General features: G+C 39.4%; 1 protein-coding gene and 2 long non-coding RNA genes across 3 annotated transcripts; 1 reads left to right on the forward strand and 2 right to left on the reverse strand.

The window, feature by feature from the left end:
- Nucleotides 1-5,476: 5,476 nt before the first annotated feature.
- Nucleotides 5,477-6,334, reverse strand: LOC308099772. The gene is made up of 3 exons (XR_013934384.1): nucleotides 6,227-6,334; nucleotides 5,761-5,850; nucleotides 5,477-5,545 (listed from the first exon to the last, which is right to left on the reverse strand). It is a non-coding gene; the product is annotated as an uncharacterized lncRNA (long non-coding RNA).
- A 6,052-nt stretch (nucleotides 6,335-12,386) lies between these two features.
- LOC308089368 (integrator complex subunit 1-like) lies at nucleotides 12,387-16,469 on the reverse strand (the record flags this gene model as incomplete). The annotated part of the gene is made up of 1 exon (XM_080434050.1): nucleotides 12,387-16,469. The coding sequence occupies one exon, from the start codon at nucleotides 16,467-16,469 to the stop codon at nucleotides 12,387-12,389; it is 4,083 nt and encodes a 1,360-aa protein (XP_080290176.1).
- A 10,093-nt stretch (nucleotides 16,470-26,562) lies between these two features.
- LOC308089573 lies at nucleotides 26,563-28,431 on the forward strand. Its single transcript, XR_013933523.1, has 3 exons — nucleotides 26,563-26,613; nucleotides 27,988-28,029; nucleotides 28,347-28,431. It is a non-coding gene; the product is annotated as an uncharacterized lncRNA (long non-coding RNA).
- Nucleotides 28,432-72,089: the final 43,658 nt, after the last annotated feature.

Raw genomic sequence — 72,089 nt, forward strand, 5'->3', positions numbered from 1 at the left:
ATGTCGTCATCTCTGGGCGGGGGCGACTGTATCGCTGGGCAATTGGGTGCGCCGGTGGCGACGGGAGCGGCGGCGACCAGACCTCTTACGATGCTTCGACTGGGCACTGGCCGAATTGGCAACACGACCCAGGACGATGTTCTGGTCACCTACCCCACTTGGACCTCCCAGAGCCAGGCTGGTGCCTAGGTATGGGTCATCAACTGAATCAGAATAAACAGGGACTTTGACCCTGCTCCGGATATAGCTCATCAAGTCCATGGGCTGGATCTTCTGTGGGGCAGAATTGGGGCTGGCAGGTTGCAGGTTCAGGGCCCCGATCCTGACAGGAGGAGCAGGCTGGGAAGCAGGGGAGACAGAGCTGGACTGGAGATAGGCCTTTAGCCTCTCCTGGACAATGTTCAGATGAGGGACAAAATGGCTGACCCAAGGTCTCTGCTTGAACCATTGCTTCTGATCCGAAATGCTCTGTTCTATTTCAGCACGGTGGTTGAGAGGAGAAGAAATGAGGCAGGCCACCACACGGTCAAACTCCTCCACTCTTTTCTGAAAAAGTTGACTTTCTGCTGGGTCCATTGTTGGTCAGATTATACTGTCACGATGTGAGACAAGTGTTTGGACCCAAGTGCAGAACCAGGCAGGCAGATCAAGTTCAATGATGATTTATTATCAAACTTTCGATATAAGTTGTCAATACAGCAGGACATACAAGAAACGACACAACATGACAACAACTATAATCTGACAAGGGAACACTGAACACAGGGAGGTTTAAATAGACACTGGACTAACAAGACACAGGTGAACTCAAAGACAATCAACACAGGGATTGGCTGGGAGACTAACAGGACACAGGTGGAGAAACGAGTAGTCACAGGGAAGAGAGACAAGACAGGTAGCAAACACTAGGGGGGCAGACAGGAAACATAGGAACAATACTACACAATAAAAGTACAAGGATAACAGGAAACTATACACAAGATACAAGGATCCTGACAATAACTTCTAATGAAGTAGTGAGATTGGATTGGAATAGAATTATCAGAGAGACAGTCTGTCTTTCTGTCTGTCTGTCTGTCTGTCTGTCTGTCTGTCGACACACACAGGTATGTATTTAGTGTGTGAGAGGAGAGGTTAGCTTGGTATAAACTTTTGAAAATGTGAATCTCTCTCTCTCTCTCTCTCTCTCTCTCTCTCTCTCTCTCTCTCTCTCTCTCTCTCTCTCTCTCTCTCTCTCTCTCTCTCTCTCTCTCTCTCTCTCTCTCTCTCTCTCTCTCTCTCTCTCTCTCTCTCTCTCTCTCTCTCTCTCTCTCTCTCTCTCTGAAACCCATGTTGACTCTTTTAGGATAGAGCAGAGCCAGGGTGAAAGAGAGTTGATTTGTTTGTGACAGCTTTCTTGAATAAATAACTTTGTTTGTAAGTTTGTAGATTCATATTTCTGTTTGTGTCCATACACCACCCAGCAAGTGTGCACCCTTGATGGGCATGTGCCATGTACAATGTACAGCACAGAACATTGACAGTGACGGTGTGTGGTCATACTGTCACACTCTTATTATCATTACGTATAATAAAGGTCCCATGTTATGAACATATATAGTGTGTGATAATGGATGATGACATTGTAGCAGCATCAGCATGGGAATAGTGTGTTGTTGGTGGAATGAATGCCTTTGTTTGTTTGTTTGTTTGTTTTTCTCGAGCCTCTGCCACCCAAAATGACTATGCCCTGAACTTGGGCCTACATTTGGTGATACGTATGACTGAATTTTGTATGAACTTTCAAAATGTAAAGCTTTCGATTTAATGTAGCGCCACCATCAGAACTATTAGCTCACAAGGCTTTTCAAATATGTTTACATTTTCTTTTTCTAGTTTTGTTGTTATGTAATTAATTTGATATTCAGTCAAAGCATTTTTCTTTGAGATTTCAATGAGTTTGCAAATGGTTTCTGTTTTATATACATAATTTGAAATTAACATGTCTAAACTAATGCCAGGTAAGGAAGTTTGGCAAATAACTGAACTGGACATACATGTACTGTGTTGTATTTATTTCCATTCATGAGAACACAATTTATTTCCTGATTGGAAGAAGAAGAAGAAGTAGAAGAAGAAGAAGAAATACGTGGGACAGCAGCAGCATTGCTGTCCAGCCCCTAATAATCAGTAAAAAATACAATAGAAAGACAACATTGTTTTTGAACGTGTTTATTGACACTTTAAAGTAATGGTATCAGTAACAGAGCTGGGCGATATTTAAAACTATTGCCTTGATTACGATTAAGGAACAATAATATGTTTTTATTAAGTGAAAATAGCAGATCTTTATTTTATTATTTTTTAATTTAGAGTAGCCAATTATTTACCCCTTTTTCTCCCCAAGTTTTAGTTGTTATGCCAATTGATTCCTCCCCACACACATTTCTGTCACTGCTGTCGTATCCTACTGACTCACCTGCCAGTGAGGAGCCCCCACCAGGAGGACGTAGAGCCTTCGTCCTACTCCTCCCGCCCAACACTCCCCGCTGACAGATGCCGCCCCATCCCGTAGGAGTATGTGCATTGACCGATATCAGCCCCCCGCCTGGCTTCCCTCCCCCCGAACACGGGCCGATAGTGTTCGTGTAGACGCTCGAAAAAGCCGGATGCACCACGGTGGATTCGAACCCACAACCTCCGTGGTGGTGGGCAGTGACTTTACCACCCGAGCGCAGAAGAAAAATAGCAGATCTACAAGCTCACTACACTGTATGATGCGACGTGTAGTGAACTTGTAGATCTGCTATTTTCTTAATTTTTTTCACAACACCAGTGTACAACGAAATTGAAAATTATCAGACAAAAAACAATCAGCAAGATTAGATTCAATGAGTTTCAGATAATTGCCCATGCAACCCTATCCTATGTAACACCAGTATGTTACATAGCATAGAGCAGAAAAGCGTTGAACATGTTGTCGTTGTAATTCTGATAGAGCATATTCCCACTAGGTAAACTCATGTAAACCTTCTCCCCCACCTCCAGCAACACGATGATTGAATTAGATACGTATTCATAAGCCCCGTTTTTCCCATAAACGGACCCACAGTTGTACATAAGTATCTGGTCATTTCTGTACAACTTGATAGCCACAACATAATATTGGATGTTGTGAGATGCAGTAAATGTGATGTAATAGAGTCCTCTCACTGGTACTTGGAAGATGCCTATGAAAGAACACACACACACACACACACACACACACACACACACACACACACACACACACACACACACACACACACACACACACACACACACACACACACACACACACACACACACACACACACACACACACACACACACACACACACACAATAATGCATTTAATACAAATGTGTTGAATGAACCTACCACATTGTGGAAAGGAGATTTCATTACTTGATCACTGTAACACTTGTAAAATAAGGATGGGAGGAAATATCATGCCACAAACTTTGAAGATTTGTGTCCTTCTTAAATCATTTGTGTCCTTAAAGTTGAATTCAATGTTTTATCCTCTTGATACCTCTACTACTCTTATTTTCTTTTCGTTATATATATATATATAAGGTTTAAAAAAATATATTAAAAAAATATATACACATGAGGGACCCCCTGGGGGTCCGCGGACCCCCTGGGAGTGTTGGGACCCCGCGGACCCCCGTGAAACATCGCAGACCCCTTCGGCTGGGTTATTTTTTTTCATGAAGGTGGTTGCTTGTTTCTGGCGCACATCTGGCAACACTGACCGGTCTGCTTGTCTTTTGGCAACGTGGCAACCCAGATGCCGAGTCGTGTGTTGTTGTGGGGAGATTACAATAGCGGCTGCGTGGTGTTGGTTGTCTTTGGGATGTACATGGCACGTGAATGACGGACATATTACCGTGAGTGTGGTGTGATAGAGACATGACTAAAGTGAAAGCAACGGCGTGGGTCAAACAAAAAGGTAAGCAAGAGCGGGGGTTGAAGTGAAGGACGCGCGTCTGTTGTTGTTGTGGCGATGCAGAGATTTCAATGGCCGCCGCTTCGTGTTGTTTCGGCTGTGGCCGTCGGCGTTCGGTTGTGCTGACGGTGTGAAAGTGTTTCCCCGTCCGGTGTGGTCGTAATGTGGTGAGTAGAATTAATTATGTTCCGTGGAGGCAAATGTGTAGTGACCAATGAGAAGTACCCTACGCCACCCGTAAATTCAGCGTGCACGTTGTGGCTGGTGTTGTGGCTGGTGTTGTGGTGACAGGTCATATGTAGTTGTTGTGTTTAGTCCAAATCAATGCTGTGGGTATGGCGTCAGTGGCGAGAGGTCCAAATGAATGGAGTGGGTGTGGCGTCAGCGGCGGAAGAAGTAATTCTCCGATTATATAAGTATATATATATATATATATATATATATGCAGTACCACCACAGCCTAAGAAACCATCAGGCCAGAATGAAATGTTTGGAACGGATGAGTCTGGTGCAACGCTCAGGTCCTGGACCTGGTGAGACGAAGGAGGCCATCCACAGAGCCCTAGTCCCTCCACGTGCCTGAGCCTCTCCTCTCCCCCAGCCCCGGCAGAGTAGTTCCAGAGAAGCGGACTGAGTGGCCCTGTCTTGCGCTAAGAGGACTGACCGTGGGTAGCTACTGGGACGTAAGTCGGGGGCCTGATCAACCCCGGCTGGGTCACCTGGGCGAGGGTGTATGTTGCGAGACCCGAAACACCCGTCGACCCCAGGCTACAACACTGCTGATACGTCCCAGTTGCATCCATGTGATGTTTTTCTTTATTATTGTTATAATAAATAATTAGTTTTATTTCTTAGTGTGCATTAAATGTACAGTATAATTAACTCAGACTCAACCACAGCGAGTTATGGGCAATGTTGGACTAGTATTGTTATATTGGATCTAGATTGTGAACCCAATATTGTGCATTGTATCGTGACACTTAATTAAAACCAATGGCATTAAACTTCTCTCATCACATCCTGTCTCTTGATGATTTCATTGGGAAACATACAGTTGAAGATTGATTTAGCTTAATGTAATGTTTCTCTTTTTATGTATGTAACCTAGGGAAATACTGTAGTTGGTGATATAATAATTGATTTTTTAAATAGATTTTTTAAATTTACATTACTTATTCTCCACATACCTGTAAATGGATCATATGCGGAGCCGATGTTAACCTTGACATCAGAGTAGACCAGGATGTTCTCACCAGTATTTGGTCCAACTTGCCCTTTACGCAAAGCACCAGAGAAGGCCACCATTGGAATGCCTGTCAACATGGGAGTATTATAAAACACTATCATGCCAATATATCAAATAGATAGATACTGTAGATAGATAGATAGATAGATAGATAGATAGATAGATAGATAGATAGATAGATAGATACAATACAATGAGAATAGAATATTGCAAATATAAAAAATGAGAAAATGAAGGTACAATACCTCTAGTCTGTCTCTTCTGTCTCTTCAGTTGATTATCACTGGCATTCCGCCACAGTTCTGTGGTGGAAAGCTGATCAAGGTCGACTGAAATCAACACAAAATTGCCATTAAGTCGATCATAAATCTTAGTTTCATTTGAATGGGTAAACTTTCTCATGTGTATTATATGGATCAAAAATGTAGTAAATTACATTATCAAAACTATCTGTTTTCTGAGCTCTAAAATCATTAACAAAGACATTATTTTTCAACACTGCCTTCATCTTGTCTCCCCTGCATTCACTGAACATTCAAATTACCTTTTCTTTCTTCTTCTTCTGCCAAGTCCTCTCCCTCGTTCTCATCGTCATTTAGTTTGGTCTGAAGGTCCTCCAACTTGACAGACATTTCTGAAAAATATCACAGAGAAATGTCTACATTTGTACAGTATGTTAAAGTAAAATATCTTAACCCATTAAGACCCGAGGCCGATTATATCTTCTAAATCCTAACAGTTTTCTGAAAAACTTATGTTGCTATATCAGTGGTGCTCAAACTTTTTCATGTCAAGGACTCCCATATGTATTTGCCCGCCGACCCCCATCTCAAAATATTTTGTGCCATGGACCACCAGAAGCAAATTTGAGTTAGAAATGTTTGCTTTAAAAAACATAAGATTTAAGATTTGCATAAATGTTCAAGATTTTCCAAAAATAGCAGAACTACAAGCTCATAGCACGGCACAAAGTGACGCGCCATCGTAACCTGCTTTGTCTTTTGCCATACCTTCCATCTCATTTTTGGTGAAGCTCAACTCCGCCTGCAGATCAGTCACTAAGTTCTTCTGCTCTTTGGCTTCTCCCTCGCTGGCTGCCAGCCTGGCCTCCATGCTCGTCACCAAGTGTCTCAGCTCCTTCAGCTCAGCCTCAATGCCAGGTGGCGTGGGGGTAGGGGAGAACGGGGTAAGATGAACCACTTTTTACTTATGTTGACCTCTAGGCAAGGAAAAATTAGATGGAAGTAAAATCTAAGCATCTACTAAAACTTCAAGATGTCTTCCATCAATTGAAATAATGAGTGTGCATCTATGACAAATGGTTGTAAAAATATGGATTCTCAAAAAAAAGTGGTCATGTGGTTCAATTTGCCCCAGGTAAGGGGTAAGTTGATCCTAGTCAAGGGGTAAATTTACCCATATGATATTTTGCATTTTCAAGTTTAAACTTGAACAAATAATGTATTCACGTATCAACAATAATTTAATAACACATTTCCCTTTTGCAAATGGTCTTATTTATGTTCTTAATGGTATGTAAACAATATAAAACTAATTAAATAATGTTTGTTATTCAGAACCTTTTAATATTTGCAATTGTTAATACAATATTGAAAACTTCTCTTAAATGAGTGTATTCATCCAAATGAAAGGTCATACAGCATAATTTGAGAAGAAAAGACATAATAAAAAATATGAATGGTGATTCATATTAGGATAATTGGCTCAATTTACCCCAAGGCATTTGGTTCATCTTGCCCCATGGCCACCATTTTGACAAATCTGGCTAGCTTAATGCTTCAGGCTAAGCTTTAGTTAAATGATTCACATGGTTTCATACATAAGAATATCACCAACATGCATGATATATAAGTTTAGGCCTGGGTACATTTGCTTTAAAATAAACATCATTATACCAGAAAAGTAAAAATTTAACTTTGACCAGCACAAAACACTTTTTTATGTAAAAATATGCTTACCACAGTGCCCATGTGTGTCTCCCCTTCACTGCCAGGTAGAAATGATGGGTGTGTCCTGATTTTAAGGTCACATGACCACTCATGTGTATAGTTTTAAAGATACAGGGGGTGGTTCAACTTACCCGGCGGCTCATCTTACCCCGTTCTCCCCTACCTGGTTCAACATTGCTCTCTCTCTCCTCAACCGGGTTAGCCACAGCCCCAGACAGACAGAACAGTAAAACAAGCACAGCACCGGAACCCTTCATTCTGAAACTTGCTGTCAGAAAATCTTGTAATGCCGAGAACAAATTCAACTCTCAATTTATTTAGTTTCCCTGGTATGCTGTCTTGTTTTCATTGGATGGGGGTGTGGTGGAATATTAAGTCAGGGCTAACATTGGTTAGATAGTTCAGGGGGAGGGACAGGGGTTGTAGAGAATGGAGAAAAAAAGTAGTCAGTTAGTGTTGCGCTCCTCAAAGGTATTTGTTGTTTTAGATGTTTTAAAGGGATTGAATTTAATTTAATTTGATGTAAGATGTAATACTTTTATTTTTGGCATTTAAAAGTTACATTTGGCTATTGACGTGTAGCTCATTATTGTTTATTATGAGAGAAATATTTATGTTTGAAATTAGAACTACCTTACCATTGTTATGAAAAACATTGAAATGTGTGTTTATTGTATGTTACAGGGATCATTAACATGTCCCTACACGGACAAACGTGTCAGTGGCAAGACTTGTCAATGTCCGTGGTGCATTTTTTATTTTGGTTAAAATGTGTACATATCTATCATAAATATTCAGATTTTTTTCAATATTTATTTGAATGATTTTGGTGACTCGTAAAGTGTCGGGATGACATGCTATTAACATGTTGCAGGAGATTTGTTGTATAGGTACCCGTAGCCTGCATTATTGCATCAGGTGAGGACGCAACTTCACGCAAGACAAGACAGACAGCTAGAAGTAATGTTTGCTAATAGCTGCCTTATAATTCCCTGAAAAATTAGCTTTCAATCCTTTTATTTTGAAAGACTTAATGGAGTGTATGAGGTGTGGCCAGACAATGAAATAAAGTCAATGTTATGTGAATGAGTACATGTGTGAAAAATGCAGGAAATGAGCAAAACAGATTGCATGTCATCTGCTGAGGAGGAGCTGTTTGCTATAGTAGGGCAGAAGTGGGCAAGTAAAGGTTATTTTCATCAATCGAGAGAAAGTGTTTCAAAGTGTCCAATAATAACAATAACAACTAATAACAGACCACAGCCATAATCCATGGAAACCCTTGATCTGCAGCCTAGGGGTCTGCAATCACCATCAGACATCCAAACTAAAAGCTTGCTCACCTCTGATCACAATTAAGAGCCCTTGATGCAAGGGCTCTTATTTTGTGTTCACAATAGGGCTCTCTAGTTGCGAAACTGCATCCTTTTAAATCCTGTCATGCCCTTCATTGTGTTCCACTGGCATACCTTACATCACACCTAAGCATGGTCTAAGACTTTCTCATCAACATTGAATACTTGTTCACCTTAACGGAAACCACAACTCTTGAAACCACAGTATCTTGACAAACAGAAAACAAGTTTAACTCGTCCATTGTGGAGCAATTTGAAAATCCTGACAAAAACATGCATTCATATCGTCCACCGTCCAACCATGCTCAGGTTTGCTGGTTTGAATCAAAACCCCAACAAATGAGTGGGGCAGTGAGAATCAACACATGGATTGACCCTGACAGCATATCAATGGTACAGGTGTGTTACCTGTTTATTAAGCTACTAGTATTTTTCAACCACAACTAATGAAACGAGACATCAGTAGAATGAGTTTGGGAACAGACGTCATGAGACAAAAGTATAAACATAGTATACAACCAATTATTTTTGGGGAAATGAATAGCAGCAACTATGCAGTGATAGTAAAGAAAGGGAACTTGGAATGACACTCCAAAAACGATTATTTCAGTTTTGCCTTTGTTTAATTGAAGAAAATTATGCCACATCCAATTGTTGATTTATTCCATGCATTTACTCAATGGTTGTATTGGACCATAGTCCTCTAGTGATAATGTATATTCGTCTGCATAACTATGGTAGCTTATTTTGTTGTTTTCCATAATCATGAGCAACCTGATGGTGAAGAAAGGGAACTTGGGAAGACACTTGCAGACAAACCATTTGACTAAACATTTCCAGCAGACAGGGAACTGAGAAAAATAAAGTTAGGAACTGAAATTTCAAGCATTTTTTCTATATAAATCATCAGTATCCCATAAATATTTGTTGTATTATTGTTTGATGTGCATAACATGTTTTTCATAATTTATCTTTTTTTCATTCATATTAAACTATTGACTTATTCTCTTTGCATTATTTGAATTAGCGATCATAAGATGAAAAGGCAGTGGCTAAATATATCTCATACCTACAATGAGACTACTGGCACTGGCTAGTCATTTGTGTTTCTGGTAAAAATCATTGACCAGTTATTTTGTCTGTCCGTGACAAAAATGAAATATTGATCAAAATGTCCATCACAAGCTGGCATGGTGATGACCCCTGGTTACATGGTTTAGAATCTAAACCATCCTATAATCTAATGATCTAACCTTTAGATCATTATAGGATGTTACAGTATTTATAGTTATAGTTTAGATTCAAGATTGTTATTGTTGCATACATATACAGTAGACAAGTACATACAATTATTTGGTTTTAGTGCCTCCACATTGTAGTAGCAGTAACAACAACAACAGCAACGAAATAATAAATCAAGAATAAAATAGTCAACATAGGGGGAAAAAATAGCAATGTATATTCACTTTGAGGTTCTTGGGGCTTTGTGCATGGTTCCTACTTATAAATATTATCCATATGATTATGTACACTGCACAGTGCATGTCGGGGTAGCTCAGACAGTAGAACTCTCGCCTCTTGACCACACGGTCATGGGTTCGATCCGGGCCACTGCTAACTCAGCAAAGCTTTACTCACAAAACTGCTATATTTTTAAACTAACTTCTCAACCAGTGGTTCCCAAACTTCCAGACATTCTACATCCCCCCTGCACAACAGGGGAAGAGTATGAAAAGCTAAGATAGAATAATAATATCCTTTTACATGTTCACTGAAGGCATCAGCTGATTCAAGGTTACACTGCGGGCGCACATGCCTGCATGGGAGAGAGACAGAGAGAGAGAGAGTGAAATGACAATGAAAGCACATGAGATATGAAGTGAGAGAATATTTCCATCACAACACTAGTCATTGTCTAGGGAAAATATAACAAAAAGAACAACTAGCTGATTCAAGGTTACAATTGTGGCTTTTGCATGGCAGCTCCCCTCATGCCCCTATGCACCTGCATGCATGCACTCAAATAATTGTCATTTAAAAATGAAACCAATGGTGATTGTACAGTTAGAATTAATCACTCTGTAGATTGTGGTTGATAAAATGAGCCCGGTTGAAATAAATGTGTGTGATGAAATAATCTCAATTAGTATCTCAATTTCTCTGTATACTTTAGTTACAAGTTACTTTGTAGATCTAGATTATTATTACAAAACATACATTTAAGGGGGGGGGGGGGGGAGGATAGTCTCATGTCTCTGGTGCATGTCTGATGCTGTTGTCTTCTCTGGTGTGTCTGCATCTGGACACTTTGGTGGCAACAGTTCTTGCATTTTTATGCTTTAAGGATATAGCTATAGCAGGTCCTCAAGACAGTGGTTCTTTAATCAACATGTGAAACAATTTCAACGTGATTCTCCATTGAGGGACGAGGGGTTGGTAGGTTTGTGTCGGGATTTGGGGGAGAGTAAATAACACACCTTTAATATATACTGTAATCAAGGAGACAGTCACTAAATTGGGCTAAAATAGATACCATAAATGTCGCAGAAAAGTCGCTTGCTTGTTTGATTTTCTTAACAGCAATCATATTTAAGAGAAAAACAAAATGGGGTCTAATAGCAGGGTGGTTTTTATGTGGATCTCAGACACCAAGTCGCCAGTCTCAGAATCATCTTTATTGTCACATCACAGGTTTACAGGTTTAAACAGTGGGTGAAATTCGTTTTTGTGCAAGTTTCATTGTTTTTGATTGTTTCCATAAAGAGAAAGCAAAGGGGGAAAAAAGAAAGAACACCAAAGTATCTACATATTTACACATAGCATATCCATCCAAACATTATATACATGAGTATAAATACTGTTCATGATATTGAGAATAATGACATTGTCGGTCGTCTACATATTTGGCTGAGGTTTCAGCCCAATTTGACAGCCGTTGACTTCCAGTACAACATCAGTTTCTGAGAAAAAGGTTAATTCCAGATGTTCAGTCTGATATGCAGCCGTCACACAATTAACAATTACAATCTACAATTTAGGTAGCCTATTTAGCAGACGCTCTAATCCAGAGAGATTTACAATAAGCAAGGTAGGCTAAACAACCACATACTAGAATGCAGAGAGCAGTGCATTGTCTTAGTATTCATATTTCAAAAAGAATAGAACCATGTGAACCAAACTAATCAATTATAAAATAATTAACCATAAAAAACGACCAATCACGTACCTCAGCAGATAAAAACTGTGAAGCATGTGGTGAGCCTTATGTATATACATATACAACAGATACGGAGGCGGTGTCACTTGTATATTTTGGGGACAATTGTTTCAACACTTGGTAGTTAGTCAAGTCTTTCTTTTGGTTCTAGCTTTTCTTTAATACAAACAGAAATTACGCCATGATTAACACCTTTTCACCCGGACACTTAATATGTTATATGTTACTTATTCCTTTATACCCCTGGATACCCTGTGAGTCATAACATGAACAAAAGTCTTCATTTTGGGTTATTGATTTAATGGAGCGTCCTGGAAATAAAAAAAAAGACAGGGTCTTCCCTGTGCATTGTAGCTACTGTATATAGGATATAGCAGGTTACTTGGTGTGCAGTTTGTTAAAGCGGTGAGGATGTGCTAAAGTGCTAATGTGAGCTTAGCAGCATCATGGGTTGAACTGTGATTGGCAGAGCAAGTATCAGCTGAGTAGCAATGGCTGATTTGTGATATACGCATATATATTGAACAATGCCGAGACATCACAAATGATTGAGCCAGACTCACCAGTCACCACCACCTCCATTAAGATACACAAAGAGTGTATTACACCTCTAAATAATGGCTTGTTTTTAGTAGCCCTCATATGGGTTATAAGAAACTGAAAAGCCTGTGGATGAGTCATCATCCCTGTCATCATCAGTGGCAACCTCTGAGGAGCTCTTCACAGGCACGTTGAGTCTAACCAGAAGAGACTTCAGTTGGACCAGTTTTGGGTTCTTAGAACACAGACCCTGCAAGATGTCAGAGTGATTCTGAAGGTACGGAATGGCTGCAGCTTCATCCTTGGTGATGTACTTCTGCGTGAACTGCAAGAACTTATTGATGAAGTCCAAGTGAGAGCAGCTTTTGAAGTTCTGAATGATCTTCATGAATGAGAGAAGGCTGTCTTGCAGTGCCCTCCGGTGGTCACTGTGGAAAACAAATGGCTGCAGTACCTCCAGGATGGCCAGTACGTTTGTGAAGAACGTCAGGTGGTTCTGCTGTTGGAATTCCTGGAAGTTGAGGTGACTGTGGAGGAGCCCTGCGATCATAGGTAGGTGTCTGAGCAAAATGACAGGATGGGACTGTGCCACCTTCCGACAGGCAAGGTTGGCATCAGACATACATTTCTCAGCAGTCTCAGTATCAGCGAGCAATGTGACCAGGTGATGGACTAAGCCATCGAGCTTGCAGGTACTACTATCTGCTGCCACCGCCCCACTGTTCAAGATGTCATAAGGTAGGGTCACGTGTTGAATGACTTCAGGGAAGTGCAGGTAGATCTGAAGCAGCAGGATCTGGCTCGGCTTGCTCATTGCGCTGTCCCCCGATTTCTTTGTGCAGTTAATGAGGTATTCTGATACTTTCTTGATATTTTCCAAGTTTTCACTGCAGCAGGACTTAAGGAGTGGCAGTCTGGACTGGATGAGAGAACTAGAGGCCTGGTCGTTTAAGGTGTCATGGGAGGAGTTGTGTCCGCGGTGCTCTGGCTCCAATAGGATCAAGTCCACAAGACTGATGAGCTCCTCTGGGTTCAGCTGCAGGACAAACTTGTCCTTTTTTTTAAAGGTTTTCTGGCCATGGCCCTGCCAGATACGTGGGATATGGGTGCAGGCCCACATGAACTCCAGGACAGATGAAGGGTCCAGTCTCTGGTCTCTCTGCTTGCTGAGAAGAGCACTGATGCACTGCAGTAGAGTGGTCCAGTTGGACTGATGAGCCAGCAGAGCCAGAAGGTACGGTCTATAGGAAGGTGTGCCACGTTCTTTGTTGAGAGCAAACAGCAGCTTCTGCTGCATGTCTGGACAGACCGAAGTAACCTCTGGGTCGAGATGCTCGAGCCAATCAATCAACAGGCCTGAGCTCAGTCCTGTTTTTGTCACCTCAGAGTTATTAGAATCCATGTCTTTTATCAAAGATCGCTCCTCAGAATCCTGGAGCAGCAGTGAAATGACCATGGCAACAGGGCCAGCTGTCCCATTCTGTGTACTATTAGTCATTAGCAGGGATAGCAGCTCCTCCAAATAGGGTGACTTCACCTCCATCAGGCCCTGTAACACTTTGCCAATGAGTTCGGCCTCTGCAGTGCATCTCTGACCTTCCCTTAGCATGGCTATGATGGTCCTCACAGGCACCTCAGTGTCGCTGCGATTTGCCAGAGTCTCCGCCAAATGAAGGAAACCTTTATGTACACTTCTGTAAGTATCACTACGTTTGTGTTTGTGATTAAATTCAACAGCAAAGGATTTGAGCAGGGTATGTAGTGGCCCAGCCTCCACAGTGAGGTTCTCTAACCTGGTCATCATCCTTTCAGTGACCTTGGGGAACAGTGAGGAGAAAGCAATGTCCTGAGAGACGAGTCGTTGGTAGAGGCGAAGCTGGTGCATCAGCGGACAGGAGATGGCATGGCTGCGGTGCATTGCCAAGACAATATCCTTCGAGTCATCAGAGGCGAGTAGGGTCTCTATGGCCTGTAGGAGGCGAAAGGTCAAACCAGCCTGCTGAATGTGACCCTGCTTGGCGCGGAGCAGCTCCTTTGTCAGAGCCTGCTGCAAAGCAAGGGAAAGCTGGCTGGGACACCTGGAAGCTACCTTGTGCGAGGACCTGTCTGCTGTCTGCCAGCGAGGGTCTACCTTTAAAGAGAATATCTGAAGCATCATGCAAGTGAGATTATCCTTAGGCCCGATCACAGGAATTTGATTGGCTGTGCTTGTCTTAACAGAACTGTGAGGGGCTTCCATGGCAACTCTGGCCTTACTCACTTCAGCAGCATTTCTGTGTGGAGGCAGAGTTTTCTCTGCACTCTTGCTCAGTAGAGTGAGGAAAGTGTACCCCGCAGTGGCACCTCGCTCACGCTGCACCTCCACCAGGTTGGTCATGTATTGTTTGTCCATGATGTTCTGTTCCAGGGTATGTGGATCAGCCTGATCCAGACACTGCAGTAGTTTACTCATGTTGGATACCGGAATGCCAAAGGACTGAACAAACATTAGCAGTTGCTGAGGCTGAGGCTCCAGGCGTTGCAGAGCTGCATCAACCATTTGAGAAACCTCAGATCGGATCATCCTCAACTTCAGCCAATTGGGCAGCAGAGGGGACTCTTCTGAGGTGCCAACCCGGAAAGCAGTCGGGAGAGGCTTCTTGTCAGGAAACCAAATGTTCAAAAGATTGTAGAAGTCAGTGTCTCCTTTAGGCGGACCCAGGGTCAGTAGGAGGACTATAGCATGGATGACCATGATATGCATTGTGGCTGTCTCTCCTGTAGTCCAGTGTAAAAACACCACCTGGTCCTGAGATTCTGACCAGCTATAGATGTCCTTTGCATCCTTGGTCTTCCTCATCCTCTTGGTCTTCCTAATCCTATTGATGTAGGTGGAGAAGATGGCTAGACAAGCGGAGAGCACGACATCAGACTTGGGCCTACAGGAATGCTTGGAAAACATGCTGTTCGTGATGGTGGAGCGCTCAACGATCAGCCGGGCCACGTTCAGAGCCAGGTCAGTATGTGATGCTTGCTCTTCCACTGGTGCATGCTGGGACAAGTAGATGGCATAGGCACTGATAGTCTGTGGATCCAGCTCCATGTGAATGGCCTGCTGCAGTGCAAGGGATGTCATGCCTCTCACAGTGTCAAACAAGGGAAGCTTTGGGAGATCTTGCAGAAGCCACTGGTACCCAGGTAAGAGCTTAGCATTTGCAGAGTCCTCTTCCATGAGCTGATCCCACTGCTTTTCTCCATCTCTCAGCCTTCCCTCAGTCAGCACCAAAGACAAGCCCTTCATGGCTAGGGTTCTTGATGCCACCTGAGAGGATCCGAGTCTCTGCAGGAAGTAGTCCAGCACTTCACATGTTGTCTGCTTGTCAGCCTTAGGGCCCAACAACATATTCCGAAGCCTTCTGAGAAGCTGCCTTTGGTTTTCTTGCCTTTGGCTCTTCTTGGCTCTCTGCTCTTGGTTCTCTGCTTCATCCTCAACTTCAACCGGCAAGCTGTCATCCACTGCATCGGGGAGAAGGAGTCCACACAGGCACTGGACAGAGAGAACATCCAATGATCCCTCACTGGACTGGACCAGGTCAGTTTGTGGCACTGCTGGGGGACCTTGAATAGGAACCACTGATGGGTCCCTGATGGAGGGTGATATCATCACCCTCCTGTACTTACAAGCTGCATCATTAGCGAGCTGGCCCAGGGTTATCCCTGGAAGTGTGGAGGATAATTTGGGGCGTTTGGCCTGAGTGTTTAACACAGAAGATGGGAAAGAGTAAGCTGTTCTTTTACGGTTGTTGGCTGTTAAGCCTACGGGTGCTGCCTTCATCGGAGGTGCAGGGGATAGCTTGGGGTGTTTGGCTAGGGTGGATATGCCCAAAGAAGGAAGGGAATACATATTTCTTTGACCGGCAGCTGTTAAGCCTGTGGTTTCTAGAACAGCAGGTGCTTTGAACCTTCCACCTTGACTTTTTGACCCCAGAGCTATGATATCCCCCGAGGGTGGATGCCCTCCAGATGGTGTGGCAGTATAGGGTCTGAATGTTGTGGGCTGCAGAACAGAAGGTGCTTTGGGCATTCCACCATAGCCTTTTGCCCCCAGAGGTATGAAATCTCCCGAGGGAGGATGCCCTGATGGCTTTGTATTACCAGGGTATCTGGCGTTTATTGGCTTTGATCGATTCATTATTGGACAAGTGATTTGTCTGCAGTGCAACATTGTGCCACTGTTTAATAAGGAATCGACCAACGCTTGTGATGTCACACCAGGAATCTGTCTGACGTCACACATAACACAAATACACACACATGCATAAATCCTTCTATAGATTTGGAAAAGCTCTGTGTATCTGTGTATCTATCCTTCGCGCATCTCGAAAACCGTCTGACCAATTGACTTCAAACTTGCGTGTTGAAGTAAGTTGAATCAGTGGTTCTCCAATAGATGAATCTGCAAATCCCCATATAAACACAATATGTCGTTGTCCCTTTTATGCCCATATAGGGAGATCCCTGATGTCATAAATATGGCATCATGGTAATGACATCATAGACTGGCCCCTAACAGGTGCAACGGATACTATGACAACGGGTGCAACGGGAATCGCATCATACCTATACAGGTATTATGCTGATTTGCGCAAAACAGCCTTTCGTCCGTGAGTGTTTTTGAATTAAGGTTCATATGGACGATATCCGATACGCTTTACAACTGAAACAATGGTTTGAATTCATTCATCTATCTAACTAAATCGATTAGTCTCCCCATCTCTCCAGCTCTTCAATAAAAGAAAAGACATTTTCAGGTCGGTTGCAAACTTCCAGCCAATCAGGAGAGAGTATCCATTTATCACCTTGAGTGCAAATGCCGGGAGGCCAGTAAGGAGAGAGTTACAATAGTCAAGTTTTGATATGACTTGTCTAATATAAGAAACACAACACCTCACCCTGCGAGGCATTGTGAGCTTGTAGATCTGCTATTTTCACAATATCTATCTGTGGAACCGAGTCAAACAAAATGGGTTGCCTTGGGCTCAGGAGAGCCTCATTAGTGGGGAATCCTGGACACCTGGGTGGGGGGATTACTCACCCTATTATATATGTCTGTCTCTACACTTTGTTTTGTCGTGGAATTCTGGATCAATCAGTAATTGATGAGGCAATAAGAAGTCGACACAATATTCTAGGTGGTGATGGTTATGCTTTAATGTAGATGATATCATGGGGAGAAGTACAATAACACTCATGTTGGTGGTAAGGTAGTTCAGCAGTGGTGTAAAGTAAGTACATTTACTCAAGTACTGTACTTAAAGGTAGGGTAAGTGATATTTTTTGGTTAAAACAAAAAGTATTTTGTTAAAAGGTTAAAATACTATATTCTGATAGTAATCATTGCTATAGAGTGTTTTTTCAGTAACAGATGTCTCCCTGTCTCTCCAGCTCTTTAATAAACAGAAAATACGTTTTTCGGTAGGTGTCAAAATCTCAGCCAATCAGGAGAAAGTACCCATTTTTAAGCTTAATTTGTATAGTGTTCCAGTTCCAATTTTGCCTGCTCATTTCTTAGTGTCATCACTTCCAATTTCACTTGTTTAATCTGTATCCTGATTGAGTTCTCTGTCCTGGTTGGATAAAATTGGAAATGAAACGAAAATGCATTTTCTGTTTAATAAAGAGGTGGAGAGACAAGGAGACTCCTAATACTGAACATACACTCTATAGCAATGAGTACTATCAGAATATAGAGCTATTTAACAATTATTTTAACCAACGCAAATCACTTACCCTACCTTTAAGTACACTTTTGAGGACATTTTACTTTACTAGAGTATTTCCCATTTTCAGTACTTTTACTTCTACTCCACTACATCTCAAAGGCAAATATTGTACTTTTACTCCACTACAATTATTTGAAAACTTTAGTTACTAGTTCAGATATAAATTATGATATTATGAAACATAAATTAACCACTTTATCCCTATTTTATACCGAGGCTATTTGAAAAAAGCAGATCTACAAGCTCACAACGCGTTGCATCGCGACGCGTTATGAGCTTGTAGATCTGCTATTTTCAAACATTTTAGTACTTTTACTATTGGTACTTTAAGTACATTTTGATGCCAATACTTTTGTATTTTTACTCAAGTAAATTTTGAATTCTGGACTTTTACTTGTAACAGAGTATTTCTATATTGCAGTATTGGTACTTTTACTTAAGTATAGAATGTGAGTACTTTTTCAACCACTGGGGATCAGACCAATAGTTGTACTGTAGCTGCTACGAGGACAAGCTGAACCATAACAATATTACGTAAGAAAGAGGTAAACATTGTGAAAATTGCCGATCTAGAAGCTCACAACGCCAGTTTGGCTATTGTGACAGCAAATTTTATATGTGGTGTCAAACTAAATGTCCTCAACTCCTACAATTCCAGCAGTTAGGGCCTAAACTTATTCCTAACCTTAACCTCAGTAAAACGAATACAAGAATACAAGAACCACTGGAGGCGAGCGGTCCTCGAAGAAAATTGGGGCGAGTGTGTTTTGGGGCGAGCGTTCCGGTTACCGAAAGGAAGACAGCATCCATGGCCTCCTGCCAAGGGCCTTCAGCACCCACCCTCTCTGACCTTTGAACTTCATCATGGGTTGATGTTGGCACCACATGTCCTGCATGCAGGGATCATCGCCATGCTGGCTTGTAGTCACATTTTTGTCCAAACACACACAGAGTTATGGGGGTCCTTGAAAATAAAAGGTTAGAAAACCACTGTCCTAGTGGACTCCTAATGTGCCATAGTGTCATAGTAAATGAAATAGCAGATCTACAAGCTCTCAATGCGCCGCATCGCGACGCGTTGTGGGATTGCAGATCTGCTATTTTCAAATATTTTAGTAGCCTACTTTTACTTTTGGTACTTTAAGTACATTTTGATGCCAATACTTTCGTACTTTTACTCAAGTCAATTTTGAATTCTGGACTTTTACTTGTAACTTGTAGTATTTCTATTTTGCAGTATTGATACTTTTACTTAAGTAAAGAATTTGAGTACTTTTTCCATCACTGCTGAAGCCACACCCACCAGACACTGACTGAGCTGCCAGGCTCACACAATGTCCAGGCTGTTATCTCTGGCACCACCTTCACCACCAGTGATCCCGACCAGGGGTGATTACGTGGCACCTTTTTCAGATAAAAACGTTTACTGAAGCCTGTAGGTTCGTGCAGGAGGACGCACAGCAGCAGGCGTTCCCACAAACGCTGATAGAAGTCGGGTACAAAACGGAGTGTTCGTGACCGAGTGGTTCTCAACCTTTTCAGGCCGTGACCCCCCAATATAATCATATATGAACTGGGGACCCCCCCCCCTCCCCCAATATAATCATATTTGAACTGGTGACCCCCCCCCAATATAATGTTATTCGAACTAAGTGGGGACCCCCCTGACAAGCACTTGGAATTGTTGAGGCATTAAATTTAGTTTGACTCAGTTCCACCGATAAATATTGTAAAAATAGCTGATCTACAAACGCGAGGCGTTGTGAGCTTGTAGATCAGCTATTCCCAAAATGTTTGCCTCTTTCTTACATTATTTGACCATTTGGTTTGACCAGTTTTTATAGTTTGTGGATTACTTTTGATGCAGTAATGGTCTTTTTTCTTTTCTTTTCATTTCTTATATTTTTTCTTTGGTATTAAAAAGGTCTTAAAAGTCCTTACATTGTCACTTTACTGTCATCCTTGGACCCCCCTGGGGGACCCCGACCCACAGGTTGAGAACCACTGGTCTTGTGCTGAGCTACAGTATATAAAGCTGAACCATCCTGTGTCTGCTACATTCTCATCCACCACAAGCATGAAGGCTGCTGTTACTCTGCTGCTCCACCTGGTGGTGCTGTTGTGTCTGTCCAGGACAGTGGTGGTTCAGGGAGACCAGTTAGACATCTGGGAGGAGCTGGCCAAGGCTGTCGACAGGATTGAAAGGCTGGAGACAAGGAATACAGGTAACATTAAAGTTTATTAGATGTTTCTACTGGAGACAAGGAATACAGGTAACATTAAAGTTTATTAGATGTTTCTACTGGAGACAAGGAATACAGGTAACATTAAAGTTTATTAGATGTTTCTACTGGAGACAAGGAATACAGGTAACATTAAAGTTTATTAGATGTTTCTACTGGAGACAAGGAATACAGGTAACATTAAAGTTTATTAGATGTTTCTACTGGAGACAAGGAATACAGGTAACATTAAAGTGTATTAGATGTTTCTACTGGAGACAAGGAATACAGGTAACATTCAAGTTTATTAGATGTTTCTACTGGAGACAAGGAATACAGGTAACATTAAAGTGTATTAGATGTTTCTACTGGAGACAAGGAGTACAGGTAACATTAAAGTTTATTAGATGTTTCTACTGAGAAGAACATTATGTGTGTAGCCTACTCAATCGTTTTCATTTTCTGTTTTTTTTTGTGATCAAGTTTTTATTATTTTATTTTATGTTAACAGGAGGCAGTGGTGTAAAGTAACTAAGTACATTTACTCAAGTACTGTAATTAAGTACAATTTTGAGGTATTTTTTACTTTACTGGAGTATTTCCAATTTTCAGTACTTTTACTTCTACTCCACTACATCTCAGAGGCAAATATTGTACTTTTACTCCACTACAATTATTTGAAAACTTTAGTTACTAGTTACTTTGCAGATTTAAATTATTACTTTATAAAACATACATTAACCACTTTAGCCCTATTTTATACCTAGGCTATTTGAAAATAGCAGATCTACAAGCTCACAACGCGTCGCGATGTGACACATTGTGAGCTTGTATTCTCTGCTATTTTCAAACATTTTAGTACTTTTACTTTTGGTACTTTAAGTACATTTTGATACCAATACTTTTGTACTTTTACTCAAGTAAATTTTTTATTCCGGACTTTTATACTTCTAACAGAGTATGTCTACATTGCAGTATCGATACTATTACTTAAGTAAAACATTTGAGTACTTTTTCCACCACTGGTTAACAGGTGGTTTGGACAAGTATGTCAGCTGCAAAATATATTTGACAACTCCAACACACATTTGATGTTTGTCACTGTCAAACAAGGGGTTCTTATTTGTCCCTTCAAATCGTGTTAATTCTCTGCTTGACGTGTGGCGTTGCTCTGTTTATATATTCACTGTATAAAAAGAGTACTTACATTAATGCAAATGTTTCAATGAATGTGTGATTACAGCATTAGAGAATGATGTGTCAGCTCTGTGGATGGTGAACACAGGTAAATGAATCTCACATAAACTTAAATAGATGGTTTTGCTGAGAATAACATTATGTGTATCCAGTCTTTTTCATTTTTTTTATCAAAGGAGCATTTCATCAATTTTTAACCTTGTGGAATGGTTAAAGAGCCCGCCTCGGAAACTGAAGGTCCCAGGTTCGATGTCATGCCTCGATCAGTAAAGTATAGTCGTCGACTAAAACTATGACGAAAAATGTTCGTCGACTACCTTTTTTCACTGAAGAAAACAAAATAAAAACTAAGCTATGATGCCTAAAACTAAGACTAAATAAATAACTACTACTACTCAACAAATAAAAACTAGACTAAAATGTTAGGGAGGGACTAGAGGAGAAGAGATCCAGTAGAACTAAAAGACAAGTCATTTTATGTTTTGTTGCGCTCGGGTGTTGCGCTCTGAAAATAGCAGATCTACAAGCTCACAACACGTCGTGCTGCGATGCGTTGTGAGCTTGCGGCTATTTTCAGCATGCAAGTTTCAGCATGCAACCAATCAGCCATTACGACGCCATCAAGGCACCGCCAAAATACATTTTAGTCGACTAAATCAACTGATTTAGTCGACTAAAATCTTATGATATTTAGTCGACTAAAACTAGACAAAAACTAAAACATTTCATATGACTAAAACTAAATGGAATTTTATTGAAACGACTATGACTAAAACTAAATCAGAATTTGGTGTCAAAATCAACACTACCGAGGAGTAGAAACCCTAATTATAATTAAGATGGCTTAGCTTATAATCTCCATCGATGATGTCATTGGTAGGCAGGTGTGTAGAAATTGTGGCATCTTTTTATGAGCACTAGTGAGGGCCAACTATATGAAGATAAGGTTGACAATGGGTGAAGTGCTCCTTTAATGTGTGACCTCACTCTGTTTATATTTGAGATGATTTAAACGACTCTAAAAGTTTCTATGAATGTGATTACAGTATTACAGAGCGATGTGTCAGCCCTGAAGAGAGACAACTCAGGTGAATTATATAAACTTTAATAGATGATTCTGCTGAGAAGGACATTATGTGTATCCAGTTCAGTGGCTTCATGCCCATTGACACTGAGGGGGCAATTGTATTTATTTATTTATTTATTTGTTGATTTATTATTATTTTACAGTAGGCTAGATATGTCATAGATCATACCACAAAACGTCACACACTCTTTCCCTTATCATAGTATTGGTTTATTCCAAAAGTGGTGCAACAACAAACAGGTTGCCTACTGTATGCGTACAATGCTGGCTACAGCTTCGGTGTAATCTTCAACACCAGTGGTGAAAAGTAACTAAGTACTGTACTTAAGTACAATTTTGAGGTACTTTTACTTTACTAAAGTATTTCTAATTTTCGATACTTTTACTTATACTCCACTACATCTAAGAGGAAAATATTATACTTTTAAATCACTTAATTATTTGAAAACTTTAGTTACTAGTAACTTTGTAGATTTTGATTATTATTACAAAACATACATTAACCACTTCAGCCCTATATGCATTTCGGCCATTTGAAAATAGCAGATCTACAAGCTCACAATGCGCCGCGATGCGACACATTGTGAGCTTGTAGATCTGCTATTTTCAAAAGATTTGTATACATTTGAAAATTTGTGAAATGGGACTGTTCTTTTTCATGGTCTCCTTATTGTGTGGCCCTGCTCTGTTTATTTGATTTGATTTAAAGTGTAATTCAAGTTTTAATTCATGTGTTTACAGCATTACAGAAGGATGTGTCAGCTCTGAAGACACAGAATTCAGGTGAATTCATCTCACATAAACTTTAATAGATGTTTCTGATGAGAATTACATTATGTGTATGCTGTCTTTTTGACACGTGATCTCGATCTATTTATATTTACTATATAAAGGTGTTATTTAAATGAATGTAAAATTTTTAATTCATGTGATTACAGCCTTGCAGAAGGACGTGTCGGCTCTGAAAACACAGAACTCAGGTGAATTATATAAACTTTAATCAGTGTTTCTGCTGAGAATAACATGTGTGTGACTTCGCTCTATTTATATTTACTATATGAATTAAATGAACGTTCAATTCATGTGTTTACAGCATTGCAGAATGACATGTCAGTACTGAAGACAGAGAACTCAGGTGAATTCATTTTTTTTACAGACGGTTCTGCTGAGAATAGCATTATGTGTATCCAGTGTCTTTTTCATTTTCTTCTTAATGTGTTGCCTCAATCTTTATATTTAGTATAAACAAATATTTAAATCAATGACTGTAAAAGTTTTAATTCATGTGATTACTGCCTTACAGAATGATGTGTCAGGTGAAACTGAGGGAGCAATTGTATTTATTTATGTATTAATGTATGTATGTATTTATTTATTCATTCATTCATTCATTTTCACAGCAGGCTATACTATTATATTGTGTTATGAGCATTTTATATCATGTTATGTCATTGATTATACCCCAAAACGTCACACACTCTTTCCCTAGACTAGAGCATTGGTTCTCAAAGTGGGGTCCGGGGACCCCCAAGGGTCCTTGGCGGGGTACCAGGGGGTCCCCAGCTAAATAAGTTAATATAGTGTCACAATCATTTCAACCACTTTAACCATTATTGTATACTTTGGCTATTTTTTTTTTATCTTGAAAATTTGCGCAAATCTTTGAATATATATATATTTTTTTAAAGGCAACATTTGTAACTCAAATCTTTGCCTCTCGGGGGGTCCCTGGAACAAAAATACATATAATTTTGGGGGTCCTTGACATGAAAAGTTTGAGAGCCACTGGACTAGAGGATTGGTTTCTTCCAAAAGTTGTTCAACAGCATATGCAGGCACAACCATAACAGCACAAATAATGCACGTGAAGTGATGTAAATAAATGGTACAGTATTTGCCCTAATGCAAAGTGGAAGATTACTGAGCTACACAAACGTGATTTAGTGAAGTTTTATGAATAAAAAGAATCCTTTCAAAGTCTTTGAATATATCATGTCATGCAGAAAATTGCATCATTACACGTCCCGGCTCCTGCTCCAGTCTTTTTCATGGTCTCCTTATTGTGTGGCCCTGCTCTGTTTATTTGATTTGATTTAAATTATAATTAAAGTTTTAATGAATGTGTTTACACAGCATTACAGACGGACGTGTCGGCTCTGCAGACACAGAATTCAGGTGAATTCATCTCACATAAACTTTAATAGATGTGTTACGACCCTGTTATGAGTCTAGGGCACAGGGAGTAACAAAACACGGTGGTATGGTGCAAAGAAAAGTGATTTATTTACATTAAGGTGATTTGACAAGATAATGGATGTTCAGAAAGGACCAAGACGTAGGGAGGCAGGGCAGTGCCAGTGATTACAAAAAACCTTTAAACTAACTCAGGTGTGTTAAAGCTTACCTAACTAATCTAATACAGAAATAAGGGAATAACCCAAAATAAACCTAACTTAACTTACTATACTAAATAGACTTACAAAATTGGCACATACCCTCTTACTAGTGTTTCTAGACAGCATATAGGTACCCTACATGTGTGCAGAATGTAGCCTCCCCAATCTTACCTTGCCTACCCTTGTCATAAGGTCAAACATGGTCTGAGAGAAATAACATATCCAAACCTGGACCTGAGAGAAACAGCATGTCCAAACCTGGACCTGAGAGAAACAGCATGTCCAAACCTGGACATGCCTAGATGCAAGGAGAGTCTTTTTTCTACACATGAACAACAGTCAGCTTATATGGAGGATGAGACAAGTCATGATTGGTCCACATTAACTTGAGATGTCCCCACCAATCGACCACATGGTAGCTGAAGGTGCTCTTTGATTGGCCCACCATGCTGGAGAGCCACGGACGAATGGAATGGACAGAGAACTGGATGCCATCAGCCAATCATAGGTCGGGAATGGCACACTAGATTTGCATAGAACAGGACACAGTCAGTTGTCTGGCATCACACACTAAACTTGGATAGGACAGGACACATTATATACAGTACATACCATGGGATGTAACAGATGTTTCTGCTGAGAATAACATTAATGTGTATCCAGTCTTTTTGACATGTGATCTATCTATCTATTTATATTTACTTTATAAATGTTTTATTTGAATGACTATAAAAGTTTCAATTCCTGTGTTTACAGCATTACAGAAGGATGTGTCGGCTCTGAAGACACAGAATTCAGGTGAATTCATCTCATATAAACTTCAATAAACATAAATATTATTATTCTCTGTTGTAGCTATTCTTCTTGGCAATACGTTTTATACTGTTTGTTTACCTTTAATCTAAATGGTGCCCTATTTGTAAGGACATTATTGCATTTCTGGGATGATGTTTTTCTTTTTCATCCCACAAATGCATGTTTCTTACAAAGGGACCCCCTTTATAAGAGAAATAGATAGGTTTTCCAACAGTATGAAAGTTATTGCCAAGAATCATTGTTACAACAGAGAAATATTCTACCAAACGTACATTTCTGATTTTTTTTGTTTTATGTTTAGATGGCTCTGCTGAGAATAACATTTTGACAAGACATGTTGTGCATCTAGACCAGTGGCATCACGGCCATTGACTCTATTCCATATTTAAAAAATCTGGAGTGCGATTTATTTATTTGTTTATTTATTGAATTTTACAGTAGACTACTATTATATTGTTTATTTTGAACATTTTATATGATGGTTCCCTCTAATCGTCCCCCATCAGAAGTTGTGGTTGCATTACACCCCAGATCCAGTGTCTCCTCGCCCTGTTTGTTTGATTTAAATGACTATAAAAGTTTTAATTCATGTGTTTACAGCATTACTGAATGACGTGTCGGCTCTGAAAACACAGAACTCAGGTGAATTATATAAACTTTAATCAATGTTTCTGCTGAGAATAACATGATGTGTATCCTGTCTGTTTGACATGTGACCTCGCTCTATATTTATATTTACTATTTACAAATATGAATTAAATGAATGTAAAACGTTCAATTAATGTGTTTACAGCATTGCAGAATGACGTGTCGGCCCTGAAGACAGAGAACTCAGGTGAATTAATCTTTAATAGACGGTTTTGCTGAGAATAACATTATGTGTATCCAGTTTTCATTTTCTTCTTAAAGGGATAGTTTACCCCCGAAATGACTTTTTTTATGGATTAGTCACCCCATGGAGACTTGAATTCATGGATTTTTTTTTCTTACATTCCTAAGCCAATAATTTGATGACCGACAGTGGTTCCGGTAGGAGACACAAAGAGTCTCCTTTGTATCTCCTACCGGAACCGGTAAATCAAAGTATTGACTTAGAAATGCAAGAAGAAAAAAATATATATCCATGAATTCAAGTCTCCATGGGGTGACTAATCCATAGGAAAAAAGTAATTATTTGGGTGAACTATCTAAATGTGTGGCCTCAATCTCTTTATATTTAGTATAAAAATATTCAAATCAATGAATATAAAAGTTTTAATTCATGTGATTACAGCACTACAGAATGGTGTGTCAGCCCTGAAGACACAGAACTCAGGTGAATTCTGTGGTCCCCCACATCTGATTTTTTTTGTGCCAGGGACCCCCAGAAGAGAAGATTTGTGTAAAAAAAAAAAAAATTCAAACACTTTCAAGATTTTTCAAAAATGTTCAAAATAGCAGCAAGCAAGGCACGAAGAGACTCACTGTGAGCTTGTAGATTCTTCTATTTTTTGAGAACCACTGTTCTAAAACACTGTTCTTAATCCTTATGACTTTCCTGAAAATGTATGTTGCTATATACTGTAAGCCTATATAGCTCAAATCTAAAATGACACAGATGCTTTCCCGGTTTAAAAAAGAAACTGTGATTTAGTGAAGTTTTATGAATAAAAAGAATCCTTCCAAAGTCTTTGAATATATTATGTCATGCAGAAAATTGCATCATTACACGTCCCGGCCCCTGATCCTTGTCTTTTTCATGGTCTCCTTATTGTGTGGCCCTGCTCTGTTTATTTGATTTGATTTAAATTGTAATTCAAGTTTTAATGAATGTGTTTACAGCATTACAGAAGGATGTGTCAGCTCTGAAGACACAGAATTCAGGTAAATTCATCTCACATAAACTTTAATAGATGTTTCTGCTGAGAATAACATTATGTGTATCCAGTCTTTTTGACATGTGATCTATCTATCTATTTATATTTACTATATAAATGTGTTATTTAAATGACTATAAGAGTTTCAATTCCTGTGTTTACAGCATTACAGAAGGATGTGTCGGCTCTGAAGACACAGAACTCAGGTGAATTCATCTCACATAAACTTTACTATCTATGTTTCTGCTGAGAATAACATGATGTGTATGTTGTCTTTTTGACACGTGATCTCGATCTATTTATATTTACTATATAAACAATGAATGTAAAACCTTTAATTAATGTGATTACAGCCTTGCAGAATGACGTGTCAGCCCTGAAGACACAGAGCTCAGGTGAATTCATCTCACATAAACTTTTAATAGATGGTTCTGCTGAGAATTATATTACTTGTATCTTTTTTAACGTGCAACCTCACTCTATTTGTATTTTTGAAATATATTATTTAAATTAATGTATGCTTTTCAATTCATGTTTTTACAGCCTTGCAGAATGACGTGGCAGCCCTGAAGACAGAGAACTCGGGTGAACTTTCAAAAAACAAACAAAAAATAATAATAATCTGAACGTTGTTTCTTCAACAGTCCAGTGACTTCAAACATGGTGAACACACCATTACTTCAAAGTGAAATGTTCTCCTATGTGTTCACAGACAGAAAGGTGGCTTTCTCTGCTGGACTGCAGACAAAAGCAGGATCGGTGGGACCCTTCGACACTGAAACCACACTGATGTTCAAAAACATACTGACCAACATCGGCCAGGCTTATGCCCCAAATACAGGTACTGACCCTTCTCACCTATACACAAACTCTATCAATGTACACACTGTACACATTAATGTCGGGGACCCCAGTTTGATATGCATTGGGCCCAATGACCCCCATGCAGAGCGTACAAATGGAACCAAATGGACCCTCTCAGAGTTACAGACCTGTAAGGGTCCATTTGGTTCCTAACTATCAATCATTTTGCTGGGGACCCCCTGGAACCCCCTAAGGGGATCCAGACATAATGTTTCCAATTTTCTATACTTTTACTTCTACTCCACTACATCTCAGAGACAAAAATTGTACTTTTAATCCACTACAATTATTTGAAAACTTTAGTTAGTTACTTTGCAGATATAGATTACTAGATTATTATATTATAAAACATACATTAACCACTTTAGCCCTATTTTATACCTAGGCTATTTGAAAATAGCAGATCTACAAGCTCACAACGCGTCGCATTGTAAGCTTGTAGATCTGCTATTTTCAAACATTTTTGTACTTTTACTTTTTGTACTTTAAGTACATTTTGATACCAATACTTTTGTACTTTTACTCAAGTAAAAGTTACGGACTTTTACTTGTAACAGAGTACCACTACTTCTACATTGCAGTATCGATACTTTTACTTAAGTAAAACATTTGAGTACTTTTTCCACCACTGAATGTGTGTTTGCTCTGCTCTGTGATGCAGGTGTGTTCACTGCTCCATGGAGAGGACTGTATTACTTCACATTCACTGCCTATGACGGCAGTGATAATGAGCGTATGGGCGTGAGACTGTACCATAACGGAGTGAGGATTCTGGGGAACAGCCACAACATGGACGTTGCAAATGTCCGTTTGTCTAACGCATTGATCGTAGAGCTACAGCAGGGAGATGTGGTTCACATGGCTCTGCCTGAGAACGCCACCCTCTGGGATAACCGCTATAAACAAACCACATTCACTGGTTTCCTGCTCTTTCCCATGTAGGGGAGCAACACTCCATACATGGGCAACTGGCTGCCCGGGGGCCACATGCGGCCCCCACCTTCACTTAATGCGGCCCACAGGTTAATATCCAAATACAAATTATTGATTTCAGCTGTTACAATTCCAAATGCAAACATGACCCGCTTTAATTACTTCAGTCTATATTAGTAGCTTAATTACTAGTATTAAAATGCTATTGTCTTTTTTATGTCTACTGTATTTAAGTTAATAAAGTTAACATAAGTATAACTAAATGCATTTGAAATAAATAAAAAAATTACTTTTCAGGATTCAAATTCAAAAATAGCTCAAAACGCATCGCACTGCGACGCGTTTTGAGCTTGTAGATCGGCTTTTTTTGCTACTTTTGGGTGACATAGAATGAATGGCCCTATAGTATATGCAATGTGGCCTTCTGGAGTGAGTGTGGAAATATAGTGGCCCTCTCCATCATCAATGTTGCCCACCCCTGACTTAATCCAACTAATCCATTTCATCCACAAACCATCCTCACTATTCGGTCACTACAGCCACAAGGTAGAGTGAACAAGGATGATCATCATGATTTGTGTGTATTTTAAACAAGCGTAGTGCTTTATGAGTTATCCAGTTAGACCTTGTATTGTGAATGTTTCTCATGTCTTAGTAAATAAAATACATCAATCAATCAATCAATGAGTCAGCACCCTCATTCAGCCACAAGGTAGAGTGAACAAGGATGAGTCAGCAGCACCCTCATACAGCCACAAGGTACAGTGAACAAGGATGAGTCAGCAGCACCCTCATTCCACAAGGTAGAGTGAACAAGGATGAGTCAGCAGCACCCTCATTTAGCCACAAGGTAGAGTGAACAAGGATGAGTAAGCAGCACCCTCATACAGCCACAAGGTAGAGTGAACAAGGATGAGTCAGCAGCACCCTCATACAGCCACAAGGTACAGTGAACAAGGATGAGTCAGCAGCACCCTCATTCCACAAGGTAGAGTGAACAAGGATGAGTCAGCAGCACCTCATTTAGCCACAAGGTAGAGTGAACAAGGATGAGTAAGCAGCACCCTCATACAGCCACAAGGTAGAGTGAACAAGGATGAGTCAGCAGCACCCTCATACAGCCACAAGGTAGAGTGAACAAGGATGAGTCAGCAGCACCCTCATACATTCACAAGGTAGAGTGAACAAGGATGAATCAGAACCCTCATACAGCTAGAAGGTAGAGTGAACCAGGATGAGTCTGCAGCACCCTCATATGGCAGGAAACACTTCCCTACTGACATCACGGACGCATCATTGAAGGGCAAGTAGATGAGGATAATACGCAAACAAACAAGATATATATATTAGACACATGCAAGCTTTGTAAAAACAGTTTGTTAACTTCCTCTCCATGGTATTGTAATCTAACTGCACAGTACCTTTTACAACCAACAGGGGGTGATATGATTCCATTACAATTATGTAGGCCTACTTCTGACTTTTACACATACATACACACGTCACACACACACACACACACACACACACACACACACACACACACACACACACACACACACACACACACACACACACACACACACACACACACACACACACACACACACACACACACACACACACACACACAGCAGTTCCCCCTCAGCCACTTGCATTGCAACATGAAACATCAAACCATCTAAAAAAAAACATAATAAAAAGACCAAAACTAAAACACAACATTGACAAATATTTTAAAAACAAAACAATCTGCATGACGTGCAATTCATCCAAAAGTTACCAGCACGGCACATAGGTAAATAGGTTTAAAACGTTACCAGCGCAGTTTAGTAAAGAGCTGTTGTGCATTTCAAAAGCGCAATTACATCATGTAAAGTAGGCCTACAACCATCTGATGTGCAGGTCACAGGGAAAGGAAATGGCAATTCCATCTGACGATCCAACAGGGATGTAGGCTCTCAGTCCCAGGAGGGTAAAACAGATCGCTCAGTTAGTCTGCCCTTTCTGGGAGGCAGTTTTCTATTCCAAAGGCAACATTCTGTGTGTGTGTGTGTGTGTGTGTGTGTGTGTGTGCGTGTGCGTGTGCGTGTGCGTGTGCGTGTGCGTGTGCGTGTGCGTGTGCGTGTGTGTGTGTGTGCGTGTGCGTGCTTGCGTTTGACCCAGGCCAGAACAAAGGAAATCATTTCATTTTGTTGAATGAAATTAAACCTGACTTGAGTGCAGATCAACCATTCACAACAACTCAAATGAGTACAAAAAATACAAAAATTATGTTCCATTAATTGATTTTAGAAATATTTCAAAAATATCATCAGTGCCAAAAAGTAAAATGATAAAACAATACCTCCCACTGCTTTAAAGTGAATACATTTTATTGACACGGAAAATATTGTAATATATGACTTAATCATGAAATCTTGAAATCCATATTTCTTAATAACTATACATGAAGAGTCATAATGGATTGTGGCTGCAATGTAACACCACACACACACACAACACACACGTCTTTCTAATCCGATTGTTCCGGCAAAGTAAACTGGATGTAAAATTGCAATCAGATACTAATTCAATTACTAGTGCAATTATTGTCTCCGCCAGGCCGAAGGCATGGCGAGAGAGTATGTTTTACCCCTTGTCCGTCCGTCCGTGTGTGTGTCCGTGTCCGTGTGTCCGTGTGTCCGTCTGTCCGTCTGTCCGTCTGTCACCAGCTAATCTCCGGCACCGTTGGCCCGGTCGCTCCGAAACTGTGCACACACACTCCCTGGATGCCAATTCAGAACTTCTGCCCCAAATCTTTCACATGGGCCTGTTATAGCGCCACCAGGAGGCCGATTTGTGCAAAACCCATTTTTTTATATTACTCCTACAAATTTTATCCAAACATCATGCAAATCAGTACACAGTATCACTATAGTCATGTGATCAACACGGATCTGTCCAATTTCCCATATTCTATCCTCATTGCCTAAGGTTGGCTTCCAAAGTTTGCAGGATTTGTCAGTTTTGAACAAAAAGCCTCAAAGTATACACACAGCTTGCGATTTCCGTGAAATTTCACACGCACATTCCCACTAGGCCGAGGAAGAAATGCCACCCTTCTCACATTGGCCTGTTATAGCGCCACCAGCAGGTCTAATTTAGCAAAACACATTTTTGGAACAAAATGCCTCAAATCATGAATGCAGTGTCAATGCAAGAATAAATGGCACGGTTGGCACCCTTTTCACATTGGCCTATTATAGCGCCACCAGGAGGCTAGAATAACGTACCTGACCTGGCGGAGACCTGTGCTCCGAGGAGCACTTTTTCTAGTTTCCATCTGTGGTGTGTCCTCTTACCCAGCGCTGCATGCTGGAAACCAACACAACCACTGCAGAATGAGACGGGAAGGGAAGAGAGCATTTTCTCCAAACCTCATGCAAATCGGTACACCTTATCTTGGTTGTGAATTGTGATCAAACAGCCACAAACGCTATTTGTGGAGGATTGATCGTCTAGTCAGTAAGAATACTCTGAAAATTCTTGCAGGGGCCCTCATTCAAGGTCATTATGATTATGCATGCACTTCATGGTATCACAACACCTCCAAGGCCTTAAAAACAAGGCTCCAAACATCCCAAAACAAACTTGTAAGGCTACTTCTTGGCCTCAATCACAAAACCCATCTAACCCCTGCTCATTTTGCTAGGATTGGATGGCTTAGGGTTGAGGACAGAGTACAGCAACTTCCAGCCTGGTCTTCAAGATACACCACAACATTGGGATCCCCCTGTATTTGTCAAAATACTTCCAAAATGTTAATGAAGTCCATGATCATAACACCAGAGGCAGCTCCACAAATCATGTTCAACCCAGATTTGGCTCAACTAAGGGAATGAACTCGTTCTCATGCTATTCATCAAAAATGTGGAATGCCCTACCAAAAGGAGTAAAGGAGTGTAAAACCCTACTCACTTTCAAAACTGCCCTAAAGATACACCTTCAGGAGGCTGCAATTCGAAAATGGCCCCTGTCTAAGTCTTAACCTACCCCCCCTACCCCCCCCCCCCCTCTTTCATTTTCCTCTTTTGTATATATATTTTTTCTCTCTTCATACCAGTAACCTGAAAGCTGATTGTATGACATTCTGTATAGTAGTGTGTATATCTGTCTGTCTCATCATGATTTGTGTGCATGGGGTTCTCATCTTAAACAAGCTGCGTGCTTAACTGAGTCTTCCAGTTTAGTAGACCTTGTATTGTGAATTTTGTACTTCCATGTACTGTGATTCTCATGTCTTACTAAATAAAAGTACATCAATCAATCAATCAATCAATCAAGAAGTATCATATTCCATTATGATTGGCTACGATTGGCTTCCAAACTTTGCAGGAGTGGCTCATTTTGCACAAAATGCCACAAATCATATACACAGCGCCTGATTGCTGTGAAACTATGCACACACACTGACTGACACAGTAGACACCAGGTTTTTGACATCGGCCTCATGGTGGCGCTACAACAGGCCACTTCACGTTGTTGCCAATAGAGCACCGAAGTCCTGACGTCACTACCAGTAGAGGGCGCTTTTCGCAGGTTCGTGGCTTTACTTTTTGTGTTGATATCCTCATTGGGGAATCTTAGATCGCTTAGATGTTTGGAGTTCTGTTCTTATATGACGTGATCTAAGATTCCCAAATGGGGATTTCAACAAAAAAAAAAAAAGCCACAAACCCGTGAAACAGCGCCCTCTAGTGGCAGTGACATCAGACTTCAGTGCTCTATAACTCTTGAACCGTAGGATTCTCTGGATTCGTTGGATCCTCACTCTTCATACAGGCCCCGGTCATTTGCGCCATTTTGCGTTTTCTTCTAAACATACTTTCTGGTACTACTCCTACAGATTTTGTCTGCGCAATGTTTCCGGGTGTAATGGAAACGGGTGCTCAAGAGCATATTTCTGACTGTCTCTATTCACATAGGCATCCTCCTTCCCCAAGTCTCACGGTCTGCCTCGTTCATAACATCTTCATTGGGCCGGTGGGAGGACCGGTTGTCCCCAGTCACCAGACATTTCTATAGCCTATAGTATACCATTGGACATGATAGAGGTTGTTGTTAGTCCTTTAAAAATAGGAGGGGACAGAAACCGGTTACTTTTACATTTAGTCTGTTGCATCATTTATCTGATGCAACTCATTTATGAAGTTTCATGAATGAGTTCTTTTTCTGTTTGTATCCAGAACGTCACCCAATACCGAACAAACCCCAGCCCACAGCCAAATAAATACAAAATGTATTTTATCAATTTTTTGTCATGTAAATTCACTGTCTGGTCTGGAGGTAATTGTTCAGTGTCTAGACTATGTTGTGGCACCCTCTTGTTTGTTGTAGCACAGACTAGTTAGACCATGGGATGGAACTCGGGTGCAGACAGAGATGTCCCGCTTTGTGCTGGACAGTCCCACACTTCCATGACTTTTTCATGCGTCCCACAGATTGAGACGCTGTTGTGACTGGCAGGCACCAGTGTTCAAATGCGCATTTTTACATACATGAAAATGCATGGTTTGTGTCCGCTCTGAACGACAAGCGTGTACACGCACACGCACACGCACACGCACACGCACGCGCGCACACACACACACACACACACACACACACACACACACACACACACACACACACACACACACACACACACACATCAAGCGGTCCATCAAGCGTCCAGGGTTATTGTACTCAACTAAAACTAACAAAATAACCAAATCTAGAAACATTTTAGTTAAAAATTAAAAGGAGGCTTTAAAACTGTAACTTAACTGAAACAATTTTGTGTATTTGCAAATACTTTTGCAATAAATGGTACATGGTCTTGCAATAGAGACCATGTACGCAGGAACAAGGGCCAAGGTGGTGACCCCAGATGGCAACAGCGAGGAGTTCGACATCCTGGCTGGGGTAATGCAAGGGGACACCCTCGCCCCCTTCCTCTTCATCATAGTCCTGGATTATGCGCTCAGGAAGGCCATCAGTGGACGAGAGCACGATCTTGGCTTCACTCTAGCACCAAGGAGGTCGAGACGACACCCCACAGTAGTTCTGAATACAAACTATAGGCTATAAGGGTCCATTTGGTTGCATTTAGACTAGGTAAATGAACTATAGGCTATAAGGGTCCATTTGGTTGCATTTAGACTAGGTAAATGAACTATAGGCTATAAGGGTCCATTTGGTTCCATTTAGACACATGAAGTAAGGAATAGCTGGATTGGAGATCCATTCACATGGAGCATCAAGAGACTTGACAGCAAAGGGTCAGGAGGATGAGCTACAGATGCACAGCACACTGACCCTAACATCTGATGCAACATTACGACAGTAATAAATGAAGGGAAGTTTGGAGCTCTCTGCTGAACTCTGGATAAGCGGTTGAAAATGGACGGACAGACGGACGGACGGACGGATGGACAGACTGACGGATGCAACAGCATGAAACTGATGCAGTCTCTCTCTCTGTCTCAATGAATCATGGTTAAAATGGAGTTTGAAGTTACAATGGGTTTGTATAGGAAAGGGGCGTGTCTGATAAAATGAATATCAAATATCTAAATACTGAATCAAGCAACTTAAAAGTGTCTGGGTGAAACACAAAAGCCAAAGTAGCCAAAGTTAAAATGACCCCAAACATGTTTGAAAGTGAAATATCCCTTTATGTAGTTCATGAATAGTTAGCTGTAGCATACTATTTGTAATCTTCTATTTATTCTAAAACATGTTAATTGACCTGTCCTTTGTCTATGAAAGTAAATTAATATGTATGGTTCCTAGTAGGAACCATACATATTAATTTACTTTCATACTTACATTGTGTTAATTGCCAACCCTTACCTGTCTTTTGTCAAGGAACCACACATCTTTATTCATTTTCATACTACAACTGGCCACTATCTGTCTCTTGTTCAGGAACAACAGCGCATCTTTATTTCAATTCAAATGGACCCTTTGCTAAGCCCCACCCACTCCACTCTGTCAGACCAAGGTCTGGCAACTCTGCTTGTCACCCATGAATCTCTCAAGAACAGCTTCTGCACTGCGTTGGAATCTGTCGGGGAGGTTCGTCATAACGAGTGCGCATTCAGATCAGGAAGTAGGCCGCGCTTTACCCAATCACATGTAGTGGGCGGGATTCACATGTCCGTCGATCTTTCCCCCTCGAAACAAACCGAAACTAATTTAACAATAGCGTCCGCGGAGCAGACAAAACCACGGAAATATATTCACATTTTAACTTACTCTTTCATCATAGAAACAAGTGGGCTTATAACCAAAACGATCCATGTTCTCTGGGAGAAGTGGTGTTAGTGTTCCGTGTAGAAATATTGTTAGTGGGAATGAAAACATAGTCGCACCAACCGGAAGTGATGCGCTGAAGGCGCATCACAAACACCGGTTTCCTTGTGCTCTGGTGTTACGTTATCGTCCGCCCAGAGCCAACAGACATAGAACAAACAGCAGAGGGCGCTGTTTTTCATTTTCAGTTGGCGATGGGTTCCCAGATTGGTCACCCATTGACTTACATAAATGACAGCTTTTACCCATTCAAATAATCGATCATTTCAGGAGCAAGAGCTTCAAAATCTCTTCTAAATCTGTAGTCAACAAGGCCTTTTAGTATGCTATGCACAGGAAAATGTGCATGACATTATTTCAATAAACTAAAAACACGGGAGATATTAGAGGGAGAAATAGTCATGGATACACGACGGTCGTCTGTCACGACCGTCATGGATGAACTTCAACCTGGTGTTTGCACCTTTCTCCATTTACGGCCCGTACATCTACATAAACTACATATTTCAAATATAAAGTGCTAACCCCATGGCCACGGATGTTTCATTTATGTACGGACCCTCAAAAGTACCCGTATCATCCGTATTCTTCAATAAATAGCATTTTAATCCGATTGGTGGCCATTTTCTCCGTATTTTCTCCATATGCTTTTAACTACGTGGCCCTATCGGTTGCGAGGTGTATTGCACTGTGGTACATTATAACTCTATGAGAAAATGGCCATCGATCGGATTAAAATGATTTTTATTGAACAATACGGAAGATACGGGTACTTCTGAGAGACTCGTACATAATTATAACATCCGTGGCAATGGGGTAAGCACTTTATATTTGAAATGTTAACGTTTACCGTAAATTAAAAAAGTGAAAACACCAGGTTGAAGTTCATCCATGACTGTAACAGGAGTTTACCAAGAGACTCCTGCAGGATCCAGAGGGTTGGCAGCCCTGGCTATGAGTCTGACAGGTGACGGAAGCTTGCCAGATGCCAGCTGCAACGGTTGCTAAGCTAGCATTGGACATTCGCTTTTGGGGTGGGGTTTAGCGAAGGGTTCATTTGTCTTTGTCTCACTGTGTTTAAAATTTAATTTAAATATACATGGCCTATAGTTTCGGCAAGGGGAGGCCCCAGACCCCCAGTTAGCTATACTGGACCTGGCTGCCTGTATGGCTATTTGGATTGATATTGAGGAGTTTTTAATACGTTTTCCTTTCCATGTGGATCTCGTTTGGATTGACTTCATTATTCCGAGATGGTGGGTGAGTGAGTGAGTGAGTGAGTGAGTGAGTGAGTGAGTCGAGTGAGTGACACATGCACGCACGCACGCACACACACTGTGTTTCCCATAGCAGCAGGGGACAGGGGTGTAGACGTAACTTAACGCAGAACCACGCCAGTGTTTTTAGCACGAGCACACGCCTGCACATGCACGTGGGTGCCCACGAGACTGCGTTCCCATACTGTCACACTGCTCCATGTGTGATACCTAATACCACTGTAATAGCCTGTTATGCAGATTTGTTGTTGGTATTGGCTACTTAAGGAAAACAATAGACAGCAGTTAACGCCACTTCACACCCCATCACATTGCGCAACATAACTCCCGTCTCTCCAAACAGTGAGAACGCGTTGGTCCCAGCCAGGACACGCACGCAAGCGCACACGCACACGCACACACACACACACACACACACACACACACACACACACACACACACACACACACACACACACACACACACACACACACACACACACACACACACACACACACACACACACACACGCACACACACACACTTTTTATAATGATTAGCATCGGTATTATAAACGAAAAAACATCAACTAGTATTGTTATTATTATTATTATTATTATTATTATTATTATTGTTGTTGTTTTTATATTTTACTAATTGCATAACATTCACAGAACGAAATTCTGAACATAACAGGCTGACAGTAGACCGTAACACACACGCGCGCACCGCGCACACGCACACACACACACACACACACACACACACACACACACACACACACACACACACACACACACACACACACACACACACACACACACACACACACACACACACACACACATAATGATATTATGGTAAATGTAATAATAAAAATAATAATAATTATTATTATTATTATTATTATTATCCCAATAATAATAGTAGTAGTTATTAGAACAATTTAATACTAGTAGTTGTTTTTTCGTCAATAATATCCATGCTAATTATTACTGAACCAATGTGGATGTTAATATTTCACCAACATGGGAAACTATTCTTTAATTACTCTCTTTGGGACATATAGACCATGTCATTAACTCCATTTTATAAGAACCATTAATTTACACAACAGTGGTGATAGTGCTGCAGGAACAAGTCTATAAGATTAATAAATCTATGAAAAAAGTTTAATGTGCAACACAATGTAAATACAATATAGTGGGGGGTCCCGACTCCCCACGGCACGGACATGCCCAGACTTGAACTATGAGTAGCGTTGCCAGGTCTGCTTTTATAAGCCACTTGTTTTTTTTGGGCTTGTTTTTCTGTATAAAGTTCTTTGTAAATATAGCTGCGTTTTTTGTTTTACTTGTTTGTTTTTAAAGTGTAGTTGCTTATTTTGGTCTTGTTTCCTAATGTTGTCAAAACCATGGTTCTCAAACATTTTCATGTCAATGACCCCCAAATTGTATTGTATTGTATTTGACCCCCATCTGAAAATATTTTGTGCCAGGGACCCCCATTGTGTTATTTAAGAAATATAAAAAAAAAAATGTGTTGTTGAAAACAGCAAGCTCACAACGTGTAGCATAGCGAGTGCTATTTTCAAATATCTGATATATAGTCTATATAGACTAGTTTTAAAGTGCTCATGTTGCATCTTTTGGGCTTAAGTTTATAGACCTTATTTCTCTCGCAAAATCTGCCCACACTGACTATGAGTGCGTGAACGCACACAGGCGCATGCATGGCACGTGTCTGTGTTTGCTCAGCCAGACAATAATTTATTGGACATGAAAAAAAAAATGTATGGACTGCCTGAAGTAAAAGTATCAATAATACCACAATGTAGAAGTAGGCTACTCTGTTACAAGTAAAAGGCCTGTGTTCAAAATGTTACTTGAGTAAAAGTACAAAAGTATTAAGTAAGTACCAAAAGTAAAAGTACTAAAATGTTTGAAAATAGCAGATCTACAAGCTCACAATGCTTGTGAGCTTGTAGATCTGCTATTTTCAAATAGCCTATATATAAAATATGGTTAAAGTGGTTAATGTATGTTTTATAATATAGTAATTTATATTTGCAAAGTAACTAGTAACTAAAGTTTTCAAATAATTGTAGAGAAGTAAAAGTACAATATTTGCCTCTGAGATGTAGTGGAGTAGGCCTAGAAGTAAAGGTCAAATTTGAAATACTCTAGTAAAGTAAAACACACACATGAATGACCTCCTCTGTGAACTGGCCTTCTCCTTTCAGGTCCATCAAGGGTCCAGGGTTATTCAACTTAAACTAACAAAATAACCAAACATTTTAGTTAACTGAAATTAAAATTAAGAGGCGGCTTTACAAAAAACAATGATCCTGAAACAGTTTTGTGTATTTGCAAAACGAATAAACTCATAGATTGGTTTTAGTCACGTGCGTTGTCGTTGTCCTCAAAAATAAATAAATAGCCGATTTACAAGCTCACACCATGTTGAGATGCGATGTGTTGTTGTGAGCTTGTAGATCTGCTATTTGTTTTTGCTATATTTCTAAGTGTGTTGAATCTTGCACATGACTTTTCCATATTACAATAAAAAAAAATTATTTTTACAAAAAAAACTGATCTAACTAAACTAAACTAGCAAACCCACTTTAAAAACAAATGTAAACTAAACTGAAATTAAAAACAAAAACTCAAGACGAAATCAAATAAAAACTAATACAAATGCACAGCACACTGACCCTAACATCTGATGCAACATTATGACTGATGCAACATGAAAATGAAGGGAGTCAAGTCTGAGTCCTGCTGAACTGTTGCCCCCCCGACCCTAGCCGCGACCCGACTCCGGATTGGCGGTTGAAGATGGAATGATGGATGGATGGACGGAATGATGTAACAGCATGAAACTGATGCAGTTTCCCTTTCCCTCTCTCTCTCCCTCTCTCTCCCTTTCCCCCCTCTCTCCCTTTCCCTCCCCCCCCCCCTCTCTCTCTCTCTCTCTCTCTCTGAACTGTCTCTCTCTTCTCACACATCAATAATTAGCTACAGCAGACAGTGGTGTGTTCTAGATTTTTTGGGAGGGTATACTATAACAATTCCCCCCCTAGTTCCTCCCACACGCACCGCACGCACGCGCGTATAATTAATTAATGTAAAAAAAAATGCGCGCGCTCCGCACACACACACCTTTTAATAATAATTAGGATGGATATTATAAACGAAAAAACATCAACTAGTATAGGGTTCTAATAACTAATCTAGAATAGATGCAACCAAGTAGAAGTTAATGTAGTTCTATGGTTATTTATTTTTAATATTTGGATTATGATTATTATTATTATTGATTTTAAATTGGTCTAATAACTATTCTAGATGCAGAAGCAGCAACCAAGCAGAATTTAAGTGACTAGAATGCGTGAGCGCACAGGCACGTGATGTATGTGCACACAGCCAAAATATGTTTTGATTAGGCTATAGTAACACACACACACACACACACACACACACACACATCATTATTGTAGTATTATTTAATTGCAGAAAATTCGCAGAACGAAATTCTGAACAGGCTGACAGTAGTATAACACACACACACACACACACACACACACACACACACACACACACACACACACACACACACACACACACACACACACACACACACACACACACACACACACACACACACACACACACACACACGCATGCATTTGCTGCTCACGCCTTTTTTTCCTCTCGCCTTTTTTTTCCTTCTCTCTCTTTGTGAGCGGGGGTGATGGTAGATGGTTGGTATTTGAAAGGACTCATGATAAATGGATTAGATTTGGATATAGGAACTCTTTTTTATTAACATGATCGACCTGAATCAAGACATTGACCCTGAGAGTAACTTTTTCACGAATGTAAATAACTGTCGTTACTACACAGATGAACAGTTTATAAAAAACAGGAAATTGGATCATTGTATTTCAATTATCCATTTCAATAGCAGGAGCCTATACGCAAACTTTGACAGTATTAAACAATATCTGAGCAAGTTCATCACACCATTTAGTGTGATAGCTATCTCTGAAACATGGCTCAGTTTAGAGAGGGGGGTGGATTTTGAGCTGGAGGGCTATGATTTAAATTTCATGAATAGAAAAAAAAATAACTAAAACAACGAGAGGGGGGACAGCTTTGTATGTGGACAAAAGATTGCAATACAAGATTGTTGAAAGTATGACTACTGCTATTGATGATATATGTGAATGTGTTACAATTGAGATTAATATGGAAAAAAAGAAAAATATTATTGTCAGCTGTGTTTATAGGGATCCAAGCTCTAGCATTGACATTTTCAAGAATTTTATGGAAGAGTTGTTCATGAAGACTGAGCAGAAGGTTACATATGTCTGTGGAGACTATAACATAGATCTTCTTAATCCTAATAAAAATATATTAATTGATGAATTCATAGCTGCAATGTATAGTATGAGCCTATATCCTATTATAACACAGCCTAGTAGAATAACATCTCATTCAGCTACTATAATAGATAATATATTTACAAATAATATGGAGGATAATATAATGAGTGTATTACTTATTAATGATATCAGTGATCAACTAGCTCAAGACTGGAAGAACGTATATGTAGATCTAGCCTATGATAATTTCTTAAATACATTCTTACTGTTGTTCGAAAGAAACTGTCCAAAGCAAAAATGCAGGAGGAACACAAATTCTAATGATAAGCCCTGGATTACAAGGGGATTGTCAAATGCATGTAAAAAGAAGAATACCTTATATAGAGATTTCATAAAATATAGAACTAGAGATAAAGAAATTAAATATAAAAAATATAAAAATAAACTAATGGATATTATTAGGAATTGTAAGAAATATTATTACAATAAATTATTAGACAAAAACAAAAATAATATCAAGGGTACATGGAAAATATTAAATAGCATTATTAGGAATAAAACATACTCTAACTATATTGATCATATTGTTGACAAGGAAAAGACCATTAACAACATGAATGAGGTGGTTGAGGGGTTTAATGAGTTCTTTGTGAGTATAGGACCCAAACTGGCAAAGGAAATAACCCCGCCCCAAACGGGAGGTGCTCAATATTTTGTTGAAAGTAACGCAGACACCATCTTTATACAAAATACTGACAAAAAAGAAATAATTGATATTGTAAATAATTTTAAGAACAAAACATCAACAGATTGGAACGGCATTGACATGTCACTTATAAAGAATGTAATTAATGCTATTGCAGACCCATTAACACATATCTGTAACCTATCATTTAAAACAGGCTCTTTTCCTTGTCAGATGAAAATAGCTAGAACCCAAGAAAGCACTATGGCTTGTTTCCATTGGGGTCCATGTGGAGAGAGAGAGAGAGAGAGAGAGAGAGAGAGAGAGAGAGAGAGAGAGAGAGAGAGAGAGAGAGAGAGACCCTTTTGTACCAGGCACCTGGACAGCACAGGGTTGCAATGTTTATGATCTAATCTTTTAGTATGTTTGAAAAACATGAAATGAACGCACACACACACACACACACACACACACACACACACACACACACACACACACACACACACACACACACACACACACACACATAATGATATTATGGTAAATGTAATAATAAAAATAATAATTATTATTATTATTATTATTATTATTATCCCAATAATAATAGTAGTAGTTATTAGAACAATTTAATACTAGTAGTTGTTTTTTCGTCAATAATATCCATGCTAATTATTACTGAACCAATGTGGATGTTAATATTTCACCAACATGGGAAACTATTCTTTAATTACTCTCTTTGGGACATATAGACCATGTCATTAACTCCATTTTATAAGAACCATTAATTTACACAACAGTGGTGATAGTGCTGCAGGAACAAGTCTATAAGATTAATAAATCTATGAAAAAAGTTTAATGTGCAACACAATGTAAATACAATATAGTGGGGGGTCCCGACTCCCCACGGCACGGACATGCCCAGACTTGAACTATGAGTAGCGTTGCCAGGTCTGCTTTTATAAGCCACTTGTTTTTTTTGGGCTTGTTTTTCTGTATAAAGTTCTTTGTAAATATAGCTGCGTTTTTTGTTTTACTTGTTTGTTTTTAAAGTGTAGTTGCTTATTTTGGTCTTGTTTCCTAATGTTGTCAAAACCATGGTTCTCAAACATTTTCATGTCAATGACCCCCAAATTGTATTGTATTGTATTTGACCCCCATCTGAAAATATTTTGTGCCAGGGACCCCCATTGTGTTATTTAAGAAATATAAAAAAAAAAAATTTGTTGTTGAAAACAGCAAGCTCACAACGTGTAGCATAGCGAGTGCTATTTTCAAATATCTGATATATAGTCTATATAGACTAGTTTTAAAGTGCTCATGTTGCATCTTTTGGGCTTAAGTTTATAGACCTTATTTCTCTCGCAAAATCTGCCCACACTGACTATGAGTGCGTGAACGCACACAGGCGCATGCATGGCACGTGTCTGTGTTTGCTCAGCCAGACAATAATTTATTGGACATGAAAAAAAAAATGTATGGACTGCCTGAAGTAAAAGTATCAATAATACCACAATGTAGAAGTAGGCTACTCTGTTACAAGTAAAAGGCCTGTGTTCAAAATGTTACTTGAGTAAAAGTACAAAAGTATTAAGTAAGTACCAAAAGTAAAAGTACTAAAATGTTTGAAAATAGCAGATCTACAAGCTCACAATGCTTGTGAGCTTGTAGATCTGCTATTTTCAAATAGCCTATATATAAAATATGGTTAAAGTGGTTAATGTATGTTTTATAATATAGTAATTTATATTTGCAAAGTAACTAGTAACTAAAGTTTTCAAATAATTGTAGAGAAGTAAAAGTACAATATTTGCCTCTGAGATGTAGTGGAGTAGGCCTAGAAGTAAAGGTCAAATTTGAAATACTCTAGTAAAGTAAAACACACACATGAATGACCTCCTCTGTGAACTGGCCTTCTCCTTTCAGGTCCATCAAGGGTCCAGGGTTATTCAACTTAAACTAACAAAATAACCAAACATTTTAGTTAACTGAAATTAAAATTAAGAGGCGGCTTTACAAAAAACAATGATCCTGAAACAGTTTTGTGTATTTGCAAAACGAATAAACTCATAGATTGGTTTTAGTCACGTGCGTTGTCGTTGTCCTCAAAAATAAATAAATAGCCGATTTACAAGCTCACACCATGTTGAGATGCGATGTGTTGTTGTGAGCTTGTAGATCTGCTATTTGTTTTTGCTATATTTCTAAGTGTGTTGAATCTTGCACATGACTTTTCCATATTACAATAAAAAAAAATTATTTTTACAAAAAAAACTGATCTAACTAAACTAAACTAGCAAACCCACTTTAAAAACAAATGTAAACTAAACTGAAATTAAAAACAAAAACTCAAGACGAAATCAAATAAAAACTAATACAAATGCACAGCACACTGACCCTAACATCTGATGCAACATTATGACTGATGCAACATGAAAATGAAGGGAGTCAAGTCTGAGTCCTGCTGAACTGTTGCCCCCCCGACCCTAGCCGCGACCCGACTCCGGATTGGCGGTTGAAGATGGAATGATGGATGGATGGACGGAATGATGTAACAGCATGAAACTGATGCAGTTTCCCTTTCCCTCTCTCTCTCCCTCTCTCTCCCTTTCCCCCCTCTCTCCCTTTCCCTCCCCCCCCCCCTCTCTCTCTCTCTCTCTCTCTCTGAACTGTCTCTCTCTTCTCACACATCAATAATTAGCTACAGCAGACAGTGGTGTGTTCTAGATTTTTTGGGAGGGTATACTATAACAATTCCCCCCCTAGTTCCTCCCACACGCACCGCACGCACGCGCGTATAATTAATTAATGTAAAAAAAAATGCGCGCGCTCCGCACACACACACCTTTTAATAATAATTAGGATGGATATTATAAACGAAAAAACATCAACTAGTATAGGGTTCTAATAACTAATCTAGAATAGATGCAACCAAGTAGAAGTTAATGTAGTTCTATGGTTATTTATTTTTAATATTTGGATTATGATTATTATTATTATTGATTTTAAATTGGTCTAATAACTATTCTAGATGCAGAAGCAGCAACCAAGCAGAATTTAAGTGACTAGAATGCGTGAGCGCACAGGCACGTGATGTATGTGCACACAGCCAAAATATGTTTTGATTAGGCTATAGTAACACACACACACACACACACACACACACACACACATCATTATTGTAGTATTATTTAATTGCAGAAAATTCGCAGAACGAAATTCTGAACAGGCTGACAGTAGTATAACACACACACACACACACACACACACACACACACACACACACACACACACACACACACACACACACACACACACACACACACACACACACACACACGCATGCATTTGCTGCTCACGCCTTTTTTTCCTCTCGCCTTTTTTTTCCTTCTCTCTCTTTGTGAGCGGGGGTGATGGTAGATGGTTGGTATTTGAAAGGACTCATGATAAATGGATTAGATTTGGATATAGGAACTCTTTTTTATTAACATGATCGACCTGAATCAAGACATTGACCCTGAGAGTAACTTTTTCACGAATGTAAATAACTGTCGTTACTACACAGATGAACAGTTTATAAAAAACAGGAAATTGGATCATTGTATTTCAATTATCCATTTCAATAGCAGGAGCCTATACGCAAACTTTGACAGTATTAAACAATATCTGAGCAAGTTCATCACACCATTTAGTGTGATAGCTATCTCTGAAACATGGCTCAGTTTAGAGAGGGGGGTGGATTTTGAGCTGGAGGGCTATGATTTAAATTTCATGAATAGAAAAAAAAATAACTAAAACAACGAGAGGGGGGACAGCTTTGTATGTGGACAAAAGATTGCAATACAAGATTGTTGAAAGTATGACTACTGCTATTGATGATATATGTGAATGTGTTACAATTGAGATTAATATGGAAAAAAAGAAAAATATTATTGTCAGCTGTGTTTATAGGGATCCAAGCTCTAGCATTGACATTTTCAAGAATTTTATGGAAGAGTTGTTCATGAAGACTGAGCAGAAGGTTACATATGTCTGTGGAGACTATAACATAGATCTTCTTAATCCTAATAAAAATATATTAATTGATGAATTCATAGCTGCAATGTATAGTATGAGCCTATATCCTATTATAACACAGCCTAGTAGAATAACATCTCATTCAGCTACTATAATAGATAATATATTTACAAATAATATGGAGGATAATATAATGAGTGTATTACTTATTAATGATATCAGTGATCAACTAGCTCAAGACTGGAAGAACGTATATGTAGATCTAGCCTATGATAATTTCTTAAATACATTCTTACTGTTGTTCGAAAGAAACTGTCCAAAGCAAAAATGCAGGAGGAACACAAATTCTAATGATAAGCCCTGGATTACAAGGGGATTGTCAAATGCATGTAAAAAGAAGAATACCTTATATAGAGATTTCATAAAATATAGAACTAGAGATAAAGAAATTAAATATAAAAAATATAAAAATAAACTAATGGATATTATTAGGAATTGTAAGAAATATTATTACAATAAATTATTAGACAAAAACAAAAATAATATCAAGGGTACATGGAAAATATTAAATAGCATTATTAGGAATAAAACATACTCTAACTATATTGATCATATTGTTGACAAGGAAAAGACCATTAACAACATGAATGAGGTGGTTGAGGGGTTTAATGAGTTCTTTGTGAGTATAGGACCCAAACTGGCAAAGGAAATAACCCCGCCCCAAACGGGAGGTGCTCAATATTTTGTTGAAAGTAACGCAGACACCATCTTTATACAAAATACTGACAAAAAAGAAATAATTGATATTGTAAATAATTTTAAGAACAAAACATCAACAGATTGGAACGGCATTGACATGTCACTTATAAAGAATGTAATTAATGCTATTGCAGACCCATTAACACATATCTGTAACCTATCATTTAAAACAGGCTCTTTTCCTTGTCAGATGAAAATAGCTAGAACCCAAGAAAGCACTATGGCTTGTTTCCATTGGGGTCCATGTGGAGAGAGAGAGAGAGAGAGAGAGAGAGAGAGAGAGAGAGAGAGAGAGAGAGAGAGAGAGAGAGGAGAGGAGAGAGAGAGAGAGAGAGAGAGAGAGAGAGAGAGGAGAGAGAGAGAGAGAGAGAGAGAGAGACCCTTTTGTACCAGGCACCTGGACAGCACAGGGTTGCAATGTTTATGATCTAATCTTTTAGTATGTTTGAAAAACATGAAATGAACGCACACACACACACACACACACACACACACACACACACACACACACACACAACACACACACACACACACACACACACACACACACACACACAGACAGACAGACAGACAGACAGACAGACAGACAGACAGACAGACAGACAGACAGACAGACAGACAGACAGACAGACAGACAGACAGACAGACAGACAGACAGACAGACAGACATCACACAGGCCTAACGCAGATCAATAGTACCATATATAGACACACACACACATATACATTTTGAGGGGAGGAACTGTTTGACTGGGTGGGTGTGACTGTTTGTTCATATAAAAAAAACAGTTTAATGTATAGCCATACAGACCGGGAGACAAAAAACATGCATGTTTTCAGAGTGCTGATGTACTGTGTTGTACTGTCCCTCTCCAGGGGGGCAGAGGGACAGACATGGACAGAGGAGGACAGCATGGATGGACTGAAGCTGGTCCAAGATCAGCCAACCACAGGTCAGCCTACTGTAGCCATTTTTGACATCTTATGACATGAGATAAGATAACGTGATGTTTGTATTTCCATACTCCACAGACACTGGACACAAGATTACAGATGATGTCTTCATCAATAAATACATTGCAAGTATAATAATATTATACTTGCAAAGTATTTATTGATGAAGAGATAATAATATAATAATAATGTCGTCTCTGTCGGGTGAAAACCTAATATGTCCAAAACTGTGACTTTTTAAGATTCAAATTCCAAAGCAGCAAAAGTAGCAGATCTACAAGCTCAAAATGCAGCACTTCGCACCACGTTTTCGAGCTTGTGTGGATCTGCTATACTTTTGATGCTTTTGTGTGACGCTGTAGTATGATCAAGTAGGGCGTTAATTTACGAATAAATACACAAAAAGTTAAAATATGAAGATAGAGGTTTCTACCCGACAGCGACAATAAACTGTGTTCACACTCTTCAGGACAGAAACGAGCAGAGACCCTTACAGGTGGAGGAACCGAGCCTGAAGCACTTCCAGGATCCACCCAGGGGCCATCGGACCCTTTCTCCTTCCTTTCTGAGCTCCAGGTAAGATATAGTGGCAGCTACTGATAAACGCTAACTGTGTATATATATATATCACTGTTTCCCATTAAAAAATATCAAACAAATCAAAGAATTTCATAAATCAATAAAAAAATATCAAATAAATTACATGAATAAAAAAACGTTTGAGAAGTAGTGAAAATAGCAGATCTACAAGCTCACACGCAACGCATTGTGGGCTTGTAGATCTGCTATTTTCACTAGTTTGGGTCCCGCGGAAAGGGGTCTCGAGCTAAAACATTTTTTCGAACCACTGGTGTGTATAATATTATGCCAAGCTTATACGTACACCGATTCTATTCCATATCTACATTGTACACACGCTGATCTGTTTTTATTTTCCTGTTGGTATAAAACTACTGACTCTTTATTTTGCTCTTTTTTCCCCTGTCTTTCTCTTTCTTCAGTAACTATTATTATTATTATTATTATTATTATTATTATTATTATTATTATTATTATTATTATTATTATTATTATTATTATTATTACCCTTATTGTTATTATGCTGCTACATTGTCTGAAGGAAGACGAACAAAAATCAGTTTTACTCTTATGTACCTGTGCATGATGAGAGTGACAATACATCCATACTTTGACAGGAGTTCCTGCAGGGTGATGCCTGGCCCCATGGCAGGGTGAATCTGAACTCTCCCCAGATAGCAGCCCATGTCAGTGTGAATGTGGACTCTCCTCAGGGAGTGGCCCATGGCAGTGTGAATGTGGACTCTCCTCAGGGAGTGGCCCATGGCAGTGTGAATGTGGACTCTCCTCAGATAGCGGCCCATGGCAGGGTGAATCTGGACTCTCCTCAGATAGCGGCCTATGGCAGTGTGAATCTGGACTCTCCTCAGGGAGCGCCCCATGGCATTGTGAATCTGGACTCTCCCCAGATAGAGGCCCATGGCAGGGTGAATGTGGACTCTCCTCAGGGAGCGGCCCATGGCAGTGTGAATGTGGACTCTCCCCTCACTCTGGGCTCCAGTGAGACCCTGGCACCAATCATCAACTCCTCCACCCCAATGCTCATGTCCTCCAACCTCATGGTTAGTACACTTTTTGCCCTTTTCAGTATTATTATTTTTTGTTTAGTTTGAATTATTTCATATTTTTTTAAGTGGATTTACAGTTTAGGTTTAAGAAGAAAAAAGAAGCTTTGGTTTTCATTTTATTAGTTTTAGTGATGGTTTTTGTTTTGTTTTTATTGCAGTCAGGGGTATGATTAATACTTCTCCGAAAATTTTTGAAAATAATCTACAAGGCGATAATTATACTACTATATGTATAAAGAATTATTGTCATTCAAGATGTGAAAAAATGTATAATATGTATATGTATATGTATATGTATATGTATATGTATATGTATATGTATATGTATATGTATATGTATATGTATAAAGACATACAATGTTGTCGTTCATAAGGTGCAGCGTGTGGAACTGGCCCTGCCTGCTGTTCTGCTGGAGCTGCTCCGACACAGACTGATGGAGGCTATGGACCAGATAACACAGGTGAAAAACGGTGCTTACTTTAGTATATTGCACATATAATGTAAGTGTACAAAGATTATTAAATGTATACTTTCAATTTGAGAGCTTAATTTAAGTACAGGCCTATTCCAGGTATTCTTTTAAAAAGTTGTTCCAATTTAACATAGTTTACACTTAAAGTATACTCAAGTAGTACTTGAGTACAGTTAAAGCAGCACTATGTAATAGTGGACACAAATAACATGGCAGCCAACGTCTTTGACTTCATTACCCAAGAGTCTCTGTAAGAGTCTCTGAGACGAGGACGTGCTGTGATTGGCCAGTCTTTGCTCTGAATTGCTCATTGTCTCCCCTAAATAGACCCTCCAGAAAAAAGCGATTATGTGATCGCATGATTTACCACATAATCAGCAAAATGGCACATAATTATGCGGGGGTAATGTTTTTTCAAAAAGGCAGCATCGCATCACATAATATGCACATCACATAATATGCACATCACATAATATGCACATCGCATCACATAATATGCACATCGCATAATATGCACATCGCATAATATGCACATCGCATCACATAATATGCACATCGCATAATATGCACATCACATAATATGCACATCACATAATATGCACATCGCATAATATGCACATCGCATCACACATTTTTCGCAACTTTTCGCATATTTAAATATTTCGCATATTGCCGCATATTTCATTTCATTCATTTCACTGCATATTTCATCGCAAAATCAAGGATTTTAGCCCGCATAATCAAGAGTTTTAGCTCGCATAATCAAGGATTTTTGCCCGCGTTTTTCTGGAGGGTCTACCTATACATGGTAATACAGTCAAGCCCCTAGCAGGGACCCCCCTGAGTCTATACATTTAAGGAAGGATGATTGTTATTGCTTTAACATGTAACTTTATAATTTTGTGGGACATAATGTGCTATATATATAATATAACATATATTCACATATATAGTGCTGCTTTAAGTATACTTGAATGCCACAAAAAAGCATGTCCATACTAAGCAAGGGATAATCAATGGGGAGCAGGTCCTTATTGAGAAATCAACCCTATACAGGGTGATTAGACCACGCTTAGTGGAGGGGTCTTCATCCCTCTGAAGGGGTTTATTTTTCAGGACCACAATGGAAACAAGCCCTCAGGGCTTTTTGTGTTATCCTTTTAGCATTATTGTGTAACTGCTGTACTTTTTGCAAACTGTTAATAACGTATTCAATCAATCGATCAATATCCTGCTCATTACACGGCTACTTGGTAAATAAATTAATACATTGACCCAAAAGTAACAACAAAACTAAGGATTTATTTGCTTACGGTAATGAAAGCAGTCCATTAATTAATGCCAGGTGAGTCCAGAGTGACACAGCGCCTCGGAAAACAACAGTGTTGATAAAATAGAATCAATTTTCGGTTACTGAGAGCAATGTTTAGCTGTACATAATCTCTCAAGAACAGATTCTGCTCTGCGTTTGAATCTGTCGGTAGCCGTGGGCGTGCTATCATATCAGGAAGCAGGCCGCGCTTTACCCAATCAAATGTAGTGGGCGGGATTTACAAATACATGACATTCTTCAAAAAGTATAATTTCCGTGTAATATGTTTGTGTCCGGTGGGAACACAGGTGATGAGGGAGGAGGAAGCAGGTCACATGCTCATCCAGAAACTGCACAGGCTCAAAGCTCTCAGTGATTTTCCTATGGATGGACCAGCAACAGGTCAGCAATGCAGGGAGTCCTGCACTCTACACTGCCTTCAATGTATGTGGATTTGCGGCATTTTGTTCAAAACTTTAGATGTCAATCTTAGCCAATCAGGGTGGAATATGAAAAAACAGATCAGACTTGATCACAAGACTATAGAGATCATGTGTACCGGTTTGTGTGAAATTTGGATAAAATCTGAAGGAGTAATATCCAAAAAAATGTTTTACATAAGTCGGCCTCCTGGTGGCACTATAAAAGTCAGATGTGAAAAATACAGGGCAAATGTTTTTCCTTGACCTCTTGGGAGTGCGCATACAAAGTTTTACACAGATCGGTGCAGTTATAGCTAAAAACACAAAACTGCCTGTTATAGCGCCACCATGAGGCTGAATATGGGAAATCTGACAGATCCAATGTTGATTACATGACTATAGAGATACTGTGTACCGATTTGTGTGATGTTTGGACATAATCTGTAAGAGTAATACCCAAAAATGTGTTTTGCAAAAAGCGACCTCCTGGTGGCGCTATAACAGGCCAATCGGAAAAATTGGGGCAGAGGTTCTGAATTGGCATCCAGGGAGTGTGTGTGCACAGTTTCGCAGTGACGGGGGCAACGGTGCCGCCGATTAGCTGTACACAGACAGAAAGACGGACGGACAGAGGGTGCAAAATATATCTTTGACAAATATCTCTGACAATATGCCTTTGACAATAAGTGGAGACAATAAGTAATTTTTTGGGTGAACTAGTCCTTTAAACTGCACTAAATTGTTGAGCAGCTCCTTAGGATTCTTACAGTCATTTAATTGTCTCCGCCAGGCCGAAAGGCATGGCGAGAGAGTATGTTTTGCCCCCTGTCCGTCCGTCCGTGTGTGTGTCCGTGTGTGTGTCCGTGTGTGTGTCCGTGTGTCCGTCATTCTGTCATTTTGTGTACAGCTAATCTCCGGCACCGTTGGCTTGATCGCAGTGAAACTGTGCACACACACTCCCTGGATGCCAGAGCAGAACCTCTGCCCCAAATTTTTCAAATTAGCCTTTTATAGCGCCACCAGGAGGCCGCTTTTTGCAAAAAAACATTTCTTGACAGTACTCCTACAGATTTTATCCAAACATCACGCAAATCAGTACACAGTATCTCTATAGTCATGTGATCAACACGGATCTGTCCAATTTTCCATATTTCATCCTGATTGGCTAAGGTTGGCTTCCAAAGTTTGCAGGATTGCTCCGTTTTCAACAAAATGCCTCAAATCATGAACGCAGCTTGCGATTTCCGTGAGATTTCACACGCACATTCCCACTAGGCCAAGGAAGAAATGCCACTTGAAAATGTTCAAATCAACCTCATGGTGGCGCTATAAATGGACGATTTGTGTTTTTAACTATAACTGCACCGATCTGCATGAAACTTTGCACGCACACTCCCTAGAGGCCAAGGAAAAACAACTGACCAGCATTTTTCACATTTGCCTTTCATAGCGCCACCAGGAGGCCGACTTATGTAAAACAATTTTTTTGATATTAAGCCTTCAGAATTTATCCAAATTTCACGCACATCGGTACACTTGATCTCTATAGTCATGTGATCACGATGGATCTTTTAACATTTTCATATTCCATCCTGATTGGCTAACATTGACATCTAAAGTTTGCAGGAGTGGCCCGTTTTGAACAAAATGCCACAAATCATGAATGCAGCGTCCGATTGTGGTGACACTTTGCATGCACATTCGCACTACATTGAAGAACAAATGTCCCCCTTTTAACATTGCCCTATTATAGCGCCACCAGGAGGCCAATTTTGCAACACTTTTCTTTTTTATATTACTCCTACAAATTCAAACATCATGCAAATCGGTACACATATAGTCAAGTGATCAAGATGGTTCCGTCCAATTTTTCATATTCCATCCTGATTGGCTAATTCCGAACATTGCTGCCCCAAAATAACCTACCTGACCTGGCGGAGACCTGTGCTCCGAGGAGCACTTTTTCTAGTTGTTTTCTTTATCTAACCATATCCTGTGTGTGTGTGTGTGTGTGTGTGTGCGCGCGCGTGCGCGCACGTGCGTGCGTGCGTGTGTGTTTGTGTGTGTGTGCTATCACTGTGTAACGTATAGGAGAGAGCCAGTACCGTGCTTTTCTGCTGCTGAAGGCAGTGCACACGGTCGTGCACTTGCGCGAGGTGGAGAAAGGGCGGCGGGTGAAAAGGTCAGCGCTGCAGGGTGACCCAGGCACAGGGACGTCCAAACGTTGCCGGCTGCACAGCCTGAACGTGTCCCTCGCCAAGTTTGTTGCCTCCCCAGATACCTACGACATCAAGAACTGCTACGGGCTGTGTCCCTTCCCCCTGGTCGACAACGCCAACAACCACGCTGCCCTCCTCAACTCTTTGGTCAGCGACGGCAGGGTCCAGGACGTGGGACGTGCCCTGTGCTGTGTGCCTGTGGCATACACTGACCTCCTCGTGCTGGACCTAGGAGTTTCTGAACGCATTATGAAATTCATGGTGGCGACCGAGTGTGGATGTCGCTAAATGATGGATGTATGGCTTTTTGATTAGCGAGTGGTGGAAAAAGTATTCAAATTCTTTACTTAAGTAAAAGTATCAATACTGCAATGTAGAAATAATACTCTGTTTACAAGTAAAAGTCCGGAATTCAACTTACTTGAGTAAAAGTACAAAAGTATTCGTATCAAAAGTAGAAAGTACCCATTATGCAGAATGTCCCATTTCACAAGTTTTCAAATGTATATATTGTATACTGTAAAAATCTTTTTGCGTGAGCATGTGACCTACATGTGAGCTTGTAGATCGGCTATTTTCAAATGGCCAAAAATGTATTTAGGGTTGAAGTGGTTAATGTATGTTTAATATGAAATCCTTGCCGTGTGCCTCTCAGTGGCAAACACATTTTAATCACTTGAACCCATCGACGTCAAACAGCAGAAATAGCAGACCTACACACTCTCAAAGTCAAAGCGTCATGTCGAGAGCGGGTGAGGGACACTCCATGCGGTTAAATCAGTGCAGTCCTGTTACCCAACTGATACCCAGTGGTGGAAAGTAACTTATTATATTTACTTGAGTACTGTACTTAAGTAAAATTTTGAGGTACTTTTACTTTACTGGAGTATTTCCAATTTTTTATTTATACTTTTACTTCTACTCCACTACATCTCAGAGTCAAATCCACTACAATTATTAGAAAACTTTAGTTACTAGTTACTTTGTAGATTTGGATTATTATTACAAAACATACATTAACCACTTCAGCCCTATACATTTTGGCTATTTGAAAATAGCCGGTACACAAGCTCACAACACGTTGTGAGCTTGTAGATCTGCAATTTTCTAAAGATATTTATACACTTTATACATTTGATAACTTGGGACATTTCATGCTTAATGAGTACTTTTACTTTTGATACTTTAAGTATATTTTGATGCCTACAGTTTTGTACTTTTACTCCAGTACATTTTTGGTTACCAGACTTTTAAATGTATACAGAGTGTTTCTACATTGCAATATTGATATTTTTTACTTAAGTAAACAATTTGAGTACTTTTCCCACCACTGCTGATACCCTGAAAGAAAATGCATGTTTTAACCCCCGAGAGGCTTTTTAGCTTCCATATATTTCGTCTTCTATTTTGTATTCAACTTTTGTATTTTTCTACTGGGATTCATTGTAAGAAATTTAGCTAAAGCTCTTCTATGATGCACTTCTACTGCATGAGCACTCTCTCTCTGCTCAGATGATTCCACAACCCTAGTTAAGGGCTCATGGGCTCACTGTAATCATTATTATTTCACAGTAAAATATCTTTTTTTTATAGCATAATGCTGTTGTGCAGACTCTTTCTTTTTGATGGTAACTCAGAGAGGCCCATTTATTTGATTGTAAACAATGTACTGTATGAGCTCAGCATACTAAGCATATTTTCATGTTTCATCAAAAGCAAATATATCTGGATCAAATCGAGTGTTATGAAGGCAAAGCACCTTTAGAATGGCTGCTGCCCACACAGCTGGGCAGTTTAACCCATTAAAGGGTAAGACCACTTTGGTAGAGGTTTGGGTTGTGTAGTTACCTTGCCATGATGTAACCCCAAAGGCGGGCAAGAAATCAAAAATAATTTCTCCATTGATTAGAAATTGATCATTCAAAAATATGCTCCTCATTGACTTACATTGTATGGTAAAACAGCTCTCAAAGTCACTCTTTTAGCACATAAATGAACCCAAACATAGCTGATTCAGGCAATATAGAGCATCACCAAACCCAGTACTGTTTGTTTTTTTAATAAAAATGTCAACTTCCTGTTGATTTTACTATTTGAAGATCTGGATCCGCGGATCCAGTCCAGGTTTTCTACTTATTAAAAATGGCAAAATCAACAGGAAGTTGACATTTCTATTTAAAAAAAAAACAGTACTGGGTTTGGTGATGTTCTATATTGTCTGAATCAACTTTGTTTGCGTTTGTTTATGTGCGAAAAGATTGACTTTGAGAGCTGTTTTACCGTACAATGTAAGTCAATGAGGAGCATATTTTGAATTATCCATTTCTAATTAATGGAGCAATTCTTTTTTTTTCTTGCCCACCTTTGGAGTTACATCATGGCAAGGTAACTACACAACCCAAACCTCTACCAAAGTGGTCTTGCCCTTTAAGGTTAAGTATCTGTCATGTGAGCTTGTAGATTTGCTATTTTCTAAACATTTTCGTTCATTTTAAGAACTTGAAATGGGACATTTTGCATAATGAGTACTTTCTACTTTTAAATACATGTTGATAGTGCCAATACTTTTGTCCTTTTACTAAATGTTTTATTACAGACTTTTACTTGCAACAGAGTATTTCTACATTGCAGTATTGATTGAAGCAAAAGTCCGGAATTCAAAATGTAGGCTACTTGAGTAAAAGAACAAAAGTATTGGTATCAAAATGTAGGCCTACTTAAAGTACCAAAAGTAGAAAGTACTCATTGTGCAGAATTCACAAGTTCAAAATGTATAAAAAGATATTTTGAAAATAGCAGATCTGCTCACAATCACACACATTGTGAGCTACTACAAAATACATCATGCTTTATGCAATTATCCAAAATGATACAAATCAAAATCTAATACACTATTGATATCTAACATATGTGATAACTTAGGAAAAACCAGGAAAGTATGCTTTCAAAAAGGATTACCGTAAAAATAAGTAACACAGAGTCAGTCTTAAATAATAATCAGGTTTACTTAATTATTTGCACAGGAGAGACAAGGTGGTACAGCATAAAAACTATTCTCTACTGGTAATACAAAATGTTCATCAATATAACAGACAGTTTATCTTTCATTAAGCCCACCCCACAATATAATATCAACATGAATAGGGGCGAAGGCTCATCTTGGTGGCAAGGTTGTCTGTGCTAAGGCATCATGGATAAACTGTAGCCACAACTTTCATGGGTGTGATAAGGCATCATGGATAAACTGTAGCCACAACTTTCATGGGTAAGAAAGAGTAGGCCAGGGAGCAAGAACATCTTATATCAGTAGTTACAGAACTGTCCCTTCTGAGCAAATACATCATACTTTATGCAATTATCCAAAGTGATACAATACAATAATCATAATCTAATACACTATGGATTATAAGTTATCTATCAATATGTTTTGTGATAATAATCTAAATCTGCAAAGTATAGTAACTAAAGCTGTCAAATAATTGTAGTGGAGTAGATAAAAAGTACACCATTTGCCTCTGAGATAGTGGTGTATAAGTAAAAGTACTGAAAACTGGAAATACTCCAGTAAAGTAAAAACACCTAAACATTTTACTTAAGTACAGTACTTGAGTAAATGTACTTAGTTACTTTACAACACTGGCAAACGACGAAGTTTAAATAAGGCTTTAGGGACAGGTCGATTTTTAAAGAAGGGTACCCCTGGAGAAAATGTATGTGCCCTGATCTAAATGCCATGACCCTCCCTTGACTAAAAAAGAAAAACAAATAACCCTCCCCAAGTGATTTAAAAAAATATATTAACCCTCCCCGCCTAGGAGTGTCACGATATATTTCCCACGATATAGCCTATCGTGACATTAAAATGTGACGATAGGTATTGTTATGATGTCATACTGTATCGTAATATATTTTTTGATTAAAAGAAAAAAACTTTCTTCAAAGCAATTATGCCTCTGCACTCTCAAATAGGCCTACATCTAATCTAAGATTGTTTACACAGTATTATACTGTATCTGGTATTATAGATTTTTTTTGGAGCTGTTGGAAATAGCTAGGCTGCACTTGGTTGGTAAAGTCCAGATGACAAAAATATGAGGTTTTGTGGAATTTATAGTTATGCAGTGTTATATTATATTATATTTGTTATATTAGTGTATATCTGTCCTCTGAAACAATGGGTTCATAGTTAGTGAGAACTTCACTTCTCCCTTAAGCTTGCACAAATGTATTTATTTGTGTGTACAAAGCACTTTGTAATTGTTTTTTAAAGTGCTTTATAAAGTAATTTTTAGATGATGGCCAATGTTGATAATACATGAGAAAAGAGCATTAATAATGTATCATATCGATATCATATGCCCAACATCATGTATCGTATCGTGAAATTACATCTCGACTTGCTCATTGTCTCCCCTATATAGACCCTCCAGAAAATTGCGATTATGTGATCGCATGATTTACCGCATAATCAGCAAAATGGCGCATAATTATGCGGGGGTAATGTTTTTTCAAAAAGGCAGCATCGCATCACATAATATGCGCACCGCATCACATAATATGCACATCACATAATATGCACACCGCATCACATAATATGCACATCGCATAATATGCGCATCGCATCGCACATTTCGCAACTTTTCACATATTTTGCATTTTTCGCAACTTTTCGCATATTTAAATATTTCGCATATTTAAATATTTCATTTCATTCATTTCACTGCATATTTCATCGCAAAATCAAGGATTTTAGCCCGCATAATCAAGAGTTTTAGCCCGCATAATCAAGAATTTTTGCCCGCGTTTTTCTGGAGGGTCTACCTATACATGGTAATACAGTCAAGCCCCTAGCAGGGACCCCCCTGAGTCTATACATTTAAGGAAGGATGATTGTTATTGCTTTAACATGTAACTTTATAATTTTGTGGGACATAATGTGCTATATATATAATATAACATATATTCACATATATAGTGCTGCTTTAAGTATACTTGAATGCCACAAAAAAGCATGTCCATACTAAGCAAGGGATAATCAATGGGGAGCAGGTCCTTATTGAGAAATCAACCCTATACAGGGTGATTAGACCACGCTTAGTGGAGGGGTCTTCATCCCTCTGAAGGGGTTTATTTTTCAGGACCACAATGGAAACAAGCCCTCAGGGCTTTTTGTGTTATCCTTTTAGCATTATTGTGTAACTGCTGTACTTTTTGCAAACTGTTAATAACGTATTCAATCAATCGATCAATATCCTGCTCATTACACGGCTACTTGGTAAATAAATTAATACATTGACCCAAAAGTAACAACAAAACTAAGGATTTATTTGCTTACGGTAATGAAAGCAGTCCATTAATTAATGCCAGGTGAGTCCAGAGTGACACAGCGCCTCGGAAAACAACAGTGTTGATAAAATAGAATCCATTTTCGGTTACTGAGAGCAATGTTTAGCTGTACATAATCTCTCAAGAACATATTCTGCTCTGCGTTTGAATCTGTCGGTAGCCGTGTTGACAACCCGTGCGCATTGGTTACAAGTGGGCGTGCTATCATATCTGGAAGCAGGCCGCGCTTTACCCAATCAAATGCAGTGGGCGGGATTTACAAATACATGACATTCTTCAAAAAGTATAATTTCCGTGTAATATGTTTGTGTCCGGTGGGAACACAGGTGATGAGGGAGGAGGAAGCAGGTCACATGCTCATCCAGAAACTGCACAGGCTCAAAGCTCTCAGTGATTTTCCTATGGATGGACCAGCAACAGGTCAGCAATGCAGGGAGTCCTGCACTCTACACTGCCTTCAATGTATGTGGATTTGCGGCATTTTGTTCAAAACTTTAGATGTCAATCTTAGCCAATCAGGGTGGAATATGAAAAATCTAACAGATCCGACTTGATCACAAGACTATAGAGATCATGTGTACCGGTTTGTGTGAAATTTGGATAAAATCTGAAGGAGTAATATCCAAAGAAATGTTTTACATAAGTCGGCCTCCTGGTGGCACTATAAAAGTCAGATGTGAAAAATACAGGGCAAATGTTTTTCCTTGACCTCTTGGGAGTGCATACAAAGTTTTACACATGGATCGGTGCAGTTATAGCTAAAAACACAAAACTGCCTGTTATAGCGCCACCATGAGGCTGAATATGGGAAATCTGACAGATCCAATGTTGATCACATGACTATAGAGATACTGTGTACCGATTTGTTTGATGTTTGGACAAAATCTGTAAGAGTAATACCCAAAAATGTGTTTTGCAAAAAGCGACCTCCTGGTGGCGCTATAACAGGCCAATCGGAAAAATTGGGGCAGAGGTTCTGAATTGGCATCCATGGAGTGTGTGTGCACAGTTTCGCAGTGATGGGGGCAACGGTGCCGCCGATTAGCTGTACACAGACAGAAAGAATGACACACGGACGGGCGGACGGACGGACAGACAGGGTGCAAAATATACTCTTTGACAATATGCCTTTGACAATAAGTGGAGACAATAAGTAATTTGTTGGATGAACTAGTCCTTTAAACTGCACTAAATTGTTGAGCAGCTCCTTAGGATTCTTACAGTCATTTAATTGTTTTCTTTATCTAACCATATCCTGTGTGTGTGTGTGCGCGGGCGTGCGCGCACGTGCGTATGTGCGTGCGTGCGTGTGTGTTTGTGTGTGTGTGCTATCACTGTGTAACGTATAGGAGAGAGCCAGTACCGTGCTTTTCTGCTGCTGAAGGCAGTGCACACGGTTGTGCACTTGCGCGAGGTGGAGAAAGGGCGGCGGGTGAAAAGGTCAGCGCTGCAGGGTGACCCAGGCACAGGGACGTCCAAACGTTATCGGCTGCACAGCCTGAACGTGTCCCTCGCCAAGTTTGTTGCCTCTCCAGATACCTACGACATCAAGAACTGCTACGGGCTGTGTCCCTTCCCCCTGGTCGACAACGCCAACAACCACGCTGCCCTCCTCAACTCTTTGGTCAGCGACGGCAGGGTCCAGGACGTGGGACGTGCCCTGTGCTGTGTGCCTGTGGCATACACTGACCTCCTCGTGCTGGACCTAGGAGTTTCTGAACGCATTATGAAATTCATGGTGGCGACCGAGTGTGGATGTCGCTAAATGATGGATGAATGGCTTTTTGATTAGCGAGTGGTGGAAAAAGTATTCAAATTCTTTACTTAAGTAAAAGTATCAATACTGCAATGTAGAAATAATACTCTGTTTACAAGTAAAAGTCCGGAATTCAACTTACTTGAGTAAAAGTAGGCTACAAAAGTATTAGTATCAAAAGTAGAAAGTACCCATTATGCAGAATGTCCCATTTCACAAGTTTTCAAATGTATATATTGTATACTGTAAAAATCTTTTGAAAATGGCAGATCTACAAGCTCACAATGTGCAGCATCGTGTGAGCATGTGACCTACATGTGAGCTTGTAGATCGGCTATTTTCAAATGGCCAAAAATGTATTTAGGGTTGAAGTGGTTAATGTATGTTTAATATGAAATCCTTGCCGTGTGCCTCTCAGTGGCAAACACATTTTAATCACTTGAACCCATCGACGTCAAACAGCAGAAATAGCAGACCTACACACTCTCAAAGCGTCATGTCGAGAGCTTGCAGATCTGTTATTTTCACCAAACATTTGCTTATATTTGTCGTATGTTTGCAGTTTGCCTTTACATTTACGGAATAGGGACACTCCATGCGGTTAAATCAGTGCAGTCCTGTTACCCAACTGATACCCAGTGGTGGAAAGTAACTTACTTGAGTACTGTACTTAAGTACAATTTTGAGGTACTTTTACTTTACTGGAGTATTTCCAATTTTTTATTTATACTTTTACTTCTACTCCACTACATCTCAGAGTCAAATCCACTACAATTATTAGAAAACTTTAGTTACTAGTTACTTTGTAGATTTGGATTATTATTACAAAACATACATTAACCACTTCAGCCCTATACATTTTGGCTATTTGAAAATAGCCGGTACACAAGCTCACAACACGTTGTGAGCTTGTAGATCTGCAATTTTCTAAAGATATTTATACACTTTATACATTTGATAACTTGGGACATTTCATGCTTAATGAGTACTTTTACTTTTGATACTTTAAGTATATTTTGATGCCTACAGTTTTGTACTTTTACTCCAGTACATTTTTGGTTACCAGACTTTTAAATGTATACAGAGTGTTTCTACATTGCAATATTGATAATTTTTACTTAAGTAAACAATTTGAGTACTTTTCCCACCACTGCTGATACCCTGAAAGAAAATGCATGTTTTAACCCCCGAGAGGCTTTTTAGCTTCCATATATTTCGTCTTCTATTTTGTATTCAACTTTTGTATTTTTCTACTGGGATTCATTGTAAGAAATTTAGCTAAAGCTCTTCTATGATGCACTTCTACTGCATGAGCACTCTCTCTCTGCTCAGATGATTCCACAACCCTAGTTAAGGGCTCATGGGCTCACTGTAATCATTATTATTTCACAGTAAAATATCTTTTTTTTATAGCATAATGCTGTTGTGCAGACTCTTTCTTTTTGATGGTAACTCAGAGAGGCCCATTTATTTGATTGTAAACAATGTACTGTATGAGCTCAGCATACTAAGCATATTTTCATGTTTCATCAAATGCAAATATATCTGGATCAAATCGAGTGTTATGAAGGCAAAGCACCTTTAGAATGGCTGCTGCCCACACAGCTGGGCAGTTTAACCCATTAAAGGGTAAGACCAAAATGTATAAAAAAATATTTTGAAAATAGCAGATCTGCTCACAATCACACACATTGTGAGCTACTACAAAATACATCATGCTTTATGCAATTATCCAAAATGATACAAATCAAAATCTAATACACTATTGATATCTAACATATGTGATAACTTAGGAAAAACCAGGAAAGTATGCTTTCAAAAAGGATTACCGTAAAAATAAGTAACACAGAGTCAGTCTTAAATAATAATCAGGTTTACTTAATTATTTGCACAGGAGAGACAAGGTGGTACAGCATAAAAACTATTCTATACTGGTAATACAAAATGTTCATCAATATAACAGACAGTTTATCTTTCATTAAGCCCACCCCACAATATAATATCAACATGAATAGGGGCGAAGGCTCATCTTGGTGGCAAGGTTGTCTGTGCTAAGGCATCATGGATAAACTGTAGCCACAACTTTCATGGGTGTGATAAGGCATCATGGATAAACTGTAGCCACAACTTTCATGGGTAAGAAAGAGTAGGCCAGGGAGCAAGGACATCTTATATCAGTAGTTACAGAACTGTCCCTTCTGAGCAAATACATCATACTTTATGCAATTATCCAAAGTGATACAATACAATAATCATAATCTAATACACTATGGATTATAAGTTATCTATCAATATGTTTTGTGATAATAATCTAAATCTGCAAAGTATAGTAACTAAAGCTGTCAAATAATTGTAGTGGAGTAGATAAAAAGTACACCATTTGCCTGAGATAGTGGTGTATAAGTAAAAGTACTGAAAACTGGAAATACTCCAGTAAAGTAAAAACACCTAAACATTTTACTTAAGTACAGTACTTGAGTAAATGTACTTAGTTACTTTACAACACTGGCAAACGACGAAGTTTAAATAAGGCTTTAGGGACAGGTCGATTTTTAAAGAAGGGTACCCCTGGAGAAAATGTATGTGCCCTGATCTAAATGCCATGACCCTCCCTTGACTAAAAAAAGAAAAACAAATAACCCTCCCCAAGTGATTTAAAAAAATATATTAACCCTCCCCGCCTAGGAGTGTCACGATATATTTCCCACGATATAGCCTATCGTGACATTAAAATGTGACGATAGGTATTGTTATGATGTCATACTGTATCGTAATATATTTTTTAAAAGAAAAAAACTTTCTTCAAAGCAATTATGCCTCTGCACTCTCAAATAGGCCTACATCTAATCTAAGATTGTTTACACAGTATTATACTGTATCTGGTATAATAGATTTTTTTGGAGCTGTTGGAAATAACTAGGCTGCACTTGGTTGGTTGGTAAAGTCCAGATGACAAAAATATGAGGTTTTGTGGAATTTATAGTTATGCAGTGTTATATTATATTATATTTGTTATATTAGTGTATATCTGTCCTATGAAACAATGGGTTCATAGTTAGTGAGCACTTCACTTCTCCCTTCCCTTCTCCCCCAAATGTATTTATTTGTGTGTACAAAGCACTTTGTAATTGTTTTTTAAAGTGCTTTATAAAGTTATTTTTAGATGATGGCCAATGTTGATAATACATGAGAAAAGAGCATTAATAATGTATCATATCGATATCATATGCCCAACATCATGTATCGTATCGTGAAATTACATTTAAAACTGATCATGTCCGATGTTTTGCTTTCCACATTGATTAGAACATTACTGTATACATCTTGCTAAATGCACAGTGTAGTATCTGTAGTAGTGGTAGCAGAATGGATAGTGTTCTCAACTTACATGTGGGAAACCCATTGAATCCTGGTCAGATTGAAGATCTGAAGTTGAGTATTTGGTAACCAGTAGTTTTACAACATTTGTCACTCTGCCCTTTTAATTAGTGACTACACTATTGCCTACATAAAACAAATTAGGCTATCAATTATGCAGGGCTGCCAACACTTCTGGATCCTGCAGGATCTCCTGACAATCTCCTGGATTGACATGTCTCCCAAAACCAGAACACAGGAAATCCTACTATGTTAAGTTTCTGGGGAAGGACCCCCAGACCACCCGCTTGGGGGGTGTGGTCAGTGCATGCCATCATACATAGTCTAGAAAGTGGGGTCCACGCGCATGGGTGGATTTTTTCCGTCACTTGGTTTTTCTTCATCCTTGAAGTGTGTATTTTAAGATTCTGCCAGGTATCAGGGTGAAATAATACTATAATAATAGAATAATAGAATATAAATAATAATAACCCTTTATTACACATATCCTGAACCAAAACCTGAAAATTGAAGAAATAGAAAAGACCACAACTTTTGAAGGACAACCAGAGACAAATAAAACCCAAGGAATTGGAATGGTTATTATTAAGATTCAAGCACATTTTGACTCTTATTAGGCTACAGGACAAAAACAGCACCTAAAAAACTGAGCCGAAATGATCACATATATTTCCGTTTTACTAAATACTTTCTCTTATCTAACTGCATTTTCTTAATCCTTGAAGTGTGTTTTTTAAGATTCTGCCATGATGTACCAGACTGAAATAATGTCCCACTGGTAAATTTTTTTAACCCCATGTTAACACTTATCCTACTACCTAAACCCAAAAATGGAAACATAGCAAATATTTGGAAGTATACAACATACAAATGAACACAATTATTATTAAGATTCACTATTTTAGGGCAAAAAGTGAAAGAAACTGAGCCAAGAATGTCCAGATTACATCTATATTTGTCATTTTACTAAATACTTGTGTGCGTCAGTCATTGATCATTCTAAATATGCTCCTCGTTGACTTACATCATACGGTGAAACAGCTCTCGAAGTCACCCTTTTAGCATGTAAACGAACGTAAACAAAGTTGATTCAGACAATATAGAGCATCACCAAACACAGTACTGTTTTTTTTTTAAATACATTTTTATGAGGAAGAAAACCCAGACTGGATCCGCGGATCTGGATTCGGATCTTCAAATAGTAAAATGAGCAGGAAGTTGTCATTTTTATTAAAAAAACAAACAGTAATGATTTTGGTGATGTTCTATATTGTCTGAATCAGCTTTGTTTGTGTTAGTTTATGTGCTAAAAGAGTGACTTTGAGCGCTGTTTCATTGTAGAATGTAAGTCAATGAGGAGGAGCAATTATGTTTGATTTCTTGTCCACCTTTGGAGTTACATCATGGCAAGGTAACTACACAACCCAAACCTCTACCAAAGTGGTCTTGCCCTTTAAAACTTTCCTTCCATTTGGGGAACAACAGCACCATCATCATCCATAGACTCTAATGTCGTCATAGCCAGTGCAGTGCACATTTGATTACCTCATTAACAAATGACATGACCTGCCTGGTGAAACATGTTCAACAACTCTTATTAACATGTAGTGTGGTGAAGTAAGTATGTACATTTTATTTGTATAACACTTCTCACAGAGATAACTCAGTGCTATATCAAGTGCTATACAACAGAAATAAAAACACAGCATGAAACATTCAAATTATTAAAAACAACAAAAACACACACAAAAAATGTAAGACATTCCACAAGTGGTTCATAAAAATGTCCACAGAGGCCGCAGCTCTCAAGACCTGTGGAGGGGCATTCCATAAATTTTTGTTTTTTACCGTTTTTCGTCCCGTGGTGGAACTTCCGTTTTCAGCTATAAGTGTCGCCCACAGAGGAGCTCGGAGGGGGGAGCAGTTAGGGATTAAGTGTCTTGCTCGGGGACATTTTGACACTTAAGCACTATTTACAAAAAATGAAAATAGATCTACAAGCTCACAACGCAGCACAGTGAGCTTGTAGAGTTGCTATCTTCACTATTATTTATATTGTATTTACATTTCTGAAAAAGAAGGAAATTCTTATAAAGTTTCAACGTTTAAATACAGCATGCTTTGATATTAAAAAGAAAATGTACTTTTGAATACTTTCATTTGTGGTTGAGTAATGTTTCACCAGGAGTATCTATACTTTGACTCAAGTACTGGGGTTGAGTACTTTGGGCCACCACTGCCAGTAGAGCCTCATTTTGAAGCATATAGTGATGTCTAATTGTCCAGGACCCTTCATTTGGGCTGTATTCTTGACAAATACCTGACAGGTGAAAGCATGGCTACAAAGGTGATCAAAAGAGTTAACCAGATAACCAGATTTATGGGCAGAGTTTCCTCTTTTATCAGCAAGGATGCCCTCAGGACCCTTTCAGGGGCCCTGATCCAGCCCCTCTTTGACTTTGCGTGCACCTCTTGGTACTCCAACATCTCGATGTCACTGAAGACTAAGCTTCAGCTTCAAACCTCCCAAAACAAACTGATTCGGCTACTCCTCGGACTGGGGCCCATGACCCACCTTTCTCCCACCCATTTTGCCAGCCTAGGCTGGCTCAGGGTAGAAGACAGGATTAAACAACTAAAAATGGGATTGTAAAGCAAATTTGCCCAATATGCCCCCTATTCCCGCATATCTGAGTAAATACCTCCAAAAAGTTAGCGACACCCACAGTCACAAAATTAGAGGGAGCGTTAACAACGATCTGGTACCACCCACCCATAAAGCAAACATGGGCAAATTCTCCTTCTACAGCACTGCCACCCAGGTTTGGAATAGTGTAACCCCATCCCTCAAAAAGTGCAGTTCGCTGGGCTCATTCAAAACAGCCCTGAAAATTCACCTTTCAGGAGGCCAAAAAATGAGGTATACTATTTTCCCGTTAGACAGACGACCCCCCACTTTTTTTGTACATATAGCTTTATTATAATTTTTTCCAGTGCTTTTATTTTTTGTTTGCACATAGTGCTATCTTTTTCTGTATTTTTGTATTGATATTTGAACTGTGGTGACACTATATATGACTATGAATACCAAGGACCTCATTGGAAACAAGACCGCAAGGACTTTTTTTAACTGACCTTTTAGACAAAGTATTTTAAATGTAACTGTGCTGTTTTACATTTTTGCCTAATAAAATATCCAACCAATCAATCAATCAATGACCTGCTACAACAATATCATGTGCCCAGCAGGACCCTAAGGTCAACTGTCCAGAGTCTATTGGTCATTCCTCGTACCAGGTTGGGCGGCCATAGTTGAATGGTTAGAGAGCCCCCCTGGGAGGTTCGAAGTGTCCCTGAACAAGACACTTCACCCCTAACTGCTCCCCCTCCGCATTCCCCCACGAGATGAAAAAAGATAATAAAAAGGAAAAGAAAATGTATGGAATGTCTTTCCACAGATCTTGAGAACGAAAAAAGGTCAGCCTCTGTGGAATTTTTTAGAGCCACTTACAAACATTACTGTTTAAACAAGCATTTGTGGAATGTCTTTGATTTTTTGTTGTTTTTAAGCAGGAGGTGAGGAGGCGGAGGAGGAGTTCCCCCGCGGGACGAAAAAGGTCAAAAACTCAAATGTATGGAATGCCCTTCCACAGGTCTTGAGAGCTGCAGCCTCTGGACATTTTTAAGAACCCCTTGTGGAATGTCTTAGATTTGTTTGTGTGTTTTTGTTGTTTTTAATCATTTGAATGTTTCATGCTGTGTTTTCATTTCTGTTGTATGTCAAGCACTTTGTGAGTTCTCTCTGTGAGAAGTGTTATATACTGTACAAATATAATGTACATACTTACTTACTTCACCACACGTTCATAAGAGTTGTTGAACATGTTTCACCAGGCAGGTCATGTAATTTGTTAATGAGGTAATCAAACGTGCACTGCACTGGCTATGACGACATTAGAGACTATGGATGATGATGGTGCTGTTGTTCCCCAAATGGAAGGAACGTTTTAAGCCTAGCCTGCTCTTAAACTAACAGGGTCTGCCTCCTGGACCAAACCTCGAAGATGGTTTCAACAGGAGAGCAGCCTGATAGTTGAAAGTTCTCTCGAGGTTGAGATTCTAGGAGCCACAAAGTAAGCCTTCATAGCATAGGAATGCAGGGACGCACACGTGTGCACTCACACTCACACACACACACACGCAATCTTTAAATACACACTCCAAGGATTATGAGAAAATAGTTGCCAAGAAAACTACTAAGTATTTAGTAAAAAGACAAATAATAATATGAACATTGTTGGCTCAGTTTTTATATTTTTTGCCCTAAAATAGAGTCAAGACTATTTAGTAAAAACAGAAATATATGATATGAACATTTTCAGCTCAGTTTCTTTTATGCTGTTTTTGTCCTGTAGCCTAATATGAATCTTAATATAACCACTTTATTCCTTGGGTCCAAATTGTATGGGATTTATTTTATCTTGTCTCTGGATGTTTCCTTCAAAAGTTATGGGCGTGTGGCTCCTGGATTCTGACTGTCCAATGTTGGCAGCCCTGCAATTATGGTCTGATGATTCTGCTTTTACTTATGGATCTAGGCTGGCATCTATCCACAAGTTTCCTAGGGCGTTGTGGGCATCACTTCCTGTCGATTTCATTGGATATCATTGGATTTCATTGGATCAAATCGACAGGAAGTGATGTCGGAAACTTGTGGATACACAACTGTCCATATACTGTAGGTCTAAATTAATCACATGCACAGAATTACTTCAAATGATTATGAATATCCAGTTATAAATTGGTCATTGTAACCTACCTGGTGTATGTAATTCTATGAGCAACAAAAACACACTTGAAAGAGGATATCTCTGTGTTGGAAATTGGGATAATGCATCTTTCCAATATGCCTAATGCCTGTTGAAGTTTTGCTTAATTGTTGAACCACCATCGTTAAGATGCTGAATAGATTTGACTGGGTCGTTCACTTGCTGTGCGTTGATGTCTTGTTAACGACCGTCAATGATTCTAAATAGACCAAGTTGTTACTTCATTTGAATTCTTTGTATAGGCTACTTTGAAATAGAGAGGGGTCATTGACCACTGTTCTGCTGTACTAAAAAGGTATATAAAAAACAGACTTTATCAATTCAAAGTTGCATGACCCTCCCTTGGATTCAAAGTCAAATTAGCTGACCCTCCCTTGGACTAAAATTAGAAAGGCATGACCCTCCCCTATTTTCCTCCAGGGACCCTCTTCTGTAAATTTCGACTGGTCCCTTACTTGGGAGGTGTGTTTGTTGGGCGAGGCGACGCACAACGCTCTACAGTTGATGAGGCTCATAGGCTATAAGGTTCATAAGCCTACACAACTACTTGGATGTTTATTTGGAGGGATGTATAACGCTTGCAAGATACTTCTCCACAGTTCACACCAAGGTAGATCATAAAACTAATTACTTACTATACTTGCTGCTGGACGGTGGACCATGCAACTTGGCATTATTTGCATGCTTCTATGCATTTTCCTAATAATTGTTGCCAACAACTTTGTTGGTATTTTTGATTTACTATTATTTGCTGCTGGAGAAAGTAACATTCTCTAGGCTACACCATGCTATGATGCTGCTTAGGCTATGTCTCTGTAGGCTATGGTAGCCTTGGATCAAGACTAGATGTATTTGATCGATTTTGACATTTGAATATGATCATCTTTGGGCTGCACCCCCCAAGTGTCACTAAACATCCGCCCGTGAAGTCCGTATTTCTCCGAACATGTACAAATGCAAACTACAAGGTGCTTACCCGGTAGCCCTCGATGTTAACTCGGCATTCGAAATCTTTGTGCAATATGTTAGTCCATATTTTTCAATAGATATGTGTTTTAATCCCGTCTGCCTTAACACCATTTCCCCCTCGCTTACTTCCTGTTCACATTGAGTGTAATACTGGCTTTCACCGGATGCGCTCATTGAAGAATACAGGGAACGCCCGAAGGAATCCGACACAGACGGGATTAAAACACATGTCTATTGAAAGATACGGACTAATACATTGAACAATTGTTCTTAATGTTGACTTAACATCGGGGGCTACAGGGTCAGCACTTTATACGTTTTTTTGTACATGTAAGGAGAAGTACGGGCTTTCCGCGCGGATGTCCAGTGACAATTGGGGGGTGAAGCCCAAGACTATCATAGATACACAAGTAAAAGTAAGACTCGATCAAATACATCTATGATAGTCTTCTTGATCCATGGCTATGGTAAGGGACAGTTGGTCGGGGGCCGCTGGGCACGCGCGGCATTAATAGGCTGTTTTTTTGGCGGCAGGTACGTTATGTTTAATAATCAAACTACAACAATGTGAGTGAGCACACATCGTGGGGTTGCGCGCTGCCCGCATCAGAGAAATTGCACATCAGAGAGAGACAGGCTACATTCATTTGGTGTCTGCATGGCTAGCTTATTACATTGGTTCTCAAAGTGGGGTCCGGGGACCCCCAGGGGTCCTTGAGGGAGTTCCTAAATGGTAAGATAGTTAGGAACCAAATGGTAATGGACCCTTATGGATCTGTAACTCAGAGAGTGTACAAATGGAACCAAATGGACCCTAACGGGTCCATTTGGTTCCATTGGGTACACTCTCAGAGTTAAATTAACATTGATTTTACAATAGTAATTGGGGTCCCAGAGATAGAAATGCCATTAAA

Source organism: Gymnoscopelus braueri (assembly GCF_963280865.1).
Source record: "Gymnoscopelus braueri genome assembly, chromosome: 1".
Lineage (NCBI taxonomy): Eukaryota > Metazoa > Chordata > Actinopteri > Myctophiformes > Myctophidae > Gymnoscopelus > Gymnoscopelus braueri.